The 55677-nt window shown below is 39.5% G+C and overlaps 2 protein-coding genes across 2 annotated transcripts; both read left to right on the top strand.

Annotated features, from left to right (window-relative positions):
* The first annotated feature begins 6243 nt into the window (after positions 1 to 6243).
* On the top strand, positions 6244 to 22121 carry LOC113480446 (alpha-1-antiproteinase F-like). Its single transcript, XM_026849252.1, has 6 exons — positions 6244 to 6278; positions 13499 to 14106; positions 17516 to 17786; positions 19442 to 19444; positions 20597 to 20744; positions 21933 to 22121. Exons 1-6 carry the CDS (start codon positions 6244 to 6246, stop codon positions 22119 to 22121), a joined length of 1254 nt encoding a protein of 417 aa, XP_026705053.1.
* A 14075-nt stretch (positions 22122 to 36196) lies between these two features.
* Positions 36197 to 39846, top strand: LOC113480687 (serine protease inhibitor 2.1-like). The gene is made up of 4 exons (XM_026849709.1): positions 36197 to 36842; positions 37742 to 38012; positions 38652 to 38799; positions 39652 to 39846. The coding sequence occupies exons 1-4, from the start codon at positions 36197 to 36199 to the stop codon at positions 39844 to 39846; spliced, it is 1260 nt and encodes a 419-aa protein (XP_026705510.1).
* The last annotated feature ends 15831 nt before the right edge of the window (positions 39847 to 55677 follow it).

Genomic DNA, 55677 nt, shown 5'->3' on the forward strand with positions numbered 1-55677 from the left:
GTTTCATTTATAGGGTCATTAGTACCACGGTCTTTGCACATCTCAGATCTTTTTCATGCTGGGGACTTCTGAGTTCACAAAGATTTCAAAATCAAACATTTACTTTGGAAAATCAGACCATGGATTTCTGTTGAATTTAAAATTTGATATCAGTTTTAACAGAACAGAAGATAATGTATTCTTTCAAATAACTTGCTGCTTAGAGATAATTTTTCACATATGGCTTCTAACTCTTCAGTTATTTGCAACAGTGAAGTATCTTGCACTTTCTATAAACATTTCATTTTGTCTTTCATCAGGTACTGTTTCCTTGTTTCCTTTGAAGAGGGAAAAATATCCATCTCCAGGCAACCAGAGGAATACCTGCATGGACAAATTACCATGAGGCAAGTTGGGGTGCGGATTTACAGCATGTTACCTACTCCACCCAATGGTTTCTCTTTACGGTACATGTAAGGTCTTTGCCACCCATTCGTTGAGGTACATACTACATTACACTCAATGGGGTAATATTACATGGACATTCAAGCAGTTGCTGCTAACATACCATAATTTCACAATCCGTGTTATCTCTTAGCAACTTGTTTGTGTGGTATACATTTACCATAGCAAAAGGATGTACACAAACAGAAAAGGATCTTAGAAGGGTATTACTTGCAGCCCAGTACTCAGTATTATCTTAGTAAGAGGCAAAGTGTATTTGTATTTGGCTGTAGTGTAGTGTATTTCTTATTGTGGAACTGCTTTTTGGGGTGAAATGACCACCAGCAGTATTTTGGGAAGAAATTTTTAGCCAAATAGTATTTTATGTTGACTTTTTACTGAAATGTTTTTCTACACATAAATTAGAGACATTGATTTATTCAGTTATTGCAAGAAGACAAGAACATATTTGATATTATACTTTAATGAGAGATTTGGAAGGACTTCTGCCTCTAAAACAGAGTGATCTTTTATTTTTATCTCCTTTTACAAAGTTCTGCATTGGATTTTTTTAAAAGAAAATAACAAGACTATGAATACTTTGATGTTATTTTGTATAGATATAAAACTGACTGTATGAAGCGTGGCTAACACATTTAACTTCATTTTCAGAATTCCCTTGCCTCCTCTTTGTGTCCCCTTCTGCTGACTTTTTTCTTATTTTTCTGTTACTCTAACTTGCTGTCACTCACCTTTTTAGTGGTTCTGCTTTGTTTTCACTTAAAATATGTTTATACCACTTGCCCAATGTTGGTTTGTTCATCGAGCAGCAGAGCTGAATTTATAGAACATAGTAAAAGAAATCCAACTAAATCCATACTTATAGTTATTAGTACTGAAATATCTGTATCTATGGCTTCATTATTAAACGCTATGCTCTGTGGGTATCTAATTACTAGAAGTGTATTTGTAATTTCAGATTTCCTTTCTCTATTTCTTTGTTTTCCTTTACTTCTGAAAGAGACAGAAAAATCTCAATAAAAATATTTTAATAATTGAGAATCCAGTTCTTTAAAGCATTGGAACTGTAGCTTTCAAGGAATGGAGTTTTGAAAATGTTTATGCACATAAAAATAACTGCTGTTTGCTTCTAAAGTTCCCAAATTGGTTACAGGCCTGTGTACATGCTGATGAAAACTCAGATTTATTTGTATGCTAGATCCCTTTGAAAATCTGACTTCTCAGAGCTTCATTCACTTTTGAAAATGGGAAATAGGCTCTGGAAACATTATGGCATTTATGAAAATATTACTTTATGCCTTCCCTTCAATGCTTATCATGTTGAGCCAAACTGCAGAGACTGCTGACAATGGTTGCTCTATCTGCCCGATGTGTACTTTGGCAAGCACAGGTTTTCTTTTAGAAAAGTGCAAAAATTGGAATGGTATTTTTACAAGAGGTATGAAGGGAATCCCATTAAGCTTCCAAATTCCTCAGATAAGTACATAAAAACTGGCAGAAGTGAAGAATAAAATGTGTCTTTTAATGCTTAGAGTTATTTAGAAATAGAAATTAATTGTGATGGTGTGAAAAGCAGCACTGATACTGTCTACTTTTTTTTCTGTGTGTATTGTTTGCTGGAGTACAAGAGCTGCCTTGTTGGACACTGTCCTATATATATTTTCTTGAGTGACCACCATTACCCTGCAATGAATGAAAGGTAACCTGCTCCTACATGAAGGAACAGTATATTAGTTCATTTTTCCTGCAGGATTTGAGCATACACACAGGGATTTATCAGAGTGTCTGGTGCCCACAGCTCCCAGTCTTGATTGCCTTGCAGTAGCCTGTTCTACTTCCCATAGGTTCAGGAAACTACTGCAACGGTCAAAATTGTAAACAAACTCGATTCTCTTAAAAAGCCTTGAAAAAACAGCAACAGTTGGCATTTTTTTCTGCTGACTTCAGTTGGGTTTGGATCAGGACCCATCTTTTTTCCTTCAGTAACAGAAATAAGCTGCTGCAATCTTGCAGGAGTTCAGAGATAATGTCTTGAGATTGCACCAGGCTGTGAACAGCTGAGGCAAAATGCGAAGTGTCAACATAATTTTGTCATCATATGAGCCATTTGTGAGTCTGCAGTTTGCCCTGCAGACGGTCGGAAGCCCAGGGGAGCACAGCAGGTGCCGCAGCAGGGACCTGATCCAGACCCTGCTGAAATCAGGGAGGAGGCCTCCTGTTGTCATTAGTTTGTTTGAACAAGGCCCCCTCCAGGAAGCAGCAGCTATCACCAGATGAATCCAAAATGTGAGTGCCTTTATATTTTTTCTGTCTTGCAGTTGCCAAAGCTCCCTCTGTTTTAGTAGCTGTCACAGAGTGTCTCTTCACTTAGCGGCTCTTGAGCAACTGTTGCTTTTTTCTTTCCTTTCATGCCACAGCCCATTATTAAGCAACTTCTAAAATACATACATACATAGATCTATAATATATACATTCTTAAGTGGCTGGCTCGTACATTGGTTGAAGAGGTAGAAGGGACATGCGTCTGTGGGAGGTTTCAGTCTTATTATGTGTCTAGGTGTCTAGCATGACATCATGTTGCATAAATTGAACACAAACACAACTCTCTCATCCAAAAAATCCTTCTGAATGGAGTTCATCATATAGAAAAATTCAGAGGAGAGACTTCTGAATGAACTGAGAATTAGCCCTAGGTAGCAGTTCCAACATTGCTGTGCTGTGCTGTGCTGCTGATCTGCCATCACGTCTCTACAGAACATTGTAAAACAATGAGATTTCCCATGCCCAGTGTCAATGCAGTTATAAACTCTCTGCTTCCAAACAGGTTTAAAGGCATATTTAGCTTTTGAAGATTTTCATGGATTACTGCCAAAAAAAAAGAAAAAAAAAAAAAAAAAGCATTTGTAGAATAATTGAGCCGAACCGTTTGGGGCATACATCGTCCAGCGTATGTTACAGGGCAATTATGATGAAGGCATTTCCCTTTTCCTTTAGTGCCACAGCTGTAACTCACACTGCCTCTTCAAAGATATACCCCACATTTTCTGTGTCCACTGAGTGAAACCGTTACAGGTATGGTTTTCATCAGTAGACCTTTTCTCCCCACCTCAGACATATTAATCATGCAATAATGGTGCAAACAGTTCCAGTCACCCAGAACCGGTTTGGTAGTTACCCTGACTAAACAAGTTCAGTACATCTCTTGAGGTCCTTCACCTTCTGGACACATCACATATGACTCTTCCAATATCATGGCTATTGGTTCCTGTTGTTTGTTGTCCTAGAGCTCATTTCCTCTGGACAATTGTTAACATTGCCTAACAGAAAGCCTTTTCAGGAAGAGCAGCAAATCCCGTGTCTTTTGTCTGTCTGTCTGTCTGTCAGAATTTGGATGTATTGTTTAATCCTCAGCATATATGTCTGACCAATGAATATATGTTCATTATAATAATTAATTTCTTGATCATGAAGTGATCATGAACTTCATGATCATGAAGTGATGGATGTATCCAGCACCGCAAATGAACAATTTCATTTATTTTGAGTTGTGCAGGCTTACAGTTCCCTTGGCTGTAGCTTAAAGACATTAAAGTTATTCAGATTGGTTTTTTTCTGCTAACTTGAATATCGGCATATGACAAATCCCATTTTGCTCAATTGTTTGCTTGTTGCTAAACTGTGCAAAGTCCAGATCAGAATTTAAATTTTCAGCTTGTCAGAACTGAGATTATGGAGTTTAGTCTTCTGAATATAACTGCAAGTAGTTGCAATGACGTAGCTGGAAACAGTGTTATCTCCTGAACTGTGGGTTGGTGCAACCAAACTGTAGAACAACCACATGTGCAGCTGTAATATTTCACACTAAGGGTATTTCACAGGAGTGAAAGTAATAATTTGAAAAAAAAACCATATTATTCTTCCAACCAGTGTGAATAAATCTTCATCTTCAGCTTTCCAGAATGGAAGAAGTTGCTTCTTGCTGAAGTATGAAGTGTGCCCTGTTAAGAAGTATGTTCATTTAAGTCCAAAGTGTGTCCCATTGAGAGGTCACCTCTCAGATCTAATCTGCATTCCAGGGGGTGCTTTGCACAAGGACACATGCTCAGGTTTTTCTCAGTTGTTTTGTCTCATTTCCCTTTCCAGTGAGTCCATTGCCCTGAGACCGGAGAACAAGGGTATAATATATTTTTAAAGACCCTGCTTTCAGAAAGGAGTACACTTTTTTTCTCCTCCATTTATTTATCCATACCTCTAATTCACACATTTACCCAGTGCACATCAGCTTGTTGCTGCAAGCTTTGAATTTCACTTGTGTGATTTCCACTATCCAAAGTTTTTCTTTAGTTGAAATTTCAGAGTTTTGATCATCACGTGGGTCTGTGCACCAGGATCTAATTTACAATGAACAATGACCTCTCTGTTTTTTAATTATCAGTAATTCATCTCCCGGTGCAATGCGGTCCAGTGCTTCTATGAAAAATTCCTTTGAATTAGTAGTCAGAAGGGACAAGGACATTACTATGCCATACAACTGCTGTGGCTTGTAAATTCTTCCAAAGTTGTATGATCAATTATATTTTTTCTTTTTTTTTTTTCATATTGTAACATCTGTATTGCCTTGGGCTGCTTGTCACAGAAGACATCATGAGCTAGCCTTGCCAGATGGGCTTATTTCCCAGAGTATGTCTACTCTGTGCAAAGCAGCTCAGCTGTTTGCAGAGATATCTAAAGGAGCCCTGTATAAGCTAGGTCAGATAACAAAAGCAGTGGAGTCATGGTGTGACACTCTGATACAGGATGTGTCTTTCTGTTTGGAGTTCCCATTTTGAGAATACTCTGGGTTCTCATGCATGTCTGAGACAGAGCATGTGAGGTACTGTCTATGAGATTAATTCTGGACCACACAATTTCCCTTAGGGCAATGATGGAACTGCTACCTAGGGCTAATTCTCAGTTCATTCAGAAGTCTCTCCTCGGAGTTTTTCTGTATGATGAACTCCATTCAGAAGGATTTTTTGGATGAGAGAGTTGGTGTTTGTGTTCAATTTATGCAATGCAATGTCATACTAGACACCTAAGTTTGTTCTGAATAAGTTGGTATGAGCATATGGCAAGGAACATGCCATGCAGAATTCAACTGTCACATTTGAACAGTAGCACAGCCTGATGTCTAGAGGCCTGCACAGTTTCAGCATCATGTCATTGCCTCAGTTGGCTTGCTTTCAGTTTTGATCCTACCTAGTGATCTGTTGCACAGCACAGCAATCTCTAGTGCTAGCTCCCAAAGTGGAAATATTTGCTTTTCAGCCCTACTTTCTTACAGCTCTTTTCTTATTTTAATTTTCCTTTGATCCCACAGTGAAAAGTCTCCTTTCCATATTTCAGTACTACATGGAGAATGGTACTTCTTGCTTTCTGAGACACAGTTTACAGTTTACTTGCTCTCCTCAGTCTGTAATCTCTGAGGTCTCACTGAATGTCTAGCGGAAGTAGTTTGAGAAAGTGTTATCCTGCAGTTTAGGTTAATCTGTCATGTTTCCCCTCCCACCCCCATGAGCAGTGCTAATAGATCAAACAATTTCAAATACACTGAGTGAGCAGTAGTTGGTAACTAAATTCTTACACCTGTTTCCAGAGTATTTAAATAATTGGTACTCAACAGTATTCAGACAACTCAGCATTTACCCAAATGCATCAGAACTTGATCTTGTCCAAAAAAAAAAAAAAATCTCTTATGATGGCTGTCATCCTCTTCCCTGGTTTCTGTTGTTTGTGCTGACAGAGAAAACCGCTGTCTGCATGTTCTCTACAAAAGAGCTGTTGATATTTCTTTGATGATATGAAGTGCCTTGAGATTTATTGATGAAAAATGTGCTAGTCTCTGGTGCCTGAGTAAACACTTTTTTTTTCAGGTGCATGTTTCTAGAGTCATGGAAGATTATTCTAGTTTGGGATTGCTGCTAATCTCACTAGCTGTGCAGGACACAAAATTATTTCGTTTTGTTTATTTTGAGAAAGCCATTCAAAAGGGAGGTCAAACCTGGAGAGAGGAAGTAAGAGAAAGGAATCAAGATATTATTGGCATGGTTGTCTGTGTATGGTTTATTAATTTAATATTGAGAATTTTCTCTTCATGTTTACCTGTGAATTTAATTTTGAACATTGAGGGATTTTCTTCTCTGTAGTGTCTTTGCCTCCTCATTTATTTAAAATGTCAGGAGCTGGTGATAAAGACAGTAAAAAGCCACTAACCTTGGTATCTGCTATCATGGCGTTAGTGTTTTGAAACAATGAGATTGTTGAATCTAAGAGAAAAATGGTATTATGTGGATTTTCTCAGCAGACAGAAACTTAAAAACTAAAATTTCATCAAAGGGAGATCAAACAAAATTTGCAAGGGCAAATCATTAAAACTGCAAAAGAGATGAAGTACGGGACAGTGATTCACAGACCGCTTGGGAAGATAAAAAAGAGTTTTCTTTTATAGCAGGAAAGTCATATTTAACTGAAGGATGTGCTGAGGAGGAAGGGAGCTAATTTCATGGCAGAAACAATTCCCTGGCTTTGAGGAGAAGCCACGAGCAGTAAACCATTATCAGTTCTTCAGTGTGATAGTTCTTCAGATTTCTTGAGGCAAACTGCTACCTACTTCTTTCCCCACCTCCCCCTCTCCCCTTTGTGTAACTGAGGCTAAAGGAGATGCTGGAGGCAAGGGCAAAAGGTGTCAGTGGAGCCAAAGGAGACTTAGTTATTTGAGGAGGGGGTCACTGGAATGATATTGGTGCTTGGAGAGTTTGTGGTACTGGGTGAGGAATTTAAAGGGCCACAAGTAGAGAAGGCTGGAAAGACTGAATTTCAGGGGAGAGCTCTGTGTGAGGGAGTGAGATTTGGTCTCTGACTCGATGGGAGAGGTATTGTACAGAGGAGTCCTGTCCTATATAACATTTTGTACTTTTTCTGCCTCCTTTCCTGGTGCCCTTACTTCTGGCTAGGTAAGCAAGAACAACCAAAAAAGGGAGAGAGGACTCAGGGATACGGTATGGCTTTGTTGAATTCTCTGCAGAAGAAATAATGTCAGGAGAAGTTGCGTGAGATCTTTCCCTACCTCTTCTGTAGGTAAAGAGAGGTGAAGACCTGGGCAAGAGGAAAAAGAGCTGCCAAACCACAGACTTTTCTGCCTAAGGTGTTCTCAAAACACTGCTGGGTTTGAGAATAATGATCTACTTCAAGAAAACTTGTAGTGGTGTTACAAGAGAGTTGCATGTCTTTACATACAGCCATGCATTTCCAGTGATAGATAAGGCATCACTAAGTGTATCTAGGAAATGCTGAAGAGTAAAGTGTGTTTATTTGCTTGTGACCATCATGAGTCCTCAAAGACTGAATTGTAGGCAAAGTGTGACTTTGAATCTGGGGGCTCTGGAGAAGGGGGAGATTGGAAGTTAAGGGTATCACTGACCGGGGTGCTGGGGACATAAGATGTGTGTGCTGCTGTCTGTTCCCTTGAGTGATGACAGAGAGAATTGAAAGAGTGAGAAAGATCTTTGGAAATAGAAATGAGACACTGAGGGAAGAGAACACTTCAGCCTTTCAGGGGGTGGTGTTTGTTGTTTGGTTTTTGTTTCCCTATATATATTTTTTTTAAAGGAGCTTAGTAGAAGCAAATATATTCTATTGTACTCAAACACTGCATACTGGTGAGACTCTAACCCAAATGATACTGTTGGGGTGATGCTCCCAGTGGAGAAATGCTTCAGATAGTTTTGGGACCAGAAGCCATATAGATGTATGCTTTCTGTAGGTTCTGGTCCACTCCAAACTATCCCAATCATTGATTGGTGAATTTATTAACCCATTTGTTGTGTAGTGTAATGGATTTAATGGTAGAAAATCCTGGGACTAAAGGGATTGTGAAAAGTCCCATAATTAAATAGAGATGCCCTGGCGTGCTTTCTGTAGGTCATCTCTAACAATGGTCTACCTACTGAGCAATAATTTTAGAGACATTCTTCAAGATCTGAACCGTTTATAAAATGTTGTATTTTTGTTACTGTAGGGAAACAGGTGTCCTAAGTCAGATGGATCACACCTTGCAGGTTAGTTAGGCTGTGCACTCTACTCTATTATATTTTCAGGAGAAAGTACTCCCAGCCTCAGAAAAGTACAACTTAATATACATTTGTTTTCCTGGTCCTGTTTCCTCCATTTTTAATTATGGTTATGAGGAAGTGCTTTAGTTTCAATGGAGCAACAAATTAAGAGATTCTTCCATCTCTTTGAAGGTATGTACACACTTGGTATCTGTGGTTTAGCACAGGCTAAGGAGAGGCTCTGAGGCCTTGTTTATGCAGTAGAATTCCCTATTCATGCCACCAGTGGTTACTGGATATAACAAAGAGAGGAACCTTGTATAAACAAACCTCTTTCAACCTCTTTGCTCAAAGCAGATTTACTTACACTAAATTTTGCCAGCTGGGGCTTAAGCACATACAAACAATTCAGTGCTAGCTGTGTTAAGAGCTGTGGAAACTTTTAGAAAAGTCCCCAGTGTAGGTAAGGGAGTTTCCTGTTCACTATCCATATCATACCTTCAACACATGCAACATTACTCTGGAATATCCCAAACCTCAAAATTGAACAAAATGGCTGAATTCTTTGTAAATCAGTATTCTGCTTACAGCTATGATATAAATAGTTGAAGTTTCTTCATCAAATACAGAAATTATGGAGTTGGGTCAGGCACTGTTACCTTTTCCTTTACTTTCCTTCTTCTCATGTCTTGACTCTGGAAAGACATGAAAGACAAATTTGGATTTTCTTTAATACTATTGTCAAGAGATCCACATTATTCATATAAATTGATCCTGTATTGATTTTCTCCACTTTCTTTCCCATTTCGGGGCAGACTTTTTCATGTTCAGTAGTAGGCCTTCTCCTGCAAGTGTCCAGAGGTGTGGTCTAGGTGTGTTCAAATCTAGCCTAGTCATTCATCTGTCACCTTGTCATTAGCATGGCGTCTGTATTTAATTGGGCTTCCTTCCTTCCTTCCTTCATCCGAAATCAGTTTTTATATACCATGAAAACTGCAGCACATTATTAAAAGTTAGCTCTAAGTGAGATTCTTGGCTCTTATATATACAAGGAGCAGTGAAAATAATATCTCAAGTACTCTTTCAGATGAGCGCTATGCATGAAGAACATATTATGTGGGAGTCCAGTACACTGCCTGAAAACATTCTATTTCTTAAGCTTTGGTTCATAAGCAACTTGTTTAAGAGAGGGGTTTTTTTAGTCTGTTGAGTGGCTTGATAGGTCATAATCATCAACAACTTTCACCGGTTACATCTTTGCCTCCCAGAAAATGTTGCTGAGTCATTGTGGTTAGTATTTCAATTGAGTTTAGAAACAGCACTGAGATCAGCACTCCATCTATTTTGTGTATAGTAAGGGTTGGTCCCTCACTGAGTATGCCTGTATTTTGCAAAGAAAATGAGAGAAAATATTATCCTAGTTTTAGAAATGGAGACCTGAGGTACTGTGCTTGGGGGTCTGGAGCTCCTGGTGGACACCAAGTTAACCGAGTCAGAAGAAAGCTCTTGCAGGAAACACAGCCAACAGCATCTTGAGCTGCAATAAGAAGAGCATCACCAGCAGGTCAAGACAAGTGATCCTCTCTACTCATCCCTGTTCTACTCATCTGAAGTGCTGTATCCAGTTCTGGGCTCCACAGTGGAAGAAATGGGCATGTTGGAACGACTCTAATAAAGTGCCACAAAGGTGACTGAGGGATTGCGGCATCGAATGTATGAGAGGCTGGGAGAGCTGGAACTGTTTAGTCCAGAGGAGAAAAGGCCTGGGGGGATCTTACCAGTGTGTATAAATAGCTGATTTTTGATGGGATGAGTAAAGAAAGAGATGGCCTCAGTGGTATCCGATGACAGGACAAGGGACAATAAGCACAAATTAGAATACAAGAAATTCCATTCAAATGTAGAAAAAACTGTTTTAGTGTCAGTATCATCAAACATTGAAACAGGTTGCCCAGAGAGACTGTGGAGTGTCCATCATTGGAGGAAGTCAAACCCCAGCTGGACACTTTCCTGAGGAACTCGCTATAGCTGACCCTGGTTTGAGCAAGGGGTTGGACTCCGTGGTCTCCAGAGTTCCCTTCTTCAATGCGTCTGTCATTCTGCACCCACCAGCTTGCTCTAGCAGTCGCAGGAGTTTATTGTAGTGAGTAGAGCTGAGTGCAGGATACCAGGCTGTCTGATCTGACCCAGCTGAACTTGACACACGGTCAGAGGGGCCTGCTCCCCACATCCCAGATCACAAGATAGTAAGCTGGTCTAAAGACTTGCTCAATTTAACACCCATGTTCCTAGGCTTCCGCCCCCTGTCCCCAGATCATGCTTGTAACTGGGATCACCCGCGTGCAATGGCATCCCAGCCACATTCCTTCTTGCCCGGGCGCAGGGCCATGCAAGTGGCCCAGGAGTCACTATCACAGCTCTTGCGGATTCCCTGTGTGGGAGTGGATAGTTAGGCACATTTACAGCAGCATTTGATAATGTAGCAAAACAGTGTTTTAAGCCCTGCACCTATTAGAATCATCACTGGCTTCACCTGGAGACAATCAAGACCAGGCATGGATACAAAGGAGACAAGAAGGCTAGGTCACAAAAATTCAGGTTGTCCCAGTGCATCAAGCCCTGTTCTTCTGCCTTAGTGGAAGCAATGCTACAGTCACTGGAAATTACATTCAAGATATTTCTCTATAGGTACTACTTCTGATTACTTTCTTGTTCACAAAAATAGTAGATTTGAGCAACTGAGATGTGTACAAATGTTTGATATTAAGAAACAGTAGGTTCAGTTTGAGGAAAATTGGTTTCAATCTAACCAGGGTGATCAGATAGTCATGAATAATAAAAAGTCACGTGTGAAACATATATTCAGCAAAGTTAGGTGTCCAGTAAAACTAGTTTCAACATTGTTTGCACTACCTAATCTCTGAAATTATAATGTGTGAGTCACAGCCCTTAGATGATCTTAACCTTTACTAGAGGATACCCTGCTTTGTGTTCAGCAGCATAAACAACTGAGCAAGGACCTGTGCAGACCTGGTGAATACAGCAGGACCCTTTTGACTGTACCGTAAGTAATACATTTTTTTCTGTGGAAAAAATGTCAGACGTTCTGTGTAGAACAAAATTTTCTGAATAATCAATTGAGAAAATACCATGTTCATGTTCAAGTGGCAATTTAAATGTTTTTGTATTGGTTTATTGTGGTTTTGTTTTTTTTAAAAAAGGTAAGTCCTCTGTGAAGTAGTCATGTTTGTACAGCATAACTCTCTTTAGGAAAAATTGCATCTCTAAATGTTTTAGAGTTAAATGAAGTAAATGGTTGATAATAACAAATGTAGGGCATTAAATTAAAATGGAAGTGGGGACTTAAGGCTTGCTGTCTAAAGCTTCTAGAGAGTTTGGAATAAAGAAACTGGATAATGGCTGAAAGAATTAGAGTGATGGTGGAGCAAGTTGCAAACGAATCAAAGAGCTCAAATTTAAATTTATTCTAGATATGCAAGTGAACTGTCTGAAAGTGATTTGTCATGGGGCTCAGGCCCTTCCTAACAATAGTAGTATTGCTATAACCATGATATTCAAAGGGTGTGACTTAAGGAATATTTATAGCATATATTATTAAAGCAGAGATCAGCATTCTGATTTCAATCAATTTTGGAGAACCAAGACTCTGGAAAGTGGAGAACACAAATGTAGGGCCATGTTGGGAGCTGACAAGGGTTCAAATGATTTTACAAGGCATGAGGTTCTGAATACCATTGCTCATTGCAAGTCAGGTACCTAAGGTATTTCTCCCTTTTGAAAATCCTTACGTTTTCCTCTAGAGAGTATTTTATTTTATAAAAGAGTCTCTAAGTAAAGTGATCAGATACCACAGGAGGATATTCTGGATTTCCAGATATTCCACATCTTTACTTCCTTCTGTCTGTTGACAGAAGTTGTTGAAACAAGTGTGGTACAGTATTAATTTCTAGAGTCAAAAGTATTGCCACAGATTTGGAATGGATGGTTTTCATGCTGATCTGGAAAAGGCTTTCCAGTTCTATCAGTAACTTTCAGTATCTTTATTTCTCCAGAATTCACTCATTCATCTTTTACATTTTACCATTGCAGCCTTCTCTGTCAAAATCACCCACTGCTATCTTTCTGATGATAAACACCGTGTTTGTTCTAGAGTTTCCTCTAATTTTTGAAATTTACTTTTAGATGATTTGGTTCAGTCACTGGACTGGATGTGTCTTTGTGTGTGGCAGGCATACTTATTTCCACTTGCTGTTCTGTGCACACACCCATTTTCCCTTTCTTAATAAGCAACACAGTATTTCCAGGGTCTTGGTAACTTCCTATTTGCTGAAAGCTTATTTCTCTCTTTTGTTAGTTATGTGGAAGTGCTCAATTGTTCAAGATTTCTGGAATCACTGTAAATGTTCATCACTTCCTCATTAACAAGTACATTTACTTTCTCTCTGCTGCCTGCCTATATGTTCACATGCAGCCCATTCAAAAATGTATAATATTTTAATTCTCACAATGGAGGAATATTGTGCCTTTCTTCTGCTTTGATTGGCTTGACTGACTCCCTTACTTCTGCTCTATAGACCTGTACTTTTGACTTACAGCTTTTTATCACCTAAAACCACATTAAAAGCAGAACACCGGAAAAAAAACAAAACAAACCCCCAACAGTTTCAAAGGAATTGCAGCCTAACCTTAATGAGGGTGTCTTTGGTATTACTTCATACCTCTTTGACTTTAATTCTTATTCTTTCCTAATTTCTTCGGTAGGTTGAGTAATTTTCCAGAGTCTGCTTCTTTGAAATAGAAAGCTGGTATCCCTGAATTCAAATGGCTTGGAATCACTGGTACCAAGCCAGCTTTGTACAGTGAAGGGATTGACTTAGTTTTAAGCACAAGGAAAAAGATTTATAAGACAAATTTCTTTTTCTTTTTTTTTTTTTTTTTTTTTTTTTAATTGTTGGGCTTCATTCCAACAGTTATTGCTATGAGCCTAATCGCCAAGCTGTAAGAAACCAAAATCAAAGAGGCCAAGGAAACCTAAACATGCCACAGCAGGCTGTAGGGAACAGTGTTTGTCGGTTTGCGTGTTGCTTCTACAAAGAGATTTCTTCTCGTGAAAACAGTGGGAATATTTTCTTCTCTCCTTTGAGCATCTCTACTGCCTTTGCAATGCTGACTCTGGGTGCCAGAACAGACACTCTGACACAGATTCTTAGAGTCCTTAGCTTTAACCCACGTGAGATTTCTGAAAATCAAATACATGAAGGTTATCGACAACTCATGCAGATGGTAAACAGAAAGAATGAGGGGTTACAGCTGAATATGGGAAATGTCCTGTTTGTGCTTGACCGACTGAAGCCACAAGAGAAATTTTTAAATAGTATCAGAAACTTCTATGAAGGAGAAGCTTATCCTATGAACTTCAAGAGGGCTGATCAAGCCCAGATAAAGATCAATGAATATGTAGCAGGAAGAACCAATGGGAAAATTAAGGACCTCATAAGTAACCTTGATCCACTTACTGAAATTCTCCTTATCAGCTATATTTATTTTAATGGTAAGATTTACATATTATATTCTCCTAGTTCATACTTTATTTCCTCAGGTCAGTCTTGGACTTCATCACCTTTTTTTGCAATATGGTTTTGCAGATGGTCTCATATCTTGTTTTCTTTTTGGTCCTCACGCTTAATTGTAAACAAAGCTATTGGAAACTATGTTCTACTTGATACTGATGATAATTTCTAGCAAAATTTATATATTTTTTTTCCTATATCTTTTAATATATACATTTCTTTCCTGCTGAAGATTAAGGGACATATACTTTGAGGAAGGCATCTCCCTGCAGTAAAGCATCTAATCCTATACAATCTAGTGGGATTTAAGCACTTTCTGGATTTTTTTTTTTGTCTAGGAATTAATTTTAAATCCACTTCATCTGTTTTTTAGCAAGTTTAGAGTTAAATTCAAAGAACACTGTTCAAGAAAACTTTGTATTTTACCTAAAAGAACATATGTTTACTCAATAGTTTTGCTGTTACTGAGTATGTTCATGTATCCAAAGCTAAACCTGTGATACTAGGCTTAGTTTCAAACTCATGTTCTCCGGTTTTGGTTTGTTTTGTTTTTTGTTTCTTTTTTTACTATGTCTTTACTGATAGTGTGGCCGTAGTCCTGATGTGTCTGAAAGCATAGGTTTTCAACATTTTTTTTTTGATTTTCAGATTCTAATATTTTCCAGTGAAGAGATGGACCCACCAGTATCAAATACAAGCCTAATGACAATAAGCTTGGTTTTCTTAATTAACTTATGCAGTCTACTTAGATACAGTCTACAGACCTTCCCAGAGCTTTTCAGACTGCTGATCTAATAAGAAGAGGAGCAAGTCTGTAAGGTTCAATCCCTGGTCTAATAACAGATATTGCATCTTCTTTCAGACCTTTTTTCTCTTACTCATTTTATCATATTCTGAAAACAAAGCAATGGTACTCAGAAAAATAATATTATGTATTTTATCTGATAAAAAATATCATTAAGCTTTTAAACTGAAACAGAGATGACATTAGAAATGCTATTTTTTTAAAAGAAGTGTTATTCTTTTAAAAATGTTAAACTGGATGCTTTCACTCTTCTCTCCAATATGAGGCTTCACCTGAAAGTAATTCAAAACCGTATTTTTGTTTTGTTTTGCTTTTCATCTGTGTGTCTGCTTTTGTGTTAATCTCTGAAGCTAAATGGAGCTGTTTGCAATATAGATGACTGAAGTTTCTTAATTCTCTTGAATACATACTTGTTTGTCTCAACTGTTTTCAAGACAGGCTTTTGTTTATCATCAGGAACATCTTTCAAAATAGGCAAAAAAGCCTATTCTTTTACTGAAAAATATTTGAAGAAGGAGCAATAAATTTAGCAGTCCAATGGGAACAAAAGCTTGAGAAACATTGTATTAAAGATAACTTTGTATTACAGATAACTTTTACATGTTCTAAAAATAAGTTTGGGTTTAAATTAAATGTTCTTATTACTGAAATGATTTCCCAGCCCTTCCAAAATTGGTGGAGATTCAGTTTCAGCTCTCCAATTTTAAAGAAAATAGATTAAAGAACAGCATTAATAGCAATAATAAGGATTTTAATCTTGAATTTGAGCGTAGGCTAATTTTAATTGACCTAGAGGCTGGGATTAATCTGGAGAGGATCTATAAATCTCAGGTACCTCTATAACCAGACTATACTTCTAGGCTCTCGTCCACTCTCTGTGCATTACAACCTTCCTTGCACAGTACTGGTGACTCTCCTCCCACTTTGTGGTGTAGCATAGTGTAGTTGTTCTTCCCTAAGGATAAAAGTCTGGCGATGTTTTCCTGGCTCCCAGCCAGCAGGCATGCTATTCCACTACTGTACACCAGTCCCTTATCGTGCCCTAGCCAAGCTGGTCACTACAAATTATCATACTTTGAGGTTTGTTTTTCCCCTTGAACACTGTGAAGTGTTTGAGAAAGGTGCCATCCCTAGAAGGTAGCCTGCTAAGAGACAGGAGAGCGTAGGAATAAGAGTGCCTCTGAAACAAGAGGAAAGGATTAGTGGATATCATCTCTGTCTAATCTGTGTGCTTAAATCCTAACATCCTACTCAGTTTTTTAATCAAACAAAGCTCTTTCTGAAAACGGTGGGTGTCTTCCCTGACTTGAGCACTAGATAAAGGTTGTTTGAGTATTTCAGGACTTGTGTCATTCATGTTTCTGTGATTCATTCTGATTATTTTTTTCCCCTCCCTTAAGCGTATCAAGGCAGAAGTCCTGCTCATTAGATATCTGATGATAGAAGTCACTATGAATAAAATAACATAAAAGTAACAACTTTTCCCATCTTCAGAGTACTGGCAGTGGTCAGCTGATATTTTCAGAGCCCGAGACATGCATTAACTAAGTCTCATTTCACTCTCCAAATACTAAACAAGTGCTGTTTATAGCTACTTCACAGATGGTGGAAACAGCAGATGATAGTTATTTCATTTGTACCAAGCTGCCTTATAATCAGTGTTCAAATAGAAATCAGAAGTCAAAAGGCGTCGTTTCATGGTTTTCTTGATGGCACTTAATTTACTTAGTATTGTGGCTCTACTTTTGCCCACTAAATTTGATAAAAAATAGTTTTGTTGTAGAAGGCAAAATTTACTACAGAGCAGCACCTCTTTATTTAAAAAACAAAACAAGACAGCTCCCCCCAACTTTTAACTCTTTTAAAAAATCTGTTCAGCCTCTGAAATTGATGAGGTGGATAGCTGGAATTTGGCTTAGAAATTCCTCTCTGCTGCGGATAAGAATCTTTTGGAGTTTCAATATAGACTGTTTCACTATAAGCAGGGAGCCTTTGGAAATTTAATATCCTGAGCATGACAGTACAAAAGGTTTATGTTGTTGTTTTGGTTTTTAACCATCAGTCAGGTAGAATTTTCTTAATTACTTTATTGGCTATCAACAAAGTGGCATATAAAACCCTTCTCTCTGCAAGTAACCTGAATCTCGTCATTTCTCTGTAGAATTCATCCCTCATGTCACCCTTCACAAGTTTATTTTGGTGTGGGAGTACGGAAAGGAGAGAATCTTTCTTCTTCTGAGATCTCATTTAAAGGCTTCATCATATGAGGGTTTTATAGGCTCCTTAAAACTGTTGTCATGGAAGAAAAGTGCACACTAGAACACTTGGTATCTCATCTTAATGAAGGATATTGCAGACTGTTGTAAGATCTGAGGGAGTTTTTTACATCACACTCTACCTACTGTATGTTGCTATTGAATTATTCTGAGTATTCAGTATGATCAAGTGCTCATTGAAAACTGGTTTGTCTTTGAAGCTGATCCAGCTGTACCAGTTGCTGTCATCTATGAATGTGTCCTTTGGTGATATGTCCTATGCTTTCATGTTCTCAATATATCCTGTAACTTTGTCTCTTGTATTTCAAGCTGAATGGGAAAAACCTTTTGACCCAAAATACACTAAAAAGAACAAATTCTTTGTGAGTGGGAACAAGGCTGTTGAAGTCCCGATGATGTTTGGAATGGGCCAGTTCAAGCATGGCTATGACGAACAGCTGTCTTCCACTGTGGTGCAAATGGATTACAAAGGAGGTGCTTCAGCATTTTTTATTCTGCCTGATCAAGGAAAAATGAGGAAGTTGGAGAAAAGATTGTCTTGTGAACGTATGTCAAGGTGGAGGACAATAGTCTCAAAAAGGTAAAATTCTTCAGTTCTTGGTTCAGATGGTAGGCAAGGAGACACATCAGTCTCAACCTGCTGGGCACAGAATAAAGATACTATTTTTAGTTCTGTTTTAATCTACAGAAGAATTCCCACTGACCAAAGTTGAATCCTGTCTCTCTGGTGTCCTGTGTTTTCACGTTCAGTACTGCATGAAATGAAAACCTTCACAACTTCAGGACTTTTGCCATTTACGCATTTTGTTTCCAATCTTCAACTCTCCATAGCCCCCAGTTTTCTGCCTTAAGACCTCTTTTCACTTTTTTGGAGGGAGGTCTTCTGCATTCTATTTACTAATAAATTCCTACCACTTTCCTTCAGCCTTTTTTTTTTTTTTGTCTCTCGCCTTCCTTTCTGTCAGTTACAGTTACCAGTACTTGTACCTTTAATGCTGAAATAACAGCTTCCATTTGGCAATTGTGAGGACAAATCTCAATGATAAGGGTATAGAGCAGCTGGCACATTGCAGAGCCATTCTATTAAGGCTGTTTGAAGACTTAGGAAGGCAAAATTGAAATAAGCTACACTTGCTTCATGGCAACTTTGAAGGCAGAAAGGTTATATGCTTTCTAAAACCTACTTTAGATTCCTTCCATTTAGTGTCATGGGTAATAGCCTTTGATGGGACAAAATATGTGTACAAGCATACGCACAACATGTTTTCAGAATCAAGCCCTTGTGTTCATTCATGAATCTGATGTGCGATGTTGGAGACCTTCAGACATACACATTTGAAAATTGTATTTTAGATATTGTCTCAAGACAAAAATGACATCCTAATAGAGAAAACCAAACCCAGTGTCATGCTCTTAACTCTGATTCACTGTTAAATCTGACCAAAAGAATCTAGATTTTTTTTTCTTAAAAAAAATAAAAAAGACAGAAAGAAGTATTGAATTCTCTGTGCATAGACACAGTTTTGAAATTTCTCGGAGAAGCTATGTGTTTTGTGACTAAAATCACTATAGGACAAATATGATGGTGAATCAAGACAATAATGAATAATTTTTGTCAAAGAAACATAATTGCCTTCAAAATCATCAAGAACGACACTATATAAAATTGGAGGGATTTATATTTCTTCTCTCTATCCTCTCCCTCCTCTCCAAACAGGAATCTACCTAAACAACATGAATGAGAGATGTAAATCTTATAATATAAAAATGCATTACTGTCACAGATGAGCTTGTTTCATTCAGCTCCCCATTTTTCATCATGGATGTTCTCTCCTGCAAACTAATGGCACAAACTCCTCCTCTTCCATCTAGTTTTCAAAGCAACTGATTGCCTTTGCTATTATTTAGAGTGTCTGGGAAGTCAATAAATGGTTTTGATGTAGGATATGGAATGATTTAAGGACTGTTGGCAGATATGTTTGTCTCTGTTTCTCTGTCTGCAAACTGACATTAACACAAGTTGTAGAAGCATTGTTAAGGAACATTTTTTATTACTATTGACTGCTGAACAGGGGACAGTCCCAAAGTGTTGCTAGTACAGGCAGATGAGATCTATTTAAAGACTAAACTGTGGAGAAAACATCAGTTTCTCTTCTGCAAAATGTATTGAGTGCATCCAGCCTGGTCACATTGTTGCTGTTTGCCTACAGCTTTCCCTTTCCTGTATGTTGAAAGCAAGTGGGGGCTTGTGAATGAGAGTCTTTATGTAATAGCAAGACAGATGATTCAATGGTAGTTGCATCCTCACTTGAGACAGCAATCAGCACAGTCAGAAATTAAGCAGAAGTAAAAGATCAGCAACCTGTTATCAATCCGCTAGCACTCTCGTTTTTGGGTACCAGCCAGACTTGGCATTAGATGCTGTGTTACACCGGTGGTATGGGCCCTTTCCTTCCCACTTGTCTGCTGCATGACTTCCTCTTTGGCCAGCTTCATTAAGTGCTCCACATCTCCCTGACCTCAACCCCTGGACAGCTGTCCTGGTTTCTCACCAGAAAACAGTAACTACTGTCAGCAATATCACTGACCTCTGTCTCATTATGTTGCTTGTAGCTGTAAATGTTGGTTTTAACCTTAGTGAAAGAGCAAGAAAGGAGTCAGAAATGTGGAGCTTTGATTAATTTATGGAAAGCAGCAAACTAGTCACTTTCAAAAAAAAAATTAATAAATCAGACATTGGACTTGACATAGAAAAAGAATTATCTATTGACTAAATACATTCTGTCTATGTGCTCTTGTTTTTCATTTTCTCATTCATACAATCACCACCACATACTGTCCTGCTCCTTAGGTGTATCTTTTTGTTTTCTCTGTCCTGATTTATATGATAAACACAGAAGGACAACATTTAAAAAAAAAAAAAAAAAAGTGAATGTGGATGTCTTATATTTTTTGTGCCCATTCTGAAGCACCTAAAAGAACCACTTTTTCACAAGGTGAATCCTCTGCATCCTTAGTAATGGGGCATGATGAAGGTGCTTCCAGCAGAATACACAAAATATCTCTAGCTTCTGAAAATGTCAGATGAAGATCCTTAGGGAGACATAGCTGTACTGGTTCAATCTCAGTGTTCATGTGTTGGCTTACTGCAGACTGTGAGCCAGCAACCTACAACCCTATTCCCTCAACCATTCTTCTGACATTGTTATAAACTTTCTTTTCTTCTCCCCAAATTAATGTCACTGTACATCTCCCATGTAGACTAGAGAGAGCCTACAAGCAAAATATCTTTGGGGAGAAAGCAAAATGAGTTTGTCTCTCGCAAGTCTGCGTTATACTGTGATATCTGATCAAAAGTTTCACCATATTCTGGCACTTCTTTTCTGGCAGCTCAGCAAATTTGTATCTTCCGAAATTCACTCTTTATGGGACATATAACCTAAAAAATATATTATATAAAATGGGCATCATGGATGTATTCACTGATAAGGCTGACCTCTCTGGGATCACTGGGCAGCCCCAGCACAGAATTTCCCAGGTAAGTCATACTGCTTTTTGTTTTATGGGCCCATGGTTACTGATGCTTACATCCCTTTCTTTACAACTATTCATGATGCAAAACTTATGCTTTGCTTCACATGAAAAGGCAGCTGTTGGCATACAGAGTATTTCACCCATGTTACTTGCACTGTCAGTGCAATTGAGTTGGATCAGGTAATAAATCTGTAGTTTTTTAATCTAGGAGGCCTTTTGGATCTGCGTGGGGCAACCTTATAAAACAGACATGACCAAATCATCATCTGTCCACGCCTCGGTACCCCTCTGCAGCATGTTGTTACAGTCATTATGTTTCTGCTTCTGTTCATGCCTTACCTACTTTAGCTTGCCTCTGGGCAAGTAGGGAGCTGTAGGATGTATCACTGCTGGTGTTTTATGGAGAGAAGGGGAGGGGAGGGGAGAGGAGAAACACTGCTTGCCTTTAAACTGTTTAGGGGAAAGGAATATGCAGTTATTAAAAACATTTGGCTTCAAGCCTAAGAGCAATGAACTCTCATTAGTGACAGGCCCAGACAAAAGGTACAGATAAGTCATACTTCAATAAAACTAGAGTTTAAAGCTGACAATCAGTGCAAATTTCATTGTCCAATATGAACAAAACAACTGCCTTCATGACCTCAGGTGGAAGTCAGAGAACTAAGGTCTGTGAATGTCTTGATTTTGCAAGGTAAAACTTACATGTTTCTCTGCTCTAGTCCTCTATTTCTGGCCCTTCTCCTTTGCTCCCATTTTTCCCAAGACATTAAGGAACATGGAAAACATAATTTCCAGATGCTATTCAGTGTGCTAATCTGTATGTTACTTCTTCAACTCTATATAAACTTTTAATAGACAGCTAAATATGGTCTTACTCTTTTAACCTTTAGTCTAGCTCCACAGATCTGCACGAGTAAGAGCAGGGATTAAGAAAAGAAAACAAATTTTTTACTAGCAGGGACATACCCCTCCATTGGGGATGAACTTTTCCTCTCTGAGGCTAGGAGAGCTATGCTACATATAGGTTGCTGGGGTTTTTTTGAGCTTTGCTGTCTTTGTGCAGTGGTCTCACACCTGTCCATCTGATGCTTGTTTCTTACCAATAACTTCTTCAAGCACTTCTATCCCCAGTTCTTATTTAGGTGACTAGTTTTGTAACCCCTTGACTTGTAACATATCTCTTTCTTCACAGGCTATTCATAAGGCTGTGGTAAAGGTGGATGAGACTGGCACCGAAGCAGCAGCTGCCACAGGCATGGAAATAGTGCCTATGTCCGTTCCAGATACCATTATATTTAACAGGCCCTTCCTATTAGTCATAACTATGGACAACACTATTCTCTTCATGGGAAAAATTGTGAACCCTCTGAAAAAAGATTAATTTGATGTACATACTAAGTATGCGGTGATCACCACTGTTAAATCAAGTGTTTGACCTGATGAGTATGGCATGGCTACAGAGGCTCTCCACCTCTTAACTGATGCTATTCACTGTTTTTTGTAGATGAGACTCTTCATCAATTTAAGTTGTTGTAATTGCATGTTTGTTTGGGCCTTGTTTTTTTTGTGTTTTTGTTTTTTTTTTTTTTAAAAAGAAGGTTGCATTCAGGCAGAACTGTCATTAGATCTGTGACAAAATAGGCCTGTGTGATACTGACAGCATAGATACATCTTCTAGCAGGGAAGATGTGGAGCATGTGGGTGGAGAGGGCTGTGAAAGCCTACTTCTTCCCTCATGGCTGCCTTCTCACCTTTTTTTGCATTGACTGACAGATGGGTAAAAGTTCTGGTACTTTACTACTTGTGCCCATTTTCCTACCAACATGAAGTTCATAACTAGCATAGAACTTAACATGCATAATGCTTACTACCTTGCATAGTACCATTGTTGTCCAGTGAGTCTATTACATCCTTGCCTTTCAGCTGTCATCCCAGCTAGGCTGCTGCAAAGGGGTCACAAAGAAGGTGTGTTTTTCCCCTGCAGATATATACTGGCTTGCCCACTGGTTCTGTGAGAGTTTACAGTCCAGACTCATTACAGGCAAATGTTAGAGGGTCTTAGAATTTGGTTTAAGAAAATAAGAGGTATATCGGATCTCTGCAGTTCAGTGCCCTGGAGCTGACCTTTGTGAATGAGATACTCAGCTCAGAGCAGCCAGAAGACTGCTTCTAGCTTATGACTGCACCTAAACCAGCTTCTAGAAGCCCTGAGGCAGCAAGAAACACAAGCCATCTCCCCCTGATGCCAGTGCCTGTACCATTACTGTCTGGTCTTGGGAGTCAGCTCATGGTAGCAAACACCATTCCAGTATTTGTAGGATTAAGCACCCCACCAGTAACACCTGTACCCCATCAGTGACACTTACTGTGTCTCTTGACATAACCCCTTCTGTCCAGACTGTCCAGTAATACAACATTGGTACTCTATTTCTCATCTGCTTCATGGTTAGTATAACCACAATATTATAAAGATCTGTTTTCACTATTAAGATACACAATACTAAAAGTCACATTCATAATGCACATGCTTATTTATTATTTCTTGTTTATTTTCCTATCTATTTTTCTTCTGTTTTGCACAACATCTATCATTATTTTATTTCTTTGCTCATGTTCATGGTATATATCTGATCTCTGGTTGCAGGAGGGGTAAATTATTGACTAAAATGGGTTTGTCTGTTAATAGGTATTAAGCATTAACACCAGTCTTTGTACAGCCTTGAAATATGCAGACAAATGTACTATGGTAGAACAACAATGAATAAACATGACATTTAAAAGTTTCTAATTTTGCTATTTTATTTCTGTAATTCAGAGTTAAGACTTAAGTATTGTTCAAGTAGGGTTTTTTGACTGGTGTCAACATACAGTTATTAATATACTGCTTATATATATTAGATCAGTACAATGATGCCAGTAATGAGCTTCAGAAAGTCCTGTGCCTTTGGCCTGAGGAGTAAATCCCTGTTCAAAACATAGCAGGTTATCTCTGTTAGGAGGAGAACTTTTTGGGAAGGTTTCACATGTCTTTGATTCAGATGTTTATTTCAAAGGCTACAGACAACATGCTTCTAGTCTATCAAATGTGTAGCTTCATGTATCTCTCATATTTCTTCTAAAAATCTCTCTCTTGACTCCCTCTAATAGCTATGTTACTAGTCATGGCATGTGTTTTGAGCTGTGATTCCTTTTCTTCCGTAAGCAAAAAAATGGCCATCTAGATCATACTTTCTTCAATAGGTTATGACAGGAAAACAAGAGAAGTGCTTAGAAGCTATCAGATTTTTGTAGATGAACCCACTTCCAAAGTAAAATCACAATGAAGAAAAACTCATCTGTGTGGCATTCAAATCGGTCAATAAGGAAGAGTAAAGAGTAAAGAGTAGAGAGTAAAGAGTAAAGAGTAAAGAGTAAAGAGTAAAGAGTAAAGAGTAAAGAGTAAAGAGTAGTATTTCCCAAACTGAAAACAATATGTACTAAATTTGTTTTCATTTGTCTGTGACTACATCCCTGGACCCATAGTGAACCTTGACAGAGGGTACTTTTCTCCAGGTTCTTACAGATCTTTGTAATTTATATTGATCTAGGAGCACTGTGGATCTTGCTAGGTCACAAACAGTTTTCTGACATAACGAGAAACCAGTTCCTGCAGCTTGCTTTGCTATAAAAATGTATAGCAATGCATTTGGATGTAAATACAAAAAAAAACTAACTTAAAAGGAAAAAGTAAAATTGGCATATTTACACAGCAAAGTAAATTAGAATTATGAGGAAAAACTTCAGAAAATGGCAGTCCTGACTCCCCCCCAAAAAGAACAACCCCAAAACATTAAATCTCAAACTGTAGTAAGAAAGTTCAAGGACAAGTTTGAGAAAAAACCCCTCAACTTACAGAAGTCATAGCATATAATAATATATTATTTTCAGAAGACATCAGAAACCTGTTACAGTCTGAGCGGCCAATAGATGTTCAAAGTGTAAAAGAAGTGCCCGAGGGGGATACTGGCAAACCAGGAAAACTCAATTCATTGCACATGTACGTCCTTTGCAGTAGTTGAGCCTTGAGCAACTATTTCAAGTTGAATTAAAAATAGATTTTAGAAAAAAAAACAAACAGAAGGAGCAAGTAACAACAAATTGCCAGGACTGTTTAGTATGCATGCAAGAGCTATTAGCTGGCTCAAGAATAAAAATATTAAGCTTTATACTGTGATGCATCAGTTAGACTGGTCTCTGTACCACAGTAATAAGAAGTGGCAAATGTGACATAACATTTTTTAAAAAGATGTAAGTGAGCATGCAGTGAATTGCAGAACAGTTAGTCCAAATTTGGTATTTTGAAAACTGTAGAATCTGTGGTTGCATGCATAAATGTAAGAAAATATTGAAGAACTAACATGACTTTCGTAAAATCATAGAATCATTCCATAGGTTGGAAAAGACCTTTAAGAAAGAATCAACCATTAACCTAGCACAGCCAAATCCACCACTAAACCATGTCCTTGAGTGACACATCTATGTGTCTTTTAAATACCTCCAGGGATGGTGACTCAACCACTTCCCTGGGCAGCCTGTTCCAATGCTTGACAATCCTTTTGGTGAAGAAATGTTTCTTAATATCCAATCTAAACCTCCACTGGCACAATTTGAAACCATTTCCTCTTACCCGATCACTTGTTACTTGGGAGAAGAGACCACCCACCTTACTACAACCTCTTTTCAGATAGTTACAGAGAGTGATAAGGTCTCCCGAGACTCCTTTTCTCCAGGCTAATCAATCCCAATTCCCTCAGCCAGTCCTCACAAGACTTGTGCTCTAGACCCTTCATCAGCTTCTTTGACCTTCTTTGGACACACTCCAGCACCTCAATGTCTGTCTTGTAGTGGGGGGCCCAGAAGTCAACACAATACTCGGGGTACGGCCTCACCAGTGCCAAGTACAGGGGCACAATCAGTTCCCTAGTCCTGCTGGCCACACCATTCCTGACACTAGCCAGGATGATATTGGCGTTCTTGGCCACCTGGGCACACTGCTGGCTCATATTCAGCCAGCTGTTGACCAACACCCCCAGGACGTTTCCACCTGGCATCTTTCCAGGCACTCTTCCCCAAGCTGTTACATGGGGTTGTTGTGACCCAAGTGCAGGACCCAGCACTGAGCCTTGTTGAACCTCATACAATTGACCTGGGCTCATTGATCCAGCCTGTCCCGATCCCTCTGTAGAGCCTTCCTACCCTCGAGCAGATCAACACTCCTGCCCACCTTGGTGTCATCTTCAGACATACTGAGGGTGCACTTGATCTCCTTATCCAGGTCATTGATAAAGATATTAAAGAGAACTGGCCCCAGTACTGAGCCATGAGGAACACCACTGGTGACTGGCCATCAACTGGATTTAACTCCATTCACCACCACTCTGGGCCTGCCCATCAAGCCAGTTTTTTACTCAGCAAAGAGTACACCCATCCAAGCCCCGAGCAGCCAGTTTCTCCAGGAGAATGCTGTGGGAAATGGTGTCAAAGGCTTTACTACAGTCTAGGCAGACAACATCCACAGCCTTTCCCTCATCCCCTAAGTGAGTGACCTTGTCATAGAAGGAGATCAGGTTAGTCAAGCAGGACCTGCTTCTCATAAACCCATACTGACAGAGTCTGATCACCTGATTGTCCTGTACATGCCACATGATGGCACTCAAGACAATTTTCTCCATAACCTTCTCTGGCACCAAGGTCAGGCTGACAGGCCTGGAGTTCCCTGGATCCTCCTTCCAGCCCTTCTTGCAGATGGGCATCACATTTGCAAACCTCTGGTCAACTGAGACATCCCTGGTTAGCCAGGACTGCTGATAAATGATGGGAAGTGACTTGGTGAGCACTTCCTCCAGCTCCCTCAGTACCCTTGGGTGGATCCCATCCGGCCCCATAGACCTGTGTGTGTCTAAGCAGTGTATCAGGTCACTAACGATTTCCCCTTGGATTATGGGGGCTTCATTCTGCTTCCTGTCCTTGTCTTCCATCTCAGGGGGCTGGGTCACCAGAGAACAACTGGCCTTACTATTAAGTCTGAGGCAAAGAACGCAATTAAGTACCTCAGCCTTTTCCTCATCCTTTGTCATTATGCTTTCCCCCTCATCCAATAAAGGATGGAGATTCTCCTTAGCCACCCTTTTGTTGCTAATGGATTTATAGAAAGATTTTTTTAATTGTCTTTTACAGTGGTAGCCAGAAGGCTTTAGTGATGGATTATTTGAAGGATCTGGTTCTTGTGTGGATTACAGTGGTTTGATTGATACGTGTAACATACTGGAGTAAAAAGATAAGATTCCTCAACAAAATATCTCAAACTGAAACTAGTAAGGAGGCAATAATTTCAGGCATGTCTTATTCAGAGAAGTCAGACATCATGTGGGACTTTAATGCATTGTGAGGTGACACATTTTGCTGATGGTCCCACCTTGTTCATGAGCAAGGATATCACAGTACACAGTGACTGGCTGATAAAATGTCAGAGGAAAATCACTGCCAATAAATACAATCAAATAGTACAAGGAAAGAAACTCTTGTGTTATATATGGTGTAGAGGTCTCTTAAGTTAGGCATTGCCACTCAGGATAGAGATTTTGCAGTTAGCTAGGTCAGCCACTGAGTATGTAATCTCCATGCTCAGTGCTGGTGAGAAAGGAAACCAAGCAGTGGGAGATATGGAAAAAGGAAGAGAGAAAGAAAGTATCAATATGCCCCTGTGGATGCTATGTCCACACTGTGTACTCTAAGTGCAGCACTGGATACTGAATTAGATGAACCTTTAGTCTAAGCTAAGGGTGGCCATTTTATATGGTTTACAGGATAATGTCATCTGTACATATACTGTGTATCCAGCCAATATGTAGCAAATAAGGGATACAGGAAGAATCTGAGTACTTGCACAATCTAGGAAAGTTTCTCAGATGCAGAAAAAAAAAAAAAAAAAAAAAAGTTGTGAACATTTGTGAAGTAGTTTGTAAGTAATACAGTGCTGAAGTTCTAACTCAGTTATAAGCCTACTACCATCAAAGATGAAGTAGGAACCTCCAGCTCAAAGGATTTATGGACTTCTTAGCTTTGGTGATGCACTGAGTGCTCATAGAGCAGTAGTGGAAATAACTGGTTTTCCAGTAAACTCTGAAGGGAAATGTGTTTAGAATGTGCTGTTAAAAATTGCTTCCTTTGGTAACAGTGAATCCTCTTAGTCTTAGTGCTGGCTTGCAGAATTCTGTTTCTGGTTAGGAGATCCTAGTCATTGTGCTTCACAAATTACATCAGGAGGGATCTCAATAGTTCCGAGATCTCCGAAGAGCAGGGGATGCTAAGTGTCATCTGTGCTATAATATTTGGGTGTTGGGTTTGGAGTTACAGTAATTATGATTGTGGAGGCGAATTAGAAAAACAAACGTGTTTGTTAAGAGATTAATTTAATCATCATTGGTATGAGAGCTGGAGCATTCACAAAGGCTGGCGACCAGTTCAAACTGGTTTTCATAATCCCCACCCACCTAAGTTCTACCAAAGGCATTAATTTTAAAATGTTGCATCATCAAGGTAAAAAAAATACTCTCACTGGCTGATCAATGAACCTGAGAGCAGGACATTGTCACCTAGAAGTTCTTGTGACCTGATTAACCTTTTTGCTCTTTGTGGCTGAGCCCCATTCTTGCCTACCCCAGTCCTAGAAGACCCATAGTGCTCTGCTGCTCTATGGAAGAAGGTACCTGGTTATTCCATGAGAATCTATCTCGGCTTTTCCTGGACCCCAAAGGTTGTTTTTTGTTGAAGGATCTTACCGTGACTCCTTTGGAAATGCCTTCCTCCATGATTTGTCAACGGGCTCTATTGGCCATTGCTCTCCAAGCTGATGGAGGGAGCAGGGGGCAGAAGCATGGTGTGCCAACGAGATGAGAGTGGTCTGCAAGTGACTGTGGGTGATGTGAAGGAAAGCAGGAAGAGAATGTCAGAGCATATATCAGTATGTAGGAGCCAATACTAGACAAGGTACTGACAAGTTTAAGGGAGGGAAGTTCTGATCTGTACTGAAATAGTCACAATTCCAACAGTTTTCTAACAAAAACTAACAAATTTGAGATGCTTGTGTAATGGCTAATTGCATGGACAAATCACTTTTTTTTACTTCTCTGCATATTGATCTAGAGTAGGACTTTTAAAAGCTGTGCAGTGTTGGCCTAAATCTTCTTCCAATATAGTTAAAAGCAGTGGGCAGAACACAGCATAATCTACTCTCTATCCATTCAGAATAAAATTGAAACCTGCCTCCCTTCTGTGTCTGTTCCCTGGTGGACTCCTGTGTTTGTACCCTCATTTTCAACAGAGCTGTTCTATATGAGTAGAGAGACTGACAAGGAGTAATAAATAATATAAATTGCCTCTGTGTCTTGCAAGACCATTTTCTGTGTCCTTTCTTTGTGCATTAGCCAAAATCTACATTGTGTGCTTGGGTAGCTGAGCTTCTGAGTCACAGAATAATGTCCTTACTGTTTACTTCAATCCACTTTGATCAGCCTTACTTGATCAGCTGCATGATTAAAGGTAGGCACTCAATTCAGTATCACTCAGGAGTACAGAGGAGGTAAAGGAAGCAATTCAGATGAGATGGTCCCAGATAGCAGGGTCAGTGGACCAAGTGGGAAGGTGAAAAAGAACTTTTTAATGAAGGCTTTCAAAATAATGTTAGTTGCTTAAGTCTTGAATTACTCACTGGGATGGTTCTTGTTAACTATATTTTCATGTTGTATAGACACACATTTATTACAATTTTAAGTACTATATTGCTGTTGGAAACCCATAATTAATTGATTAATTTCTTTCTTTCTTTAACGCAAGAACATTATTAAGAAAGAAGGATGGGCCAGTAGTTGCACAGCATTGGGCTGGGACTTGGGAGTTTCTGCTTCCCTTCCCAGCTCAGTCACAAGTTCACTTTGTATAAACGTAGCTTCCTGTCTGCTTATAGCTATCCACTGCAGATGAACATTCTTCCTTTGTTTAAACGGTCAGAGAGGGATTCAGGTGTCTTACCATAGGTAAATAGTATAATTTTAAAAGCACAACACTGGGCTGGTGTTCAGGTGAAACAATCCCCACTGGCATGGTGCTTGTTGGTGAAAAAAGCCTTCTTATTGAGCACAATGGACTTATCCTTCTCTATTTTCCTGTGCAAGATTCTTATATTGTAGGTACTGGCAACAGATATTTGCGTTTTCTAATCATGAAAGAAAAACTTGACACTTTCTGTAAAGTCCAGAGGCTTTTTATGGAAGCTTGCAACTGAGGAAGATTTCCAGTTTCACTCTGAAGCTGTATAATACTGCAGCCTGCAGCCCACATATTTTCAAATTGTGTATCATTGTTACCGAGGGAGGTGCCATGGTATCAGACTGATAAAAATGATTCTATCTTCATTAAACTCAAGAAAGAACTGAAATGATGCTTGAGGCTGCTGAAAGTTACTTTTTATTTTTTATCTCATCTTATCTCAATGAGGAAGTTAGATGTGTCATTTTTATCTTATAGTTGGGAAAACTGAAGCCCATCAGACAGTGCTAGTTATTTTCCCAACGTCAAAGCTGAGCTGCTCAACAGAGCTAGCAATCTATCTTGAATTTCAAACCAGTGGTTCTCTTATCAGGCAATCCATCCCAACCTGAAGTCATTCCAGTGTCCTGAACAGTATTTGAACAATAGAAAAATATTCTTAGAGACCTTTATAGTCAATAGATTTCAACATGGTTATTTTGTCAAGTATTTTGGGGGTTAGAAGGAAAAGAAAACTGAATGCATAGTATTCTTTCACAAGACCTCTGCTGAAAATCATTCAGGTATGAAAATCTGAGAAAGCTATTTTGTTATACTATATACACCACTAATATTAGTGTTACAGAAACACTCAAGTCTGAAAAGAAACTCCATGGTGAAGCTGTTACAGGCAGAAATAATGAAAAACAGGGCTTCTTTGGAAAGATTTTGGGGTCTAAATAAAGGTTACTAATGTTAGAACCTGCTTACTCTCCTGCCCCTTTTCCAGTCTGCTGCTATAGGTCCTATGTCCTATCTGCCAATCTGCACACTTCTGAAGCAGCAGTAAGAGGTTTAACTGTTATTGGTGCACCATACATTAACACACCTCCTACATTTTAGTAGGTAAGTTGTAACTGGCATTGTTTTTCCAAAAGAAAAATGGTGATGTTAACTATTGGTCATTGCCATTGGTATAGTATTTTTTTAAAAATTCTAGCCCCTTCTCTCTACTTAGTTCATACATATTACTAATGATGCTAATTTAAATGAAAAACAACTCTGTGAGCAGAACTTCCCCCTCCTCATTAATGTTCTTGTCACTATATACAGACTGTATTTCATCCCTGTTTCACATTCCCTTTCTAAACAAATGAATTTTGCCTTCCTGATGGGACAGTGGTGAAGCATCTCCAAGAAGTATTGAAAGCATGGCATGACCACTGTGGTGCAGATTGGGCCTTTTTTCTTCATTATATACCTCATCCAGACTAGAAGAACTATAGTTCACCAGGTATGCATACATGAAACTTGAAACTTTCAGGAGGAAAGAAGGGGAAAGCAATGTCCTTTACTTCCTAATTCCACACTCTTCACATTGTTGTCAATATACTTGTGGTCTATGTACTTTACACTTACAAATCTTTGTGTTGCTTATGATATAATAGATCTATAGGGATAAAGATTTTTTTTGTGTTTAAAGTAACCTGTGTGTCTGTGACCCATAAGCTCAGAACAGCTATTATTGTTGCTAAATTGACAAAAAAACTTTATTTTCCTGACCTAAGGTGTAGAAGCATTACAAAAACACTGGACAAGTTGAATGGTTCTGTTGTCATCGAATATACCAGCCACTGGTTAATTAAGATATCTTTAAAATCTGCTTTGGAGTGATTTGTTCAAAACAAAACAAACTGACAGGAAACTCTTTGCAAGATATTGGTAAATGCATGAAATATTCTATGGGTCTGTTTCTTCTAAATAAGTCAAAATGTGAGTTGGAGTGTGGTATAGATACTGACCTACATGAAGTACAAAGCTGTAACATAGACTTAGGTAATGTAGACTTTGTCATGGTTTTAATTATCAGAAGCAATAAACCACATCTGTTTGCTTATTTCAGTATTCTGGACTTTTATTCCTATTAAAAGTAAGTAGTAAAGAAGCAAGATCTAGTTCAGTAGATGAATGATCAGTATGAACCTGGGTAACGTGGTTTCATGACATAGTTTTAGAGTTGAAATTGTGGTCAGTAGAGAGGTGGGAATGTAAATGGCTGGTGGCAGTCCATGGTAGACCTAGCACATACGCATCTGTTCATCATTTTATTTTAAAGCTGGTGTAGCACCTTATTGCTGCTGCTGTAATGAAATGCTAGGGAAGTGTCTTGTTAAAATGTAGCTTAACACTTTATTAAAAACAAAACAGTAATTACAAGGCCTCACAAATGGAAAAGAAAACAAAGGCCTTATAACCATTTTGTATCACAGTTCATACTTGACCGCTATGGCCTGTCATTCACCTAGGCTTTGATGAGTAAAATAATCTCTGTTTGTGACCTTTTACAGCCAGAATTAGAAGGAACAACTAAAAAGGAAACCGGAAAAAGAAACAAAGAGGAAAACAAAGAAGCGGAGTGTCAAGACAAGATTTATCTACATTCTGTCTCCATGTTTACCTAGGTAACAAAATTACACGTGAGTAAATGAGTATAAAGGAAAAAGATTTGTCACAAACAGGGAAATATATTTCATGTCATTGCTCAATCATGGTGTTCATTGTTAACTGGAAAAATTCATTCGGCTTGATCCACTAGCATTTTATTCCTGTAGAAAAAGTTAATAGAAACAAGCAGTACTTTTTTCCATTCCAACAATTCAAATTTGTGCAAGAGGGACAAGCAGAAGTGGGTGGCACATGCAGTATGTGGATGTGTGGGACTAGAGAAAACAGCTTGCTACTTGTATTCTGACCGCCTGCCCAAGGCAGTAACTCAGATGCACACAGAACTGATACATATGAAGGGACCACATCAGTCAGTGTAGGAAAGTCATCAGGGAAACATGTCTATCGCATATCCTCTCAATGGCATGTACAGTCAGATTGAGAAGGTACAGGCACTTAGTTTACAGTCCATACTGAGGATGAGGATCTGGAGGAACATTTGGCTCTGGTCAGACTTTGAAGAGCACCAAGCCGCTGTGATGTGTGGCTGTCAGCTCCATGTGTGCTTCAGCACAGCGCAGAAAGTCTGACTTTTGGCACCAAGAGTTAGCATGCGTTTCCAGTGGCTCCAGACACAACCTCCTGGTTTCCAGCAGGGTCCTAGTTACACAATGTTTGGGCTAAACTCCTCCACGTGGCCAGAGACAACAGACAGAATGTCACAGCTACTATTCTAATGGCTGGATTGTCAGCCCCACTGGCTGAATTGCAGAGATGATCCTTGGAAACCCTATTTCATCAATATTTGCTCTGTTTCTTCCATTTTTTTAGTTGCCTCTAATTTTTATCAGGTCTGTTTAATGTTTAACAGTGGAAATTAAGCAGAAGATAATGTAGCAGTATAAGTAACTGTGGAGAACAGCATGGTCAGCTGAAAGCAGCAGGGCTTCTGATTTTGTAAGTACTGCACATGCATTTTTCTTAGAGACTTGCAAATTATGCTTTCTGTGGTTGGTGAAATTTTCACGTTAGGTTAATTTGATTTGTCTGCTTGTGACTTGGTTGTGTGCAGAAGTTGCAATGAAATATTAATCAAATAAACATGCAAGGAACTAGTGGGACCTGCTGTTCAGGAGGAATATGCTTAGCCTGAAATTAGAGTAAAATAACCTTTGAAGTCATGGGGACTTATTAAGTAGTTGTTAAAGTTAAATACTGATGAAATCACCTTTTAGATTGGAAACAGCCTTCACAGTGACTCAAATTAGCATCATATCACTAGTGACTGAACAACCAGGTCCAATTTATAAACTCTTCTGTTGACTTAATGTATAAAATGACCATTGAATTGCTAAGGCCAGGCTCTCTAATTAGGACTGGAGTGAGTATAGGGGTGCGTGGAAGGCCACAATTTAAATTTAATTACCCCTTTTATTCCAATAGACAAACTAATCTGTGGTTTGGCAGAGAATTCTTTTCTGAACTTCCTATTTGCATGTAAAAAATACAGCCCATATTTAATAAAGTCTTTCCATTTTTTTTCAGATTTTAAATGGTAACAAAAATATTTTTGACTGAAATTTTCTAATTTCAAAATGTTGAAATTAATGTGATAAACATCTCTAAAGGAAAAGTGTGTGTGGAATACTTGATTACAATATTCAGTGTTTTCCAGCTTCTGGTAGAAGTACTTCCTTAATGTTTCTGTAGAGAGCTGTTATACTAAGAACCTTTTAACTTATCTGATATAGTAGGAGTTAGCAACAGAGCCATGCCTAATAAAAGCTTGCTGCAGAAAAACCATACTCTTTGCTTCAGAAGCTCTTTGAAATTTAGGCTAAGCTTTGCTTGGACACAGGAAATGGTCATGAACAGCAAAAAAATTATCCTCTTTTTCACATAAGTGTGCGATATCTCAAATAAACAGAGAAAAACAGTCTATGACATGTTAAACAGTAAGTACTTTTGAAACACTCTCTCTACTACATGATTGATTCATTTGTCTGCCATATATAAGGTGGTTTTTTTTTTTTTGGCTGGGCAGAAGAGGGAGAGTTCTGCCTAAAAGACATGCAAATTGTTGAATCATCTTCCCATCCAGGGCCATATTCAATCTTCTGGATTAAAGAAATTAAAATTTAGTGTTACCGTTTCTTGCTGCATCTCACTGCAGTGGTCATTGTCTGCTTTCAGACATATACAGCATATCCAGATCCTAGCAAATATGAGAACACACAATTAGTGTATATATTTGCTATAAAAACAAGGAAGACCACCATACCAATAAAAAAAATAAAATGATTGGTTAATCACCAAGAATCCTGGAACATGGGCTGCCCTCAGATACTCTATCTAAATCTTGTTTAGGTAGTAGCTACAGTCATCTTTCACATCTGGGAATGAATACAGGACCAAGAGAACTTTACCTTAGCAGGACATGGGAAAATGCATTCCTGGAAAAGAAGGATACAAACAGGCTATGTTGGCCGGAAACCAGAAGAAGAGGAGCCATAACAGTAGGAAAGTTCTAGAAATGTTTTCACACAGGAGCTGTGAGGGCAAAAAGCTTATTTTCATGTCATGTTTTTGAAGAGAATTATGTGAGATGTCTCCCCAAAATAGCAGGGAACTGAATTCAGTAAACTAAAGACTTGTTCCAGCTCCTATGGAGGTCAGGAGGCTCGTGTGAAGTATATCACACAGCATTAGGAGAACAAGCATAATGAAGAATCTTGTCATCTCCAAGGGGATTAATCTGAGTGTCCTTTGGTTTCCAAATGCGATCTGTGCTCCTCTTTTCCTCTTGGACCCAGGTCCTTGCTGTTTCTCTAGAGGCAGGCACACATCCCATGTAGGTTAACCCATGGTGAGAGGCAAACCACCGTCTTAAAAGTTACAAACACTGACTGCAGCCCCCTGAAAGGAGGGTCCCTTCATTCCAAAGATGTAGCTCATTAGTTGGTGCAAATCTGCTGCTTCCCATGTGTCCTTATGCCCACTTCTGAGTGATATGTTGCACTGGATACTCCAAGGTTTTGCCTTGAATTTTGCCTTGAAGTTTATGCAGATGACTTTCATCCATCACTTATCAGCTGTGGCCAATAACTAGCTATGTGAGTAAGTAACCATAAAGTAAACAGGGGTGTGAATTTAACGAGCACTGGATAGTCTATGATAACCACCTGTCTGTGTGCTGCTGCCCTGATGAAAATGAGGGAATTTATCCCACTTCCATTGAGAAGTGACCTGCCTCGCATTTCCTCACATTTCCCAAACTGCATTTGGGCAGGTACTGTGGAGTATTTGATGTCTTTGAAACCCACACCTTGGGTAACACCTCATGGTAACTTCTTTGTCTGAATGTATCCTATAGGAGAGAATGACCCAGGGAAGATAATGTAATTGTTAATAGATATTATTATAGACTTTGGCTCTATGGTTTCATTGCCAATGAAGATGAGAGTTGCCTTTTCAGGTAGTTACAATGGAATATTATAGTTTCATTTTGCCTGAAATTTTAGGTTATAATTTGGTTGAATTTATTGCTAACATTTGACATTGTGCCCATGGGCACTTTAAATATCCTATGTACATTAGATCATTACAGTTGCACTATATAATATTTATGCTAACAAACTATTAATTATTTCTTACTACCAAGATCATTACTGCCATCTGCTCATCTAATGACTGTTTATTTTGTGACAGAATAATCTGAAAAAGAAGATGAAGTATCCCCTGTGCCTGTGTTTACTCCTTGCTGTTCTTTGTGCCGTAACCCATTGCCACCATGAAGACGTTTGCCATGAAGTCAATAATACTAGTCTGCACGATGGAGCAGAAAATTTATTATCACATAACTGTGACAAGCAAGGCTCTAACTATGCAGATTTTGTATTTAGATTTTACAAGCAGGCTGTATCAAAAGAAGCTGATAAAAATGTTTTCTTTTCTCCCATGAGCATCTCCACTGCCTTTGCCATGCTGGCTGTTGGTGCTAAATCAACCACCCTGTCTCAGATTTTTGAAGGACTGGGCTTTGATGGTCTGACTGAAACTCGCATACATGATATACACAAAAGTTTTCATAAAGTTTTAGCAGTACTGAACTGTACTGATGTTAATATCACATTAAATATAGGAAATGTCCTTTTTACAGCTATTGGGTATGAGCCACAGGAAACATTTTTACAAAATACCAAACAGTTTTATGATGTAGAGTTTTTCTCTAGTGATTTCCATAAACCAGAAGAAGTTAAAAAGCAAGCCAATAAATATGTAGAGGAGAAAACTAAGGGGAAAATTTCTGAATTAATTGGTCACCTTGATCCAAGTACTGTATTGGTTCTTGTTAACTATATTTATTTTAAAGGTAAGATATTTAACATAATTTTCCAATATATTATTTTGATGAAAAAAAAAAATTGTAGGGAACTCTTGATGATTTATTAGGAGACTGACTATTTAGGAAAGAGCTAAACTGTGCAGGACCTTCAAAGTAAAGATTATATCTGGCCAAAAGCAGGGTATCTGATTGCTGAGAAATACCGATTGCTTGATTTGGGCCCAGTTTGCTTAAAAGCTGTGGACAGAGAAGTCCCACTCTAGTGGACTGGCTGATAGACAGGAACCCACTGCACTCAGTCTTGCTGGTCTGAGGCCATAATGACTAAAGATGTTTCCAAGATCTCTATGCTGCCTGTATGTGCCAGACAAACTTAGTGAGCTGACATGCTTGCACTTCCAAGGTCCCCAGTATTGTGGCAGACCTACTAGGTACACTCCATGAAAACTTGGGACATAGCATTCTGAGGGCCTGGGCTTCTGGAGCCTTTCATGAATGTTAGGATCCTTCATTCTGCTTATCAATTCCTCACCAGGATGAGTGCAGTCAGCTTGCATCTATATGGCCTAACAGGAAAGGTATAACAAGATCCTGTGGCTGCATTTTTAAATGATTTAATTTAAATGACATAAAAGGCACAAGTGATGGGAACATATGACTACAAAAGAATCAGGAGTCTCTCAACCGGTGCTCATCAACATTTGGTTGTTTTTCAGCAAGACAGAATTTAAGCTAACTATGCTGAACTTATTGCACAGCTATAATGTTGTATTGTGTGTTATGCAGTAGGTTGAAGTGATTCAGTTATCCTCTTCTCCCATAAACAGCCCTCCAGCATCCTAACATTTAAGTTGATCTGATTTACATCAGCCATTTTTTATGATCTTCACATGTTTGAGTGCAACATCTTCTTTTTCCCCTGTTAGCTGCCTGGGAAAAGTATTTTGATCCTTTGCGTACATATGAGCATGATTTTTTTGTGAACACAAATACATCTGTTAGAGTCAAGATGATGCAGCATGACGGTGACTATGACAGTTACTATGACCAGGATCTCTCTTGTGAGGTGGTAGAGGTGCCTTACCAGGGCACTGCACGAGCATTGCTTATTCTGCCTGATGATGGAAAGATGAAGCAAGTGGAAGATGCTCTCTCCAAGGAAACTGTTTGTAAATGGGATAACAAACTTGAACCCAGGTAACTCTAGATAGATAGATTACTACATGTGAGGACATGTAATTATATATAAAAGCAAGCATTAATTTCAGATCTCTTCCTCCTGGATATAATATCTTGATTTCATAAAGTGGGGTTTTAAGTGATTCCCAAGAAAACTCAGAGCAGAGCATAACTGATAAGCAACTACAGGTTCTCTGACCTGATAGAAGGGGATGAAGTGTTTTAACAACTGCTTCAAGACTTGCTTTGCTACCTTTTGGCTATCATACCTCTTCTTCCATGGTGCTAACATAACTCATTTGCTTCACTGTGTATTAGATGTCATCCTCATTTTCCCTTCTTTTAGCCTTCCTGCAATTGGTTTGCTTACTCTCTGTGGCCTCTAGACACAAAACTCCGCTAGCTGTGTATGTGGCACTTCAATGAAAGAGTGGCAATGAAGAAATTAGTTTATTTTTCCAAAATTAAAGAGGGAATGTAGATTCAAGAAGATGGCAGGTCTCTCTGGATGCCAAAATTGCTCAGGGAATACAAATGTTACCATCAAACAAATTAACAATCAGAAGAATGCTTTCAAGTGAATTGCATTCTACCCAGCCTGATGGCTGAAACCAGGCTGCAATACTTCACAGCTGTTTCATTTTCTTTGTTCAACAGGAGATTAAATCTGCAGTTACCAAAGGTTTCCATTAGTGGATCTTACGATGTTAAAAGCATGTTTGAGGAAATGGGCATTACTGAAGTATTCTCTAGTAATGCTGATCTGTCTGGAATTCGTGGCAGCTGTGACCTTCAGGTTTCACAAGTAAGTGAACAGACAGAGCTGGTGATGGGGTGGTGGTTGGTTGCTCTGATCAATTATATCTGGGGATTTTAAAGACTTGCTTTCCCTCCTTGTCCTACTGAAGTTATAAGTAAAACTCACAATGACATACGTGTAGGGGCTTGCTTAGTAATTGTACTTTTCTACAGAGAGGGTCTCCTGTCCCATTTTTGTATTATTTGAATATTGTTATTAAAAGGCTGGATATTAAGTACATGGAAAAGTTGGACAAAGTTTTAAATGATTTCTTGGCACTGGAATATGATTGTTTACATGAGATTGTGTGAAGTAAATGATAAATGAGGGGTATATGATGATATTTGTGTTGATTAGTACCTATTTTTTTAAATATTCTTGAAGTTTCCAGGAAACTTACAGTTTGCAGTATCAGAATTTCACCATGTCAGTTTAACCTATGATTTAATGTGGTAAAGATGACAAATTTTGCCCCTGTATTAGCATTTAAATAGCAGTCTTTCATTAACCTTGGCGAAAAAGTGTTGCTAGTGGAAGTCCAAACCATCTAAGAAAATCAACCAGATAGTGCATGGATGGTTATTATCCCTCTCCACACTGGTGAAGCTGCATTTACAGAGTGTCCAATTTTATTTTTGGCTCTTCCTATTCAGTCCTGACATGGAAAACACTCCTGTTCACAGAATCACAGAATTGTCTAGTTGCAGGCCATTGGAGATTTACCATACAGGAAAGTTTGGTCCGCTGGATTTTGTCACTCCTTTCTTCTCCTAAATATTCCATAAGAATAGAGTTTATCTTTACCTCCCTCTTGCTGTCCCATATATAAACCACAGTGTTTGATCCCTTTCCCTGCAGGCAATTCACAAGGCCCTGCTGGAAGTTGATGAGGCTGGAACTGAGGCTGCAGGGGCCACAGCCATAATCCTTACCAGAGGTCTCCGTCCTTCTGTTACCATCAAATTCAACAGGCCCTTCATTATCTTGATTTCTGACAAAAAAACCAGCACCACACTTTTCATGGGGAAAATTGTTGACCCTACTAAGAAGTAATTGTTGAGTTGTTGGGCATACTGGTATTTGGCATGAGTTATAATGGCTACAGTGTTCTCACATGTGGGCTAGTTAGTGCTACTAACTACTCTGATTGAGGGATATTCAGACGTAAATGAGGAATATTCTTATCAAATTAATAAGCAAAACAATTGTAGAAAAACCCCAATAACTGAGATGTTTTAAATATAACATTTTCCCCAGTTGAGCAATTCAAGTTACTTGCACATTTTCTAAATTTTTCTTGGAAGATAGTTTTTTGTAAAGTTTTCTGTTATTTTTACAAGTGAATTGTCTCTCCTAAGCAGTTTTGTCCAGACTGCTTTCAGGTCTGGGTTACTCACCAAAAGCTTTATTCCATCAGATAACAAGTCCCTTGCAATCCTATTACATCTTCTCCAGGGCTTGGGGCTCAGTATTCACCTGAACTGATCCCTACAGAGTCCTTTCTTCCTTACATAGCTCTGTGCTGCCTAGGCCGTTGTTTACCCTTAACCAACCTGTTCTTTCTCACATGTTCCAACTCTTCGCCTAGGCTGTCTTAAAAAAAACATTGATGAAAAAGATAAAATCCCTGAGACAATAGACTTTGCTGTAGCACTCACTGTGTCTTTTTGCAGTCCAGAGTCAACAAAAAGCTTTGAGAGATGGTGAAATTAAGCATAAATTGTCAAAGAATTGTCCTGTAACAACATCATCCATGATTATTGCTATGGCTGATAAATAAAATAAACACTGTCATTTAAATCCATCACTTAAGGACTGACTCCAGACTCTTGTTATCATTAATAAATCTTTTAGAATCAACAAAAACTTTCAGTCACTCCTATTAACATAGCAGGGTGTCTGTAAAATACGTTTTAAAGGCTGTTAAATGAGTCCAACTCTTCTCATATGGAGATGATGATTCTTTGCATTCTCTCCTTACATGCTTACTTGGGTAAAATCTGTTTTCAAGAAATACATAAGCACTCTCTTGCTGTTGTGGGTCTGCAGATCACCCACTCCTGCTGCAGTGGAGCACTGAGGCCCAGTGCTCAGGCTTGTTGAACTCTATAGCAAACCCTTTGTCATGCAGCTGCTGCCTCAACGAGAGGCTGACTCCTGCTTTGACAGCTGCTCTCTCACTGAACTGCTTTGACTTGTGCTATTGCATATTGACCTTGAATAAATTTTTTGCAAGTGGAGTTTAGCCTCTGTCCCTGGGAAGATGATGCTTCTGGATGTACACGACTTATTTTTACAGTGGTCCTGGCAATGTACTGTGAGCACTGTGAAGGTGGTGGAAGCGTCAAATCAACAAACAAATTCCCCACCTTTGACATTTCTCTGGTCCTCTGATGTGTTCTCCCAAACTTGGTCTACCACTCACAGAGGTACTTTATTGAGACCCCCCCCAGTGCTTGTAGCATGGTTTTGGTGTAAGGAGAGCTATGCTTCTGACTGAGTGGGACATGGAGACTGCTGCCTTGTATAGGTCCATTTGCTCCGAGCAGCAAGAACTCAGTGGAAGCCGTGAGCTATTGTTTCTGCTGGGGCAAGATACCATCACTCAGTGGACTGGGAGATACCACACCTCTGTGCAAAGCAGCGGCTTTTACAGAGTTGAGATCAATGATAACTTGCTGTGGTGTGACACAGCCTGCTCTGCAGTGGCTGTACAAACTCAACAGGAGCTTGGAGCAGCTCCAGTGAGATCCCACCCTGATAAATGTGTGCACCGGTGGTACTGATTAGAAGGTAGGTTGGTGAGATCTTTATCAGAGTGGGGTGGCAGAAAAACAGGTTCTCAGCCTATTGCTAAAGGGAAGGAGGTTAGGAAAAATCTCACGGTTGCTAGGACAGAGCAGAGGTTTTGGGAAATAACACATGGAGCAACTTCCTGACCCATCTACCTCCCAGGAATTTGCTTTTGAGAGTGGAGGCAAAGAACTGCAGGAGGAGAGCTGCACTGGGAGTTTTCACACTGGAGTGTAAGAAGTGACTGCCTCTGGCAAAAGTATCAAACAGGGCACCTTTGAATGCTGGATTGGTTTGGGAGGTATCTACCAAGATGTGGAGTATCGCCACAGCTGTCCTCCAGTTGAGGAACTTCACACTCCAGACCAGCAGGTTGGTCTGAGTTGTGGCAAAAACCTGGAGTAATGAAGAGGGATTGTCCCAAATCTCTCTGTAAGGGAGGATGTGGGGAGGACAGGAAACAAATTAGTCTTGTGCCATACATATGTGGAAGGCACAAAAATGCCTATAGTTCACCATATGGAGATCTATAGAGCCTGGAGACTGAACATACCTGGCTGATGCTACTCTCAGCGTAGTCCTGATGATGTTCTTTAGGAGCTGGACAATTCTGCAAAGTTTTTGGGGAGAGAGGGGGCGTTTTGTCCTAATTCCAAGAAAATCTACTTGCATTGGTTTGCCTTGCATCATTTGTACTTGTTGCTTTTGTCTGTCTTAATCTGTGGTAGGGAACTTTCCTCTTCATGCTATCTAGTTGCATTAATGGTAGAGAAGGAAAAGAAGGATTCTGATAGACATAAACTAAAATTTTCCTTTAGGGACTATGTATTCATTCTAACTGTGGTAAACACATGTATTTTATGGTGTTTTTCATTCACCTGTAGGTGGTTTTATTAACACCCTTCAATCTTCCACTACAACAAAACCAGACCTGATTAGGACAGCTTAATCTCACACATGCATTCTCTCAGTCTATGGGACACTTGGATCCAAACTAAGACATGAAAGAGAAATAGAGATTCTTTACACCCTACTGTCATCTACCTTCCTGCAGTGACATTCAGCAGAAGAAGATAATGTAGTTTAAAGTATGTGACTCCCTATCATAAACTTCCAAGATAAATGACCTGCTGTGGGTCTGTTAGACCTGACCTGACATGCTTACACAAAGGTCTGAGGAAAAGGACTTACCTAAAGAGGGCATGTCTCAGCTGAGATCCCCTGAGAACCCACTGGGCTGGGTCTCTGAAAGACAGCCTAGTTGTGCCCCAGCAGACCTGAGTGACAGACTTCTCCTGGCAGCCTCTGAGCCATGCGGGAGACAGCATATTTGTTCTATCTGATGGTCCACTGGGACTCTGTTTGTTGATGGGATAGCTTCTGTCAGTAAAGCTCCTTTTGCTTTATCCAACGGCAGAGTCCATGTAGTATGCTGTGACAAACCATGAAGCAGTGGGTTGCAGGGCTAATGTGTTATGTGTCCAATGCATCTTACCTTACATCAATAAGGAAAGGAGCTGACTCAATGTCAAAAACCACAAAGCAATCAGGTAATCACAGAAACACCAGTTACTCACATAGGCCCTGTTATTTAGATGTTACTAGCACTTTGGACCTAACTTTCTTATTCTTAGCTATGAAATTTCAGCTTCAACCCTGGTATCTGGTGAACTTGCCCTTGAATGAGCAACCAGCCCTCACCCCAAATCTGTGTCATCCATTCAGCCCTTGATTGCTGCTGCTATTTCAAGGAAATGGGAATTAACCATTATTTAAGCCAACTGCATTCTAATTGTTTCAGTAGATTCAGCACAAAAAAAGCAACAGGCTTTTTCTCTGTACTCACACTTATTTCAAGCAGAGAATCACTAAGCTCTTAAAAAACAGATGATTATAATAGTTCCTGGGCAGGGTGTTTTTTGACTGTGGATTCTGATAACTAGGAGTACCTGTATGGCAACTACAAAGCAGTCACAGTGCCTCACAGCCCAGCTCATCTTTGACATGAAAAGGCAGATGATACATTCTATAAGCAGCTGGGAGAAGTCTCACAATTGCCAGACCTTCTTCGTGTGGGGGACTTCAATTTACCAGATGTCTTCTGGAAATACAGTACAGCGGAGAGGAAACAGTCTAGGAGGTTCCTGGAGTGTGTGGAAGGTAACTTCCTGACACAGCTGGTGAGTGAGCCAACTAGGGAAGGCACCCCGCTGGACCTGTTTTTTCTGAACAGAGAAGGGCTTACGGGTGATGTGATGGTTGGAGGCCACCTTGGGCATAGAGATCATGAAATGATAGACTTTTCTCTTCTTGGAGAAGTAAAGAGTGGAATCAGCAGAACTGTTACCCTGGACTTCAGAAGGGCAGAATTTGGCGTGCTTAGGAGCTGGTTGACAAGAGTCCCTTGGGAGGCAGTCCTAATGGGCAAAGGCAACCAGGAAGGCTGGACATTTTTCAAGAAGATCTTAAACACACAGGAGCAGGCTATTCCCATGTGTTGAAAGACAAGCTGGTGGGGAAAAAGAGCAGCCTGGATGAAAGGAGAGCTTTGGCTGGAACTCAGGAAAGAAAGGAGAGTTTATGAACTTCGGAAGAAGGGGCAGACAACTCAGGATGACTACAAGGATGTTGTGAGGCTATGCAGGGAGAAAATTAGGAGAGCCAAAGCCCAAATAGTACTTAATCTGGATACTGCCGTAAAACATAATTAAAATGTTTCTATAAATACATTAGAACAAAAGGATGGCTAAGGAGAATCTCCATCCTTTATTGGATGAGGGGGAAAGCATAATGACAAAGGATAAGCAAAAGTCTTAATAGTAATGCCAGTTGTTCTCTGGTGACCCAGTCCCCTGAGATGGAAGACAAGGACAGGAAGCAGAATGAAGCCCCCATAATCCAAGGGGAAATAGTGACCTGATACACTGCTTAGACACACACAGGTCTATGGGGCCGGATGGGATCCACCCAAGGGTACAGAGGGAGCTGGAGGAAGTGCTCACCAAGCCACTTCCCATCATTTATCAGCAGTCCTGGCTAACCGGGGATGTCCCAGTTGACCAGAGGTTTGCAAATGTGATGCCCATCTGCAAGAAGGGCTGGAAGGAGGATCCAGGGAACTCCAGGCCTGTCAGCCTGACCTTGGTGCCAGAGAAGGTTATGGAGAAAATAATCTGGATTGCCATCATGTGGCATGTACAGGACAATCAGGTGATCAGACCCTGTCAGCATGGGTTTATGAGAAGCAGGTCCTGCTTGACTAACCTGATCTCCTTCTATGACAAGGTCACTCACTTAGGGGATGAGGGAAAGGCTGTGGATGTTGTCTGCCTAGACTGTAGTAAAGCCTTTGACACCATTTCCCACAGCATTCTCCTGGAGAAAATGGCTGCTCAGGGCTTGGATGGGTGTACTCTTTGCTGAGTAAAAAACTGGCTTGATGGGCAGGCCCAGAGTGGTGGTGAATGGAGTTAAATCCAGTTGATGGGCAGTCACCAGTGGTGTTCCTCATGGCTCAGTACTGGGGCCAGTTCTCTTTAATATCTTTATCAATGACCTGGATAAGGAGATCGAGTGCACCCTCAGTATGTCTGAAGATGACACCAAGGTGGGCAGGAGTGTTGATCTGCTCGAGGGTAGGAAGGCTCTACAGAGGGATCGGGACAGGCTGGATCAATGAGCCCAGGTCAATTGTATGAGGTTCAACAAGGCTCAGTGCTGGGTCCTGCACTTGGGTCACAACAACCCCATGTAACAGCTTGGGGAAGAGTGCCTGGAAAGATGCCAGGTGGAAACGTCCTGGGGGTGTTGGTCAACAGCTGGCTGAATATGAGCCAGCAGTGTGCCCAGGTGGCCAAGAACGCCAATATCATCCTGGCTAGTGTCAGGAATGGTGTGGCCAGCAGGACTAGGGAACTGATTGTGCCCCTGTACTTGGCACTGGTGAGGCCGTACCCCGAGTATTGTGTTGACTTCTGGGCCCCCCACTACAAGACAGACATTGAGGTGCTGGAGTGTGTCCAAAGAAGGTCAAAGAAGCTGATGAAGGGTCTAGAGCACAAGTCTTGTGAGGAGTGGCTGAGGGAATTGGGATTGATTAGCCTGGAGAAAAGGAGTCTCGGGAGACCTTATCACTCTCTGTAACTATCTGAAAAGAGGTTGTAGTAAGGTGGGTGGTCTCTTCTCCCAAGTAACAAGTGATCGGGTAAGAGGAAATGGTTTCAAGTTGTGCCAGTGGAGATTTAGATTGGATATTAGGAAAAATTTATTCTCTGAAAAGTTTACCAAGCATTGGAACAGGCTGCCCAGTGATGCGCTGGAGTCACCATCCCTGGAGGTATTTAAAAGACACGTAGATGTGTCACTTAGGGATCTGGTTCAGTGGTGGATTTGGCTGTGCTAGGTTAACGGTTGGACTCGATGATCTTGTAAGGTCTTTTCCAGCCTAAATATTTCTATGTTTCTATGACATGAATCTAGGTAGGTTTTGGAGGTATTAAAAACCTCATGGCAGTGTTGCTCCCTAATCCAACATTCAAGACTTGTCTTCAAAGCACAGAAGCACTAATGTTTCCCAGCACAAAAATGTGCAAGAGAAAGAAAAACATTTTTAAATGCAAATGTTTCACTGAAAACTCTAAGTATTCACTGCAATGAGAGCTAGAAAGAGTGCAAATTCTGACAAGGGAAAGGAACATGAAGACCACCATGGTGTATGTATCTCTGAGTCCTGTGACACATCCTCCAAATCTTACTCATTTGTCCTACATTTCCTGATGGGTAGTGTACCTCTGCTCTTACCCACACAGGGCTGCTTTAATTAAATTTAAACTGAGCACATGCATGATATAATCTATTCCCTGTAAACCGTTAACCAGCAAAGACTGCTCTCAAATATTCTTTATTAAATTTCCAGTCCCAGATATGACAGAGAATGTGTTTTTAAATAACTTGTGCTTTCCTCACACTAACAGATTTTAAAAAAACCTATAATTCATTCATTTCATGTAAATGTCCTTGTGTATGATTAATACCCTGGTTACACAAACTCAGCTCAGCACTGATGCTGCTGCAGATGAGTTTGCTGGCTTCTTGCAAAAGAGAATTTCCATGATGAAAGTAGCTTTTCAGTTCAGTCCTACCCCTGGAGATGAATTTATTACAAGTCAATTAGCCCGATTATACAAATGAATCTTTATTTCTCTTATTTTTTATTTCATTCAGTTTCTTCTCCATAAGCCATCCTGAAACAAAATACTTATGATTTATTACTTTACTAAACAAGAACATATCCTTTGTCATTGGAAAACTTCTGTTAACAGCAATGTGATGATCGTATGGAAGGTCTGAAGATGACTTTGCCTGACTTGTGCAAATATTAAGGAAAATTTACTATATTGTTTACCATGTGTCATGTAAGAAACACAGACCACATGGAAGATACTCTGATGAAGGAAAATGTTTGAAAGGAAAAAACAACACAGAACAAGATAATTCACTGTGTTGTAGTCATCCTAAGAACTTAGTTTGCAGACAAAAAAGAATCTCAGAGCAAGAGAAAACATTTGTTCACAGAGGAGATAGAAGATGTAATGAAAAGTGGGTCCTAAAATGCACATGAATGCAAAAGAGAGCATATGCCTAGACTTCATTTAGGTGTGCTGTTCACACACAGATGCAGATTCTTCAGCCATCAAAAAAGCCATACCATATCTCACATGTTCAGAAGATAGATACTAGAATGTACAATTTGAATTTATTTTCTGTTCCTGTATCTTCTGTATTTCAAGGCTAAGCTCTATCCTTCTGATAAGTCTTCTGGGTGGAATTTTACAACATTTTGGGCCTCAGTTGCCTCAATTAGAAATAACCACCTTGTGTCCATGTCTGTCATTGTGCTGTGTGTCATAGTCTTGACATATTCACCAGTGTGCTAAGGGTGACTGAGAAGAGGCATCAGATAGAGGCAGATATGCTCCAGCACTTCTAGCTGCGTCTAGAGATGCAGGGTGGGAAAGATGGTGCAGCAATCATGACAGAAAACCTGTATAGATACAGCTTAGATACCAAAGTTTCATGTGGGGGCATGTTGGTGTAAGCCATTGATGGAAATGAGATTGTGCCGACCTGCCAGAATGTGAGCTGCAGAGGCTAAGGGCAACCACACAGTCTCTTCTTTCACCTCCATTGAAAAAGAGAATTGTTGCATTAAACCATCTCGGTAACCTGCTGGAATCCTCAACATCCCAAAAGCTTACAGTGTCAAAGACTTGTTTAAGAAAAGGGATATGAGCAATAAAATCATATAATAAATTTCAGTTTTGTGAATATATCAATTCAGCTAGCTGATCTGCCCTCTGCTTCTTCACTGTGGCCAAAAATATTAATCTATTAAATAATAAAAATGATAAAACTTTGCAAAGTTTAACCTTAATACTTTCTATATGGCTTTGGGGAAAAAAAACCCTTCAAGTGTAATTCCAAAATATGTACATATGGGATTTTCCTAGTGCTTGTTTAAGTCCATGTCTGCAACAGAAAGATAAATAATGTAAAAGGCATCAATTCAAATTTCAGTAGTAATGACAAGAGGTTTCTCTGTGTAGGCAACTTCATTCCAAAATACAAACTTTTGTTCTCTGATGAACTTGTCACTCTAGAAGTTGCTTGCATAGGAAGAGCTCCTTTACACCAAGAGAAAAAGGTCTGTAGGGTAAATTCTGCTAGTAAAATGTTATCATTTCAGTGTATCAGTTATGAGTAGGAAGATCCTTTCAAGAAGTTAAGCTTTTATTGTGATCCTTCTACACTGCTTTCTGCAGGTAAAACTTAAGCATGGAGCCTCTAGTTCTGGGCATTATAGGAAAAGGAGCCCTGTGCCACCATCTTCTGGTAAAATCAAGGAATGGACATGACAAATTCTGTCTCATTTTGAATCCAGAAAGAACGGTAGATTTCTGCTTTGCAGTTACTGGGTCATTGGAGATTTTGATTTTCTTGTTAAGTTTTAGCAGCAGGATTGGTGAAATGCTGTACTTGAACTAACTGCTGCCACCAAGGAGTAAGGGTTTGGTGTTGTGATAGGTAGTTCATATACAGATCAGCTCAGTAGTGGGGAAGGAGGCAAATTAAATATTAGAAATTATTGGGAAAGAAAAAAGAGCAAATCAGATAAGAACATTCTGCCACCGTCTAAATGTCTGGATCATCCACACTTGCATTAGAGCACGTAATTCTGGTGCTATAATAACAGAATGCATAAAAGAGAATTGAAAAAACTTTAGAAAATCTTTATAAAAAGGTGGTAAGGTTAATCAAAGGTCTGGAACAGCTCCTGTTTGAGGTGACAGATCTTCAGCCTGGAAAAGACACCACTTAGAGGTCATAAAGAAGGCAAAAATTATTTGTGGCACAGATTGGGTGAATGGAGACAATATTCACTATTACCACATCTAATGCCAGAGCTACAGACCATTACCCAAAGCATGTAGGAGCCAGGTTCAAAGTCAATTAAAAGAGGTAGTTCTGCACACAGCAGACAGTGTATGTGGAGTGGCACACTGCAGGGTGACTCTGTAATACCAAAGGTGTACCAGCCCAGTACTTGTTCCTCATGTGTTCCTGACACAGACTAATTCCTGGTGATCAGTATGGCATTTTTTTAAAGGCATGTCTTCATTCACAATGCAGCCTATAAACCATAAGCTTGGTGGGTAGATATTCAATATTTCACAGAATCACAGAATCATCTAGGTTGGAAAGGACCTTGAAGATCATCCAGTCCCAGCATTAGACTAGCACTGACAGTTCCCAACTACATCATATCCCTCAGCGCTATGTCAACCTGACTCTTGAACACCTCCAGGGATGGGGACTCCACCACCTCCCTGGGCAGCCCATTCCAACGCCCAACAACCCCTTCTGGAAAGAAATGCTTCCTAATATCCAGGCTAAACCTTCCCTGGTGCAACTTGAGGCCGTTACCATTACCTCTTATTTGTTTTTTCCATTTCATGTTGGGTCTATTATATATTGCATAGGAGTAACCACTACTAAGGAATCCTTCTTTCTGGGGGCTTGGCTTGCTGGTGGAGTGGGGAAGGGCAGGACCTGAGTGCGAAGGCAGGGCATCTGCTTGCGGGCAGGCAAACAGTGAGAAAGGATCTGGGAATGGGAACTTACAGGATAGAGTAAGGGGGTTCCTCCCTCTATGTGCATCTTTCAGTGGAGTGTAGATGCTTTTTTTGACACAGGGAAGAAGAGATTGAGTTTTATGTTTAAAAGGCTGTGAAGACAATGGAGGCTGAAGGAACTTTTACTTGTTCCTCATGCATCTCCTCCTTGTGCTCCCCTGCACAACAGACCTGGGCTGAGAGCACTTTCTGGGGAAAAGTTCAGCCCCAGCCCAAGCAGACTGAATAAAAGTTCTTGAGCTCTCAACCACCTCTTGCACTGCCAACCTCAGGCTTTTGTCATTGAGGGAAGATGTGAGCTAATATAATAAAGGTCAGAAAAGTCCTGTGTTTACCCAGGTGAGGTAGACAGACTCCCTATTATGGACTGCAGAAAGCAGTGTTTTGTCCTTTTTCCATTGCACAGGCACTGGCTTGAGATAAATCTAACATATAAACAGGTGCTTTCTGACTTAGAAAGGTATTTCTACATGGGCAGAGTGAATGCTTAGTGCTATCAATCCATAACTGTAGCTTTTGTACTGAGTGTAAAGCAGGGAACCTTACATCAGCTGCATTTCTTTGGTAAGCAAACCATTTTCAGTCCAAAGCATACAATGAACAACAGGTCAAAGGTGCATAATTTCATCATGTTCCAGTTCTGTAATTCACTGTCCACAGTTGGAAAATCCTTTCCAAAGTGCTTCTGCAGGACTCTAGTTGAAGGCTTGAAGTCTCTCACTTAGAAACAGACAATAATTTAATTTTGAAGGACTGCTGATCTTCTCTGCTCCACATCGATTACATATGGAGGGCCATCTGCCTTACCAAGGTGGATTCTAGATTGCAATGCCTCCCAGTCACTATTACTTCATCTAAGCAAATGTCTTTAATAACCCATGCCTTTGCACAGACTTGTTGGATTTGCTAACTGAATGTTGACTCAAACAAATTTTATCATAGTCCTTCAGTAGGTTTTATCTGGTAACTAAAGTAAAGCTTAGATTCAGGAATGTTATGCTTTTAGAAACTGATTTTTAAAGTTCTTTAAAGTTCTCTCCTGCAGTGGTACCTATTAATGAATGACATAGAATCTCAGTTGAAGCCTATGGTGATCTGGAGCATCCAGTCTGGTTATAAAATGTTACAAAACAGTTTTAGGTTTTACCGAACCTACTCTTCATCCATCTTGTACTACTGAATCACTCTACTAAGTGTTGGACGGTTTACAAGCTCTTCCTGGAAAGGACATAGAAGAAAAGCTAATGATGATAAAAATGAAGATACATCATTATTAAAAAGTAATATATAAAAATTCGGGGTTTTTTAATAAGTAAATATAAGAATGATGAATATATTCATGATAACTAGTGAGAAATGTAGTCTCATGAACTGTGAAAACTGAGAAAGTGTGACTCTCATAACCTCAAGCAGAAAGAAAATAGAACAACCAGACTGGTTTCCAAAGGAAATTCTCATGTCTGTAGCCACTTGCTTTCTCTTAGCTACCCTCCATAACTTTGCAGCTTATTGGCAAATTTCAGTCAGGTTTCACAGAGAGGTAGAAGACTGAAAAACCATTATGCTATTCTGTGAAAATCAGTGAAATTCAAGTTTGTGCCTTCTGTGGGGAAATCAGGTAGGACCCAGCTGTTTTAAATTCTGCTGATCGCAGCAGGCAGGGAGCCCCAGCCCCAGCCTGGCTCTCCTGGTAGGATCATCCTGGAGACTGCAGAGTAAAGCTGTGATTATTATGGTGAGGAAAGCTGTAAATCCTTAGTGAACCAGGCTTTATTAACTCCAGTGCTTACAGAACAGTTTGTTTAATATTCTGCTTTGTCTTGACTGTATCAGAATGTAGTGAGTGCCACCGTAATTCCTCTGAGTCAGTTTTAGGGGGTTTTCTTTTTTTGAGGAGTGTAGTTTGGAGAAAAAAAAAAAAAGTTCATGAAAGTTTGTACTATGAAAATTTCGTACATGATGAGAATCAGTACATGCATTGACATTATGCTCTTAATCTGCATTAAATCAGAACAGAGGGATAGGCTCAGATTTTTAATCTCATTAATTTCTTCAGGCCAGTTTGTTAGTTGGACACTACTGAAGTCAATGATAGGATAATTTGCCTATAGAGGAGCTGGATACTAAACCATCATAATACTTCAAGATCAGGTAAAGATGGGTGTTTTTACCTCACTGCAGTTTGCTGGAAGGAGTTTATATCTTAACTAAAATAAAATTATAAAACAGTGATAACTAACAGCATATTCTGTTCTGATGACAGATTCTCTGAAAAAGTTAATGTCTCTCAGCCTGGGTATTTACAGCCTGATGATTCTATGACTAATCAACTTATTTCATTGCCTTACTTTTAACATACTGGGTTTTTTTCTTTCATTTACGCTTGACAGTGATTTTCAGGGTTTTCAACAAAATCTTGGTAAATAAATTCAAATTATTTTTTCATCTCCTTATATCAGGATGGAAGAAAATCTTATTTTTAATAGCTTTTAGGAAAAATTGGTTTAAAACAATTGCATATAAAATCTAGTAAATGTGCAATTCTTCAATGCTTTTAACGTGTTTTGAAGTTATTGTTATGTTATCAAAACATCACAATTAATCTGAGATAGGGTTTCTTCAGGTTTTTTTCAGTTCAAATCATAAAGCATTAATTATTGCCACAGGTTCTGATTTAGGAAAGATAATGATTATCTTCAGTAGAACTACTCACACACTACTCATATGACTAGAATTTATAACACTTGCACATCTTGTGCAATCAGGTATCCATTCAAAAACAATTCCCAGGACTTTTGTTTCTTATTCTAACTGAATTGTCCTTGGAGGGAAATCTAAATTTCTTATTTCCCAGGTTTGTGCTTGCATTATTAGATTAACACATCACACTAGTTGATCTTTCTCCAGTACTAAGAATACCTATCGGGGTGTGTGTATCTACACACATAAATATGTCTTTCACAGGTAGATGAAAACACACCCAATTATTCACACACAGTTATCTACACATCTCACATAAGTAGTTTTTCTATTTTATTTGATGTTTAAACAGACAATCCTCAGAAGGAAGGCTGGGAATTGTCTTTCCCTTCACTTTTTCATGTCTCTTGCAGCCTGAGGATGAGCTATTCCTCTGCCAAGCGGATGTTTTAGATATGATTATTTCAGGTAGAATGGTGTTTTAGATACGATTATTTCAGGTAGAATGGTTTGTAAGACTTGAGAGTCTTGTATGCAGCTCAAGCAATCAAGTGCTCCTGCTCCCGTCTCTAGGTTACTAAGGAAAAGATTAGTACTGCTGAGTTCAAAAGAAAATGGTGTGCCCTGCAGGTTTTGCTGCTTGCCTGTGCAGCCATGTGAGACAACCACGGAACAAGAGCCTTGGTTTGAGATTGAGGGGAAGAAGGTGCAGTTCCTTTTCCAGTATTGCCTCCAAATTCCCAACTCCCCACAAGTGTGCTCCCACTCAGAGGTGTTAAACACCTCATGTGGGGCATTTTGACACCTAATGTAGCCTGGGGCTTCTGCTCAGGATCCAGGTGCCTGGGAATGTGCAGAGAGGGACATGTGTGTTAACCTGGCCACTGCTCTGTGCTCTTTATTACTATAGTTCTCCTTCCTGGCACAGGCTCTCATCTATACTAATGATCTTTCCCAGGAAGATGGTGGAATTCTTTGCCAATACAGTAAAAAAAAAAAATTATTATCTTCATCAGTTACACTATACTCCTTCTGAAATTTCTATTTGATGACAATATCAGCCAGATGATATGCTTCTGCATAGGTTTCAGCAGTAAGTAACAAGCAAACAAGTGACCAGGCCACAACCACATGACAAAACCCTTTTGGATTAGAATGCATCTTGTGCTCACTTTTCCTCAACTTTTATATTTAAAATTCTATTATCAAAAATTGTACATGAAGAATTAGTTTCTTGAAAACAGGTGAAGAAAAACCTGCATGAAGGAAGGAATGAGCACATCTGGTTTCCCTGATGGAGAAATGCAATTTAAAGCTATAAAGGCAAGAAACCTGAGAAAACAGAAAAAAAAAAACAAAAAAAAAAACAAAAAAAAAACAAGTGTTGGCTGTCTTGGAGGATAAGGAAGGGATTACATGCATTATCTTTTGTATATCTAATTTTTTGAAATAGTGGAACCTGGAAAAATCTGTATGGATCAACTACTTGCTGGGCTACATGGCATCACTGAATTGTTATCCCCCTGATGTATTCAGGCTGTAAATCATGTCCCATGATGCTCTCCAAGCTTTAGACCATAATAAATGAGATTTTGCTATTGCAAGCAACATAAACATTTCTTGCTTTAGTTAGTTTTAGATAGCATCAGAAGGTAGCTTGAAATAGACCCAGCTTCCAGAACCTCTGAGGCTGATAAATATACCTTTGGTTAGAAAGTGAAGAAAAAAAACAAGGAATAATGAGCAAAGTAGAAAGAACTTTGATTCTCAGCAGAAGTTATGTATATTTATGTTTGGGTTTTTTTTAAAGGTAAGATACACTACAGCATTTCATCGCAGCTCTGGGGTTCTGGTAACAGACTGACTGAGGGTACAAAATTGTCTGCTGTATCTCAAAGAAGGACATTAGCAGAGTGTTGTGGTTGTAAGGCCAAATGTTCAGTCTTTGGGAAATATTGGAATTGATACTGTCCAGCCTTGATGTAATAAAAATGGCTGTAATAATGGAAATAGGCATGACACGTTTTGCCAGAAATTTCATGACACAGCTATAGAGACACTCAGAAGCCCTGGTCTCTTGTCTCACTCTGGGACTGAAAATATTCTAATGGCTCCTGTGTTTCTGTCCTGTACTAAGGCCTGTCCTCTCTTTCCTCCTCATTGCCTTCTCCAGGCACCTACCCACCAGCTCTCATCTCCACCTTCCCTTCCTCCACTCTTTAAAATTGTTGCTTAATCCTCAGTTACAACCATTCTTTCCTGAAGCTTTGGTCATGGCAGGGGAGCATTTCCAGCAGGCTTTGCATCATCTCTGTCAGCTGTGGTGCCTTCCCAAAGTCCTTCCCCTTGATGAAAAGCTAGGTATGGATAAGTATCATCAACTGCATAGCAGAGTTTAAAGATTGTACTTGGACTGAATACCAGTGACACTCAGTAACATGCAGTCTTACAGGGAATAGCTTTGTTTTAGTGCTCCAAGGATAAATGCATGGTGAGAGGAATGAATCCAAGGGGACACATGCTAGCTTGTGTTTCTTGATTGCCTTTCAGAGTTCCTTTACAGGTCCTGAACTTGGACTACAGGTTAAAAATCTCAACATTATTTCAGTGCCAGGATGAACTAAGACCATCTGTACTGGTATCTGTGCCCTTGCATGCATCTCTAAAAAGGAGTCATCCTTCAGGTCATCCTTTCATTTGTTTCCTTTCTCGTTCACTGCTAATAGACAAGCTGATCTCTATTAATGAAGATTTAGGATTATTGGTATAAGTTTACAGAGCTTCCTAGACTGGAAATTCTTAAGTTCCTGGTTTTCATCCTGTAAATCTTATTCACTTGTTTATAAGCTGTAATAGGCTACTGACCACATGCATTGATGTCTATATTTTAACAGTTCATAATCCACTTGTAGGATCACCCATCAATGTGTCAGTGATTTACAAATTTTGGATATTACCCTCATTTCAAAACCTGATGGTTGCCATTAACATTTTGCAGTGTTCAGGCAATGTGGAATGAACAAGATGTAGATTGTACGTTTCACATCTACAGTAGGGGAATGACACTATAACTGACAAGTGGAATGACAAAACCATCCTATACAATGGAGAGGAGTCCCACAGAAGGCAGTCAGATCAGATAAAAAATTAATTTCCCGTCTTAGTTTCCCCTTGAGTGTTTGGTCTACATATGATATTC

This window comes from Athene cunicularia (assembly GCF_003259725.1).
Source record: "Athene cunicularia isolate RWA chromosome 5 unlocalized genomic scaffold, athCun1 chr5_part1, whole genome shotgun sequence".
Classification (NCBI taxonomy): Eukaryota; Metazoa; Chordata; class Aves; order Strigiformes; family Strigidae; genus Athene; species Athene cunicularia.

What these genes read in the sequence shown, in the direction of transcription:
- LOC113480687 (XM_026849709.1), top strand. Translation starts at nt 36,197, where the DNA reads ATGAAGTATCCCCTGTGCCTGTGTTTACTCCTTGCTGTTCTTTGTGCC. An exon ending in GATAACAAACTTGAACCCAG is followed by an intron (nt 38,013 to 38,651) that starts GTAACTCTAGAT and finishes TTTGTTCAACAG; the next exon opens with GAGATTAAATCTGCAGTTAC. An exon ending in GTGACCTTCAGGTTTCACAA is followed by an intron (nt 38,800 to 39,651) that starts GTAAGTGAACAG and finishes CTTTCCCTGCAG; the next exon opens with GCAATTCACAAGGCCCTGCT.
- LOC113480446 (XM_026849252.1), top strand. Translation starts at nt 6,244, where the DNA reads ATGTTCTCTACAAAAGAGCTGTTGATATTTCTTTG. An exon ending in CAGCTATATTTATTTTAATG is followed by an intron (nt 14,107 to 17,515) that starts GTAAGATTTACA and finishes TTGTATTTCAAG; the next exon opens with CTGAATGGGAAAAACCTTTT. An exon ending in CCCAGCACAGAATTTCCCAG is followed by an intron (nt 20,745 to 21,932) that starts GTAAGTCATACT and finishes CTTTCTTCACAG; the next exon opens with GCTATTCATAAGGCTGTGGT.